Source organism: Phyllobates terribilis, unplaced genomic scaffold (assembly GCF_046119375.1).
Source record: "Phyllobates terribilis strain yellow unplaced genomic scaffold, ASM4611937v1 Scaffold_11__3_contigs__length_659146591, whole genome shotgun sequence".
Lineage (NCBI taxonomy): Eukaryota > Metazoa > Chordata > Amphibia > Anura > Dendrobatidae > Phyllobates > Phyllobates terribilis.
This window is the reverse complement of record NW_027362771.1, coordinates 132,373,786-132,445,874: the sequence shown is the minus strand read 5'-3', so window position 1 is coordinate 132,445,874 and position 72,089 is coordinate 132,373,786.

Below are 72,089 nucleotides of genomic sequence, written 5' to 3'. Positions count from 1 at the left end.
TTCCTACTTTTTGGGATTGTTAACGATTGTGCTTTGAGAATCTCATTTTTAAAAATTTCCCATCCTTCCTGGACATTTTTGTCCTTAAGGACATCCAGCCATTGGATCCCTCCTATTCTCTTTCTGAGTCGCTTAAAATCTGCCTTTCTGAAATCTAACTTTGAAGTTTGAGTCTTCACATGTCTTCCTCCTCTAGTTATCCAAAATTCTATAATAACATGATCGCTGCCTCCTAGGGTCTCAGCCACTTTTACCTCCTAAACCATTTCCTCCCTGTTTATAAGGATTAGATCCAAAGTAGCAGATCCCCTTGTTTTCTCCCCTACCTTTTGGAAGATAAATTTGTCAGCAAGAGAGGATAAGAATTTGCTTGACCTGTTAGTTTTACTTGAGAGAGATTCCCAACAAATGTCTGTGTAGTTGAAATCTCCCATGACCACTACGTCATATTTTTTGGAGAACTTGGTCATTTGATACATAAAGAGTTCATCCATATCTTCAGTTTACCCAGGTGGCCTGTAGTAAATGCCTACAATGGTGTCCTTTCCATTGTGCTCTCCTTGTATTCTTACCCAGTTTCCACAGAACTCCCAGTCTCTGAAGCTTCAATCTCTGTGCAGATATACGCTTTTCTAACATACAATGCGACACCTCCTCCTCGTTTATCAAGTCTGTTTCTTGCAAATAAGTTGTATCCTTTTAGCCTTGTATTCCAATCATGTGTATCGTCCCACCAAGTTTCAGTGATTCCAATGGCATCATATTCCTTTTCCTGCATTAGTAGTTCCAATTCTCCTTGTTTGTTGTTCATGCTTTGTGCATTTGTATAAAAACATTTTAGTTTGTGATTGGTTTCTCTTCCTCCCATATTTTTATTATTTAAATTTTTTTTGTCTTTGTTCTTTCTTTCCACTTCCAGTAGCAGAGATCTCAATAGTATTTGTCAGCTGTATGGCTTTTTCTGGCCTTTTGCTTCCCTTCCCGCATTGTTCTAGTTTAAAGCTCTCCTGATGAGTGTAGCAAGGAGACTTCCAAATACACGTTTTCCAGTCTTTGTAAGGTGCAACCCATCTCTAGCAAGTAGTCCATCATATAGGTAATTCATTCCGTGATCCAGAAATCCAAATCCTTGTTGACGGCACCATCGATGTAGCCAGTTGTTCACCTGTAGAATCTTATTCCACCTAATTGTTCCATGGCCATCCTCTGGGAGGATGGATGAAAAGACCACCTGCGCTCCCAATTCTTTCACTTTCTTGCCTAAGTTTTTAAAGTCACTGCAGATGGTTTCCTGGTCCTTTCTTGCGGTATCATTTGTCCCCACATGTATTAGCAGGAATGGGTAGTGATCTGTAAGTCTGAAGAGTCTTGATATCCTGTCAGACAGATCTTTAATTTTTGCTCCTGGAAGACAGCACATTTCTCTTGAGGTTATGTCTGGTCTGCAGATAGCAGCCTCTGTTCCTCTCAACAGAGAATCCCCCATGACCACCACTCTCTGTTTTTTCTTCACAACATTTTTATTTCTCCATCCAGGAGGATTCTGAGTGCTTACAAGGTTATTCATTGTGGGCAAAGTCTTATCTTGCTGTATTTCTTCGTGGTTCTCCTGCGTGAGAGCCTGGTACTGGCTCCTGAGCAGTATAGGTGCTGACTGCCTCTCGATCCTCCTGCTTCTCTGGGTCACATGCTTCCATTCCTCTGTTTCGTCAGGTGCAGTTCGAATTTCTTCCCTTTCTGTATCATGAAGATGCATCCATCCTGTTGCTCCCAAGATTCCAGAGTGTGCCACATCCTCGCTCTCCACATGCCATCCTGCCAGCTGCACCAACGCCCAGGGTCCGTGTACCCACCTGAACCTGGTGCTTAATGGGTCCATTTAACAAGGTGAGCATAACATACACATTATTAGGGCTCAGCAAACTGGGCTGGACTATCCCTTTAATTTACAAACCCCTTGGAAGATTCTACTAGTTTGGTATTTGCGCCTGTTGATGGATTACTTCTAATTCTTTGCTCAGTGTTCTATGAAATATATGCTACTGTTTAAAAGAAGTGATTACTGACATGGCAGTGGGCTTCATACAGTCTGATCAGAATGTTAAACCAAGAACCTCATGTTCAGTTTTGTAAATTTTTACCTGGTGGCATTAGATCAACGTGTGTTCCATGTCTTTTTTCTACAGTTCTAGTATAAACAAACTATGTTGTCATATCGATACAATCTATACACCATGTCCATAAAACATAACAAAAACATTCAGAAATTTGTAAGAATTCCCAGTTTATATGATCTAATAGTCACTGAAGCTAGTTTCTTTATGGAAAACACTAGCTCTATATTAAACATCAATTTGTATTGCTTACACTGTACTATAGTTTTATTGAGTACATGTAATCAGATTCTTCAAATTTGTATGGAGATTTAGGCAGTGCAGCTGGAGTATTCCATAACGGTTATTTAATATTGGTCAAAAGTAAAAGAAGAGGTTACAGATGACTTCCCTACTTGTTACCAGTCTCTTATGCTCCTGTTTCTATTTCCCAAATCCGATAAGCAGATAGCAGTCTGAGCTGCTGGGCTGAATTGTATTTGTCAGGTTTTTACATGGGCAAGAAATACATTCAATAAATATTCCATGTTCAATATTTGGTGTAATAGAAGATGAAGTCATTTGCGTATATTAGACAAACATCACCAATAACTGTTATATAATTTATTACTCATCTATTTTCAGCAGATTTATGACAGCTACAAGTCTATGTCAAATTTACTAGCAATCTAGAAGTAAAAGGTCATTAATTAAGAAAGATAAGTCAAGAAGGTCATATGCCGATGTGAATCAGCAGTGTAGGCAGGATCGATCGAGATAGAAGCATTTATGAAGCAGTTTGTGAATAGGTGTGCAGTGCTTGAATTACTGTGACAACGACAAATTTGCTGAGACCAATCCCTATGTCAGCGCTCCGTGACCTTGGCCAAATCGCTTTATCTTTCTTTTGTCTGGGGTTCCAAAATGAGATTTGTAGCTGGACTGAAGATGTAACTGTGTCTGAAATATGCAATAAGACTATCTAATATACACTTTCTAAAGAATTAGCAACTAGGTTCAGAGTAATAGGATTCCAGTGCTGGCTGCATTTTTTTTAGCTCATCACTATAGTATTTTCGATTTATTTACTGATTTTATGTTGTATAAAAATATTATTTTCTGTAATGACTAGATGAATACATTTTATACTGTGTTTCCATGTAAGTACAGGCTCAGACTGGCCCGCAGGGGAATAGGTGAATTCCCCAGTGGACCATTGTGTTGGAGTTGGCCTCCCAACCCTTAGATGAGCAGCACTTGACACAGTGCACTTGATGAACTACAGACAGACAAAAGCAGCATCTCATAATTTATTGAGCAAACTCCATTATTAAAGTCCATGTATAATATAACGCTGCAGGCGTGTCTCTGTCTGAAGCCTCGATAGACTGCGCATACACAACGCGCAGTCTGGCTCCAGACAGAATTGTGTCACCCTGGCCTGGATGCCACAAATATAATAAAGCTGTGTCTGAGAGCAAGGGGGAGGTTCTCTGGTCAGGGGAACATTAGCATGCCATACCTCCTGTCTCAGGCCAGTAGGGGGAGCAGGCTGCCCATATAAAAGCTGGAACTGGAGGCAGGGTTAGGGAGAACTGGACGACCTGTCTCTGGACTGAGACGTGTCCCAGAGCAGAGAGGGACAGTTGTATTGCACCCTAAGAGGAAGTGTGGCAGGAGGAGAGCCACAAGCCGGAGACAAGAGGCGAAGTGAGTCTGTCTTGGCAGACAAAGAACTCCATTTTACCAGACTTTGGCGTCTGAGGCTGTGAGGATTCCACGTCCTGCATCAAATAACCAGTCCGCAGGGGACTGTATGTTCCTTGGCCTAAGAAGCCCGGAGGCTCTGCCACAACAGAAGGGACCAGCAAAGCCGTACCAGGCCGGGAGTAGAAAGGGACCCACGTTGCAGGCCATACAGGCAAGAATACACGGTGAGCTCGGGACCGTGGGCTGTTACCCTATCAGGAGGAGATAGCCAGAAGGAGCACAGAGAGCACGGTAGGCCTACACCCTCACCCTGACCAGGGCCAATTTCCCAATTTCTCTCAGACATCCAGGTCCCCTCCTAGCCGGGACTGTTTGTGGGTCAGTTCACCTGTTCTAGTAAAGACCCTGGACTGCAATCTGTTGTCGGTGTGCTCCTTGCTCCTCCAGCACTAACGGTACTGGGACGCCCTACACCATCACCCCCATCTTCCATTATACTGCCCTGGGGCCGCAATCTTCCCGTGGGGAGTCACACTATCCCAGCTGCATACATAATCAGCCCCAGCGGTCTACCTGGCAGCGGCGGTCCGCACTGACCGCAATCCACAGGTGGCGTAGTCGGACGTCACTTAAAACTTATAAAGGGACTACCACTGGTCTGACCACCCTGAGCCACGGACCGGGTCGCCACTACTACCCCCATCGTTCCCCTATTGCCCGGATCTGAGTGCCCCACGGCCCAGGGGGCAAGTCAGAATCACGCATCCAGCCGTTACAGGTAAGAGGAGTGTGTATGGCGCGGGAGATCGCAGTATGTGTAGACACTGAACGCATACCGCGATCTCCGGCGCCATACTTACATACTTATCTGACCGGGAGGAGCGTTGCTGCGGCGCCTCTCTTTGCCGGAGACCGGGGCAGGAGTGAGGCGTCGGATCGGCGCATGCGCATAGCGCTATCCGGCGCCATTTTACTGAAGACACATTTACAGTGTGTCTTCAGCAAAATGGCGCTGGACAGCGCGATGCTCTGGCGCCGCACTCCTCCCCCGGCCTCCGGCAGAACAGGACGCAGCAGCGCTGGAGCACAGAGTAGAAAGGTGAATATAACTGTTTATTTTTTTGTATGTGTGTTCAGTGTGAAAGGGATGAGGGGGCCACACATACCAGGATTGCGGGGTGAGGGGACCATGCATACCAGGATTGTGGGGTGAGGGGATCGTGCATACCAGGATGAGGGGTACCACACATACCAGGATCGGGGGGTGAGGGGACCATGCATACCAGGATTGGGGGGTGAGGGGTACCACACATACCAGGATTGGTGGGTGAGGGGACCATGTATACCTGGATTGGGGGTGAGGGGTGCAATGCATACCAGGATAGGATGGTGGGGACAGGATGGGGGCAGCACAAATACCATGAGGGGGGCAGCACATACCAGCATGGGAGACCATATACCAATAAAAATGCTCGCCACCCGGGCGTAGAACGGGTTCAATAGCTAGTTATTATATAGAAGCATAAGCTGAGATGACATTAAGGAGCAGCAGTTTACATTGTGTCCACTATCCCCATGCGCCACCTTCTCAATGTTGGCATATGGGCCCCTTCATCTTGCAGCTAATGCTGTTGCTCAACAGAGCTATCCAGTGCCGTCCTGCTCTACTCACTTCTACATCTGAAGTGAGTATTGCAAATGATGTTACGAACCCAGAAAACTGTGGATCGCAGGTACTATGCATGCATCCTGGTCATCAGTATCAGACAATCTCTGCTGATAGTTCATGCTCGGCAGGGGTCTGGGATCGTAACATCATGCAATGTGGAAGTGATCGTGCAGGATAACCTCTTTAGAGGAAATCTGTCACCAGACTTTTGCTAACTTCTCTGAGAGCACCTTGTTGTAGAGGAAGAGACCCTGATTCACTTACAGGGCTGCATGCTGTAGTTTGATAAAATCATTGTTTTATCTGCTGCAGATACAGCAGTTCTCTGAATTCTGAGATTTGTACATCTGTGTACACTATGCATAGTCTTACAAAATAAGCTCAGGATTGGTAGGATTCAACTATATTCTATACTATAGTAAATGTAACTGTAAGGAAATATAAAATAGTAATGAAATTAATAATATTGTGAAATATGAGAATGATATATAAGTTTGTTGGCGATTCATTATATTTAACTTATTTGTAAGTTATATATTTTATTCATTGAAATCCCTGTTGTTTGTATGCATTAGAGTCCAGTGGGCGGTCCTACTCAGTGATTGGCAGCTATCACTACTACCTTCAGGCAGGAAAGAGTGTAAACACTGAATAGGACCGCCCATTTGACTCAGTTTCTATTAAGCGAGCCATCTGTGTGCAGTTGCCTTGTTATGGTAGGTATGCTCCCACAGTTTGATACGCTAAAAATCTTGAGTATATTAAACATTGCAACAATATAATCTAAATAATAAATATGTTAAATGTAAATCTCTTAGCAACTGTAGGATACTGCTGCATTTTTGTATTATTTGCTTTTGTAATGCAATCATTGAAGATTGCACCTGTCCAATATTTCACATTATGTGGAAATGCTGACTTGCCAAATTTTTTCCTAGTATCACTGTAAATAATGTGCTAGTGGAAAGAACAGAGTTCAATATTGAAGGCTGAGTGTCTGATTTCTAATAACAAGAGATGTGATACTGACTGGGTGTACTCTGTTAAGGCCTGTGAAGAATATTGGAGATATAATTCCATGTAAATCCTTGTATCCTATTTGGCAGAGGATTATAAAGCCCTTCAGTGTGCAGTTGTAACATGATCCCAAGAAGCAGCAGGGGGGGGTCAAGACACTAGGAGTGACAAACATCTCACTTGACCAGCTTCAAAACAAGGCGATACACCACCAGCAGCTAGCTGAGGAGCTGCTACAGGAAGACACCATGAGGATCCAAGCCATGCGGACTCCCTTTGCTTCAGACAGCTATAATTCAATATTACCATATGGAAATACTATATTCCCAGCCATACGCCGAATAGATTTCCGAAATGCCAAGAACATGGGTCCAGGCCCACTCTACCTCATAGGATTAGTGAGATACACGGTAGAGACATTCGGAAACCCCTTGGGCCCCTGTGTTTAGTCTCAGAGCATAGCAGGGGCCCCGCTGAATCCGATAACACCAGAACCGGCTCCCTAGGATGTCCATTAAGGAATTATGACCCATTTTAGTTTCTGGAGTTTGTAGCTGATAGAGGCAGGGATGAAGATTTAGGTCTCGCCAAGGAGGCATTTGGGGGGTTACCCAGAGAGGTTAAAAACTCCTGCAGCTCTTGGCCTAGTGCTTTTTCTCTTGGAGGTCATGACGACACATCGTGTGGGAGAAGTCACCCAACAGGGGGAACCACAAGCCTTCCATGTGACAGCCCTCCTCCGCAAGCCAGACCTTCCATCTTACTGGTAACTGACTCTTAATATCTGCTTATACAGTTAGGTCCATATATATATTGGAGAGACAACATTTTTCTCATTTTGGTTCTAGACATTACCACAATGAATTTTAAACAAAACAATTCAGATGCAGTTGAAGTTCAGACTTTCAGCTTTCATTTGATGGTATCCACATTGAAATTGAATGAAGGGTTTAGGAGTTTCAGCTCATTAACATGTCCCACCCTGTTTTTAAAGGAACCAAAAGTAATTGGACAATTGACTCCAAGGCTATTTCATGGACAGGTGTGGGCAATCCCTTCGTTATGTCATTCTCAATTAAGCAGATAAAAGGCCTGGAGTTGATTTGAGGTGTGGTCCTTGCATTTGGAAGGTTTTGCTGTGAAGTAAACATGCGGTCAAAGGAGCTCTCCATGCAGGTGAAACAAGCCATCCCTAAGCTGCAAAAACAGAAAAAACCCATCCGAGAAATTGCTATAATATTAGGAGTGGCAAAATCTACAGTTTGGTACATCCTGAGAAAGAAAGAAAGCACTGGTGAACTCATCAATGCAAAAAGACCTGGGTGCCCACGGAAGACAACAGTGGTGGATGATCGCAGAATAATCTCCATGGTGAAGAGAAACCCCTTCACAACAGCCAACCAAGTGAACAACACTCTCCAGGAGGTAGGCGTATCAATATCCAAATCTATCATAAAGAGAAGACTGCATGAAAGTAAATAGAGAGGGTTCACTGCACGGTGCAAGCCACTCATAAGCATCAAGAATAAAAAGGCTAGACTGGACTTAGCTAAAAAACATCTAAAAAAGCCAGCACAGTTCTGGAAGAACATTCTTTGGACAGATGAAACCAAGATCAACCTCTACCAGAATGATGGAAAGAGAAAAGTATGGCGAAGGCGTGGTACAGCTCATGATCCAAAGCATGCCACATCATCTGTAAAACACGGCGGAGGCAGTGTGATGGCTTGGGCATGCATGGCTGCCAGTGGTACTGAGTCACTAGTGTTTATTGATGATGTGAAACAGGACAGAAGCTGCCGAATGAATTCTGATATATTCAGAGCCATACTGTGTGCTCTGATCCAGCCAAATGCAGCCAAACTGATTGGTCGTCATTTCATACTAAAGATGGACAATGACCCAAAACATAAAGCCAAACCAACCCAGGAGTTTATTAAAGCAAAGAAGTGGAATATTCTTGAATGGCCAAGTCAGTTACCTGATCTCAACCCAATTGAGCATGCATTTCACTTGTTAAAGACTAAAGTTCAGACAGAAAGGCACACAAATAAACAGCTACTGAAAACCACCACAGTGAAGGCCTGGAAGAGCATCAAAAAGGAGGAAACACAGAGTCTGGTGATGTCCATGAGTTCAAGACTTCAGGCAGTCATTGCCAACAAAGGGTTTTCAACCAAGTACTAAAAATTAACATTTTATTTACAATTATTTAATCTGTCCAATTACTTTTGGTCCCTTTAAAAACAGGGTGGCACATGTTAAGGAGCTGAAACTCCTAAACCCTTCATCCAATTTTAATGTGGATACCCTCAAATGAAAGCTGAAAGTCTGAACTTCAACTGCATCTGAATTGTTTTGTTTAAAATTCACTTTGGTAATGTCTAGAACCAAAATTAGAAAAATGTTGTCTCTGTCCAAATATATATGGACCTAACAGTATCTTTTGTACCACTACTATTGTTTTGGCATCTCTGACCATTATGCATGTATAACACTTATGTATAAAGTGTATTGTCTAGTGTGCCTTTAAGGTGATTAAATATATAATTTAACCTTGGGCTGCTCTTTTATCTTGATCCACGAATCCATACGTGCTTTGTTCAGCTTAATTCCCTTGGTACGGGGGCTGGTTTCTGGCCGATATAATTCCCGTTAACAGACCAGGGGCTTATATCTAATAAGAACTGGTGGCAGCTCTACCAGGCTGACAAGGTTCTGTTTCACTGGGGTCAGTGAGGGGCCTCTCAGCCTTTCAGGGTTGTAAGCGAGTGTAGTGCCACATCAGTGACTGGGTGGGCCACCTCTTCTCACTCCGGGTACCTTCCTGTACCCGTGCGGACAGGGCGTGTCTGTGTAGTACTGTACCAATCTGACCTTACGTGTCCCCGAGGGGGTGCGGAACGTCACGTTGGTGCAAAGTGCAGAGCCGTATCACGTGATCCGTCTCACGTAATGGTGATGTCAGGCGGGTGGCGAGGTGTGTATCCTTCACAAGGCCCATTTACACTGGCCGTTGATCTGTCAAAGTCTAACGCTAATGATTAGTGATGAGCGAGCACTAAAATGCTTGGGTACTCGTTGCTCGGGTCGAGCAAATTGGAATACTCGGGTGCTCGACCCGAGCAACGAGCCCAATGTAAGTCTATTGGAAACTCGAGCATTTTTCAGGTGGCTCCCCCAGGTGGTCTGCAGAGGGCCTAAAAATTGCCCAAATCGATGGGAACAGTGCTCAAATGACATGGGAACAGCATGGGGAAGACCCCTGGAAGCATTTATGACTCCCAGGTCACTGCTGTCAACAACGTTGTCACAGCTATTACTCCACTTTTACGGATTCACAATAAAACATACCAAAACTAAACCAAAATTGATTTTTCTGGGAAATATGTTAAGGAACATCCTTTCCATGACATGTACAATGTATATAAAGCAAAATAAATAACCAAAAACAAAAATACTCCTCCACACCTTGGGCTATGTTCACACGTAGCGTTTTTGATGCATTTTTGCACTTTTGCATTGCTTTCAACAAAGACAAATGCATTCACTGGGAAATGTCATTTTAACATTTTACAACCTTATCTGGCCATGTGGTGTATGTCACATCATCAGACACATGCATACAGTGCTGAAAAGGCATGGGAAGAGCATGGGGAAGACCTCTGGAAGCAATTCTGACTTCGAGGTCACTGCCTAAAAGTGTGCCCATCATAAGTGATCCTTGGTGCATGTGAAGATGCCTTCCGCCATGCACCTGTCATTGCAGACTTGCAACAATCACCGTCCATGTCCTTTTGCCAGTGCAGCGTTCAGTTGTACCTACCCCATTCCTTGGAATGCAAGCGTAAGTATGCAGCCAGCCAGCCACCCACCCACAGGCTGCAATACTATACTGCCAAATTTTTGACAGCTGCTTGCACTTGAAATGTGGCCTTTTAGGCTCGTGGAGGCGGAAGCTTTTCATGACCTCATGCCGGCAGCGGCTGGGTGTCCGTACTCGGTCCCCAGCCGCCACTGTTTCTCCCGGTGTCGCCTCCACCTTCCACAAGCACGGGTCCCACAACATTACCCGTGCCCTCCCCAGTGCACTTACTGGGAAGGACCACCTAACCACAAACACGTGGACAGGTGAATGTGGCCAGGGACGGTACGGAGCCATTCCACAGCTTTTTTTGCTGAGAGTTGTATTTAGCTCGGTGAAAGGACTGGCATAGAGGGAAACCGTATCTACCCTTCGTGTCATTTCTCCCAGGAAGTCCTCTAATGCAGTTTGTTGCAGAAGCAATGGCAGCCCGCCCAACATCAAATCGCACTTGTCGGTGGTGCTTTGACACACACACATCTTTCTTTGCGCATTTAATTTCTTGAATACAGAGTTGGACAATAGCCTGATCTGTAAGGCGGTTTAAGAAATAACATGCATAAGCATGGCAGATCCACATTAAAAAAGCAGCCACAGAGTGTCCCGGAACCTTCCGCCACACTTTTCTTAGGCAGGACTGCTTCTCGGCAGGGTTGGACTGGCCCACCAGAGAACCGGAGATTCCTCCGGAGGGCCCTGGCTTCTCCTTTAGGAGAGTTCATAGTGCCGAGGTGAGGCCATGATGATGATAGAGGCCACCATCTGCTTAGTTTTCTGTTACTTGGAGTGCAAGTGCAAGTGACTCGCCCCCTGGGCCGTGGGGCACTCGGATCCGGGCAATAGGGAACGATGGGAGTAGTAGTGGCAACCCGGTTCCGTGGCTCAGGGTGGTCAGGCCAGTGGTAGTCCGTTATGTGCTATTGATTATATCCGACTACGCCACCCGTGGATTGCGGTTGTTAGGAACCGCCGCTGCAGGGCAGACCACTGGGGCTGATGATGTATGCAGCTGGGATGATGTGACTCCCCACGGGAAGAGTGCGGCCCCAGGGCAGTGTAGTGGATGGTGGGAGTGATGGTGGTGAGAGTCCCAGTACCGGTAGTGCCGGAGGAGCGAAAAAGCACACAGACAACGTACTGCAGTCCAGGGTCTTTACTCACGGTTAATATCCAAGTCACTTCTGCAGGGAATGACTGCCCGAGCCGTGCTGCGTCCACCAGGTGAGGGGCTCGGTCAACTCCCAGGCAGTTCAGGAGCATGGCACAGGACCCCCTTTAATCCTTTCTCTGGCCTGCCTCACCAGTGACCCACTTTTGTCCAGCTGCCGCGGACTTGTGCGGGTAAACGTGGGCCCCGTCCTCCGCTGTCCTATATGGTGCCTTCCTAGCAGGTTTGATGAGGTGTCGCACCAATAAATGATCACGACGACCGGTCTTTGGCTGAGGGTAGTTTCTCCTCCACCAACTTGGGATCCGGTACCCTTAATCTGCCTGACCCTTCACCCTGGATTCTCGTGGGTTCTTAGGGTCCCTTCCACCTTCTTGTTCCTGAGCCCTTCTGTTTCTCTCTCTCTTCTCCTTCTTTCCTGTTCTGTCTTCTCCTCCTTCCCGTGGCCTCTTCTCCAGGCCCACTTCTCCTTCTCCTCTCAGGCTCCGGCCTCTTCTCTAGGCCTGCCTCTGGAGCAGCACTCAGCCTGAGCTGCTGCTCCCTGTCAGCTCTCCTCTCCTCACAGACTGAACACTGTTCTAAGATGGTGCCCACCTTTTATACCTCCCTCTGACCATGAGCCCAGGTGACCAGCAACCAATGGGCTCCTTCCTACGCTCAGGAACCAACCCCTTTCTGCCCCTACAGCACTGGGTGTTCCACCCCCCCCTCCCCACTCCAGGCAGGGACATAGTCGGTCGTGCCTGCACTTATGTCTAGTGGGAGCACCGTTGAGCTGTCCCTCGGAAATGGGGTGTGTGTGCTGTATGCAGCTAACTGAGCCCTGGTCCATACTCCATCCTTACTCGGGAGTGGAATATCACACCTCTGGACTGAGGTGCAATACCCCTGTAGCGGCCGAACCCTCGGGGCGCTACATTCCCCCCTGGTAAAGCACAGCACGTCCTCGGGCTGGAAAAGAGCAAAAACAGTCGATTACAGGACATGCAAAACTTTTTAAAACTTTTTACATTTAGAAACGGACGACATTGTTCAACTCCCTTTATGGGACACACTTTTCTTTTCTTGTCACACTATTATAAAACACATACTAATACTTCTGGAACTCTTTTGTCACTTATCATATAAAACGGTCTCAAAATTATGTAAAACATTTTCTAGCAGCATATTAAACTCTTCATATAAAACATTTTTTAAATAAGACACATTCTTGTATCCTTGGATTATGGCCGCGGTGCAACTTGCGACCAGGTGTTCTTTCTTCTTCTAAGTGCAACAGTCCAGCAAATTTGCCTTGAGGTAGACGTTGCAGTCTTTTTTATAAAACCAGTAGGGGCCGCTTTAAGAAGCGCAACTATATACAAAGGGGTGGCCGCTCTCAGTCCTCGGCCAGTTTTGGGAAGGGAAATGGCTGCTCACAGTCCTCAGCCTGGTAGGGGATGTAGGGGATAACTTTCACACAGTCCTATATCAGTCCCAACGGGGACCACACTCAATTTGAAACAGTCCCATACAGTTCTCTGTACCCTGACGGGTAACTATGTACAATTCCACTTTACCGTTCACTGGTAACGGGGTCCTCCTGATGCTCCTTCTTCCTCATGATCTTCAGGCCCGTCCGGGCCCTCCTGGTACTCAGAGTCCGAGTAGTGCTGCTCCTCCTCCTCTACTACTCTGTGGACGTGGAGGGCGTACCATCCCTTCATGCCTTGGTGTCGGGTGTAAGACACCACATCCCCTGGAAACAGATCTCGCCCTCGATGACCCTCCGGCAGGTGGCTCTCCACATCTCTCCTCGTCACGAACACATCGCTGATGGTCTCAGGGTCTCGGATGAAACCGCAGCCATGTTCCATGTGAAATTTCACGACAGTCCCGGTGACTCGGGGACCGCGGGCAGCTCGGGGATCTCGTCGGGCCTTCATATTCTGCTCCGCACTTTGGGCCTGCAGCTTCTCCTGTTTCATGCGCCGCTCCCGCTGCTCCCTCTCGAACACCTCCAGCTGTTGGCGGCAGTACTCCCGTCGACGGGTGGCGTACGGGGGCGCTAGGCCTTGCGACCGGGCCTGCGATTGTGGTCTGCTGATCACGCCCGGGGTCAGAGGGCACGGCGTGGGGCGGGGCTCGCTGGTGGTGTCGATGGCCTGGGAACCGGTTGGTAGCGGTGGAGGCACGGTGTCGATGGCGGGTTCAGGTACGTTGGGCTCCGCAACAGGGTGCAGGGGCAGGTCGGCGGCCCCAGGGTTCGGGGTAGGGGCGTCTCCGTTACCTGCCTCTGCTGTCGCGGCCTCCTCCGCGGCGTCGTCCTCGGCCTCCACTCTGCTTTCACTGCCCTCGGTGGCTGGTGTGCCGCTGGATGTCGACGGCGCCTCCTGCTGCAGGATCACGGCCCACCGGGCCATTTCTTCTTTCCACCCGGCAATCACGTCCCGCTGCGCCCGGACCATCCTCCGGTCCAGCTCCTCCAGCGCAGCCCGCACATACTCAGGGTCTTCCTTGGGGAGGTGTGCTAGCAGCTCCGTGAAGCTGCATGGGGATTCGGCCTGCAGCAGGCCACGCGCCAGGGCGCTGGAGCTGGTTCCTGTCTCTATCTTTGGGTGTGGCCTGGCCAGACTGATCCATACCGCACCCTGCCACACAGTTTTCTTCTCTTCCCACCCCCATTGGGGGTGGTCCCGGGGCAACTTGGTGACAATCACTTTCAGGGGCAGCGCCCTCACCTTGATGGACATCTCCACAGCCGTGCTCAGGGCTGTTGGGGGCGGGCTCTTTCTTTGGCGCCATTCTAGGACCTGGCCCACGATGGGAGGTGGCTTCCTGTTGTCTTTTGGCGTGCACATTATGGCGCTCGTTCTTCTGGGGCAGGCGCCATCTTTCGTACAATAAAACAGTCTTTTTTCAGGCGCGCAATACCCGCTTGTGGCGGGTGGGTAACGATCCTGCCGACTACGCCAAAGCTGACTCGCCCCCTGGGCCATAGGGCACTCGGATCCGGGCAATAAGGAACGATGGGAGTAGTAGTGGCAACCCGGTTCCGTGGCTCAGGGTGGTCAGGCCAGTGGTAGTCCGTTATGTGTTGATGATTATGTCCGACTACGCCACCCGTGGATTGCGGTTATTAGGAACCGCCGCTGCATGCAGACCGCTGGGGCTGATGAGGTGTGCAGCTAGGATAGTGTGACTCCCCACGGGAAGAGTGCGGCCCCAGGGCAGTATAATGGATGTTGGGAGTGATGGTAGTGAGAGTCCCAGTACCGGTAGTGCCGGAGGAGCGAAAAAGCACACAGACAACGTACTGCAGTCCAGGGTCTTTACTCACGGTTAATATCCAAGTCACTTCTGCAGGGAATGACTGCCCGAGCCGTGCTGCGTCCACCAGGTGAGGGGCTCCGTCAACTCCCAGGCAGTTCAGGAGCATGGCACATGACCCCCTTTAATCCTTTCTCTGGCCTGCCTCACCAGTGACCCACTTTTGTCCAGCTGCCGCGGACTTGTGCGGGTAAACGTGGGCCCCGTTCTCTGCTGTCCTATATGGTGCCTTCCTAGCAGGTTTGATGAGGTGTCGCACCAATAAATGATCACGACGACCGGTCTTTGGCTGAGGGTAGTTTCTCCTCCACCAACTTGGGATCCGGTACCCTTAATCTGCCTGACCCTTCACCCTGGATTCTCGTGGGTTCTTAGGGTCCCTTCCACCTTCTTGTTCCTGAGCCCTTCTGTTTCTCTCTCTCTTCTCCTTCTTTCCTGTTCTGTCTTCTCCTCCTTCCCTTGGCCTCTTCTCCAGGCCCACTTCTCCTTCTCCTCTCAGGCTCCGGCCTCTTCTCTAGGCCTGCCTCTGGAGCAGCACTCAGCCTGAGCTGCTGCTCCCTGTCAGCTCTCCTCTCCTCACAGACTGAACACTGTTCTAAGATGGTGCCCACCTTTTATACCTCCCTCTGACCATGAGCCCAGGTGACCAGCAACCAATGGGCTCCTTCCTACGCTCAGGAACCAACCCCTTTCTGCCCCTACAGCACTGGGTGTTCCACCCCCCTCCCCACTCCAGGCAGGGACATAGTCGGTCGTGCCTGCACTTATGTCTAGTGGGAGCACCGTTGAGCTGTCCCTCGGAAATGGGGTGTGTGTGCTGTATGCAGCTAACTAAGCCCTGGTCCATACTCCATCCTTACCCGGGAGTGGAATATCACACCTCTGGACTGAGGTGCAATACCCCTGTAGCGGCCGAACCCTCGGGGCGCTACACAAGTATGCAGCCAGCCACCCACCCACAGGCCGCAACACTACACTGCCAGATTTCTGGGCAGCTGCTTGCACTTGAAATATGGTGTTTTAAGCTCGTGGAGGCGGAAGCTTTTCACAACCTCATGCCAGTGGCGGCGGGGTGTCCATTCTCAGTCCCCAGCCGCCACTGTTTCTCCCAGTATCGTCTCCGCCTTCCACAAGCATGGGTCCCACAACATTACCCGTGCCCTCCCCAATGCACTTACTGGGAAGAACCGCCTAACCTCAAACACGTGGACAGGTGAATGTGGCCATGGATGGTACGGAGCCAGTCCACAACTTTTTTTGCTGAGAGTGGTATTTAGTTTGGTGAAAGTATTGATATAGAGGGAAACCGTATCTACTCCGGCTGTCATTTCTCCATCACCAGGTTCCGCCCATTGTCACACACGACCATGCTTGACTGTATGTTCAGCGGTGAGAGCCACAGATCAGGCTGCTGTGTTACAGCTTTCAACAACTCTGCAGCACTGGGCGGTTTGTCAATTAAGCATTAAGCATGTTATCTTCAGCACAGCCTGTTGCCGCTTGGCTAAGGCAGTGCTGCAGTGCTGTCAGCTTGTGACTGATGTGGTCATTTCGGAGATGGAGGAGGAGGTGCATGAGCTGAACAATGTGATTACATTGAGGTTAAATTGGTGACGCTGTTTTTTATGCTAAAGAAAGATGCTATTGTTTTGTTTTTTTTACATTATTTTTTAAGACAAATGCATTCACCGGGAAATGTCATTTTAATATTTTACAACCTTATCTGGCAATGTGGTGTGTGACACATCATCAGACACATCCTGTTTTATTTATGATGGAGGGACTCTGAAACTCATAAAGCCTATTTTTATAGGGACATCAGATGGTCCTTACTATTCTTAAAAGGCCAGCAGTCGGCCCTCGCTATTGTTAGGGAGCCATCAGCTGGCTATGCTTTGTTGTTCCCATTATTAACAAATGGGTCTCCTATACTGTTATTGTGTATCCAGTGACTGCAAGAGCTGCCAAAAAATTGGACGCAACCTAATACCCATTTGAAGAGACATAGAGGAGGGTCTCAGTAAAAAAATGTTCCCATTATGAAGGAGCGGGTCTCCTATAGTGGTAATGCCCATGCTGTGACTGCAAAGGCTGCCAAAATTTGGGAAAAACCCCACTAAGAATTTAAAGACACATAGAGCAGGGCCACAATAACGACAAATTCCCATTAGAAAGGAGAGAGTCTGCTATACAGTTATAGGGTATGCAGTGAGTCCAACGGCTGACCAATTTTAGGAAAAACCCCACTAAGAATTTAAAGACACACAGAGCAGGAGTTATGATCTGCAACATAAACTAAGGAAAGAATGGGAAAAGCTGTCCCTACAGTAAGACTAATCTGAATCCCTACGATGTAGCGGGCAACCTGTTCCTTGTGAACAGACCCGCCTTCGTCCTCGGCTAGTCTGAACGGAGACCTATAGAATAAAGGGTGGGGTCCCTAAAAGAACTAAGGACTGGGACAAAAATGGGACACCTCCTAACAGAAGTTGTTGCAGAGCAAAAAGACAAACTGACAAAAAGTACTAGAGGTCCAAGAGGACCAAGCGAACTAGACAGAGATAGGCGCCGAAGCACCTGGCTAGAGAGACAGGCAAAAAACACTGAAGTCCAGCAAAGCCAGAAGGGCGGAGCTGGAATATATAGGCAGCTGGTCACGTGACCGCAAAACACAAGATAGCAAAAACTAACAGGAGGGTTCTAACAGTACCCCCTCTTCTATGAGGATCCTCCGGATCCTCCAGGCCCAGGCCTATCAGGAAACCTCCTGTGGAAAGCTTTAACAAGCCTAGGAGCAGAGACATCATCCGTCCTAACCCAGGAGTTGTCTTCGGGACCGAAACCCTTCCAGGAGACAAGATACTGTAATTTCCCTCTATGTCATCTTGTATTCAAAATACGAGAAATTTCATATTCACCGTCTTCCACCACAGGAGGAACTGTGACAGTGGCGTCCCTATTAGAAACGTCAGCTTTTTTCAACAAGGAAACATGAAACACAGGATTAATCTTCCAGGAAGTAGGGACATCCAACCTGACAGCAGATGGGTTAACAACCTGAAGCACTTTAAATGGACCCACAAACTTAGGGCCCAGTTTTTTAGAGGGAATCCTCAACCGCAAGTTCTTCGAGGACAACCAAACCATGTCACCCACAGTAAACAAAACCTCTTTTCGTTTTCTGTCAAAATACTTTTTGGACTTCTTGTTAGCCTCTTGCAGGTTACAACGTACATTAGTCCAAACTCTCTCCAAATTACCGGAAAAATTCTCGTCCTCCGGCACCACCGACCCCAATTTGGAGAACGAACCAAAAGACGGATGTCTCCCAGTGCAACAAAAAAAAGGAGAACACCCAGCAGAGGAGGATGTATGATTGTTAAGAGCAAATTCTGTGAGAGGCAGAAACTCAGACTACACTTCTTGACTGTCCGCTACAAAACAACGCAAAAATTGTTCAACATCCTGGTTCTTTCTTTCAGTCTGTCCATTAGACTCAGGATGATAAGCAGACGAAAATGACAAATGAACTCCCAACCTGTCACAAAAAGCACGCCAAAAGCGAGCCACAAACTGAGGTCCTCTATCAGAAACAATATCCGTGGGAACGCCATGGAGCTTGACAATCTCCTTAACAAACGCCTTAGCGAGTGTCTTGGCGCAGGGCAACTTAATGAATGGAACCAAATGACACATCTTACTAAAACGGTCTACAACCACCCGGATGACAGCAAAACCCTCAGACACAGGAAGATCAGTAATAAAATCCATAGTGAGATGCGTCCAAGGCACACTAGGAACCTCCAGAGGGCAAAGCAACCCCGCAGCAGGAGTATGTGAAGCCTTTGACCTAGCACACACAGTACACTGACGCACCCACTTGATGACTTCCTTCTGCCATCCAGGCCACCAAAAACTGCGACTGATAAGTCTATTAGTCTCCGAAACTCCTGGATGACCTGCCAACCGAGACTCATGACACTCCACAAACAAATCTCTCCTAAAGGCTCTAGGCACGAACAACCTCCCATGGGGAGTGTTAGATGGAGCATCATCTTGAGCATTCAGAATCCCATTCTCCAAATCGGAGTCCAATGCCGCAGTAACGGGTCTGGGAGGTGGAACCTCTGAGCATCTATACAAAGGGGCAGTCCTTGTAAGGAAGCGGGTGGCTCCCAGGGAAGGTGGGCAGGTAGTCACGGCAAGTGACAGGGACAGTCTCTGGGTAGAAGGGCAGGAGGTCACGGCAAGTGACGGGGACAGTCTCTTGACAGGCGGATGGTCACGGCAAGTGACAGCAGGATAAGAGTCTCTAGATAGGCTAGCAGGCAGGTAGCAGGTGAGCGCCCCCAGGTGAGCGGGCAAGAGTCTCTGGACAGGCAGATGGTCACGGCAAGTGACGGCAGAGCCTCCAGGTAGGCTAGCAGGCAGGTAGCAGGTGAGCACTCCCAGGTGAGCGGGCAAGAGTCTCTGGACAGGCAGGTGGTCACGGCAAGTGACGGCAGAGCCTCCAGGTAGGCTAGCAGGCAGGTAGCAGGTGAGCGCTCCCAGGTGAGCGGGCAAGAGTCTCTGGACAGGCAGGTGGTCACGGCAAGTGACGGCAGAGCCTCCAGGTAGGCTAGCAGGCAGGTAGCAGGTGAGCGCTCCAAGGTGAGCGGGCAAGAGTCTCTGGACAGGCAGGTGGTCACGGCAAGTGACGGCAGAGCCTCCAGGTAGGCTAGCAGGCAGGTAGCAGGTGAGCGCTCCCAGGTGAGTGGGCAGGAGTCTCTGGACAGGCAGGTGGTCACGGCAAGTGACGGCGGAGCCTCCAGGTAGGCTAGCAGGCAGGTAGCAGGTGAGCGCTCCCAGGTGAGCGGGTGGGCAGATCCATAGACAGACTGACAGGTGTTGGAAGGCAGACTGTCGGACCGCAGGAATGCAAGCAGATAGACAGGAATCAGGTAGGTATCAAGCAGAGATCTGGCAGGTAACTGGCAGGTATCTGGTAACGGGACCTGAGGGCTGAAGCAGAGTTGAAAGGTTTTGCAACAACATTGCTCGGGCACCTCCATTTTGGAGGAGGTGCCTTATATATGGTGAGGTCCTCCGGCCATTGGCCGGGGACTCCTTAGGATGGCGCGCACGGCCCCTTTAAGAGAGGGGGCGCTGCTTCCCGGCCTCTGTGCAGGGCGGGAGGAAGCCGCCGGGCACGGAGCGGAGAGGTGAGGGGAACGGCGTCCATGCCTAGCAGGAGGCAGGGATGCCGACGCTACAGTACCCCCCCTTTAGGCCCCCCCTTTTTTAGGCCAGAGAGAAATTTATCAAGGATTAGAGGGACATGGATGTTCTCCCGGGGCTCCCATGTTCTCTCCTCAGGACCAAACCCCTTCCAATCCACTAGAAAAAAGGACTTTCCTCTTACCCTTTTGGTGGCCAGAATGTTCTCTACCTCAAACTCGTTTTCAGCGGAAACCGGAGCAGGAGGCGTACCTGTAGACTTGGAAAAAGAGTTAAGTACCACGGGTTTGAGTAGAGATACATGGAAGGAGTTAGGAATCCGCAAATTGGCCGGGAGTTTCAATTTATAGGCCACCGGGTTGATTTGTTTGATAACCTCCAGTGGGCCGATGAACCGAGGCCCTAACTTGTAGGAAGGAATCTTGAGCCGGACATATTTGGACGAGAGCCAGACCTTATCTCCAGGACGGAATTGTGGTGGATCCAGACGTCTTTTGTCAGCCTGTTTTTTCATCCGCTCGGATGACTGAAGAAGTGCGGATCTGGTACTTTCCCAAATGTAGGAAAATTCATTAACGAGAGATTCCGCAGTCGGATTGTCCACCGAGGTGGAGACGGGAAACGGGATCCGAGGATGCTGACCGAAGACTACAAAAAACGAGGATTTGGAGGAAGATTCGCTCTCGTGATTATTGTAGGAAAATTCGGCCCACGGTAAAAGATCCACCCAGTCGGAATGCTGAGCATTAACAAAGTGCCGGAGGAAACTGGTTAAAATTTGGTTGATCCGTTCTACTTGGCCATTGGACCGTGGGTGATAAGCAGAAGAAAAGTCCAAGGTGACCCCCAGCAGTTTACACATGGCTCGCCAAAAACGAGAGGTGAACTGAACCCCTTGGTCGGATACGATGTGGAGAGGAAGACCATGAAGACGGAAGACATGATGGATAAAGTCTTTAGCTAACTCTGATGCAGACGGGAGACCCGGCATGGGAATAAAGTGAGCCATTTTGGAAAAGCGGTCAGCGACCACCCATATGACCGTACAACCGGCAGAGACATAAAGTTATAAAGTCCATAGCTATATGCTGCCACGGGGCAGCAGGTACAGGAAGAGGAAGGAGACGGCCGGCTGGCAGATGTCTCGGAACCTTGTTGCGGGCGCAGGACACACAGGCTGAAACAAAGTCTATTACGTCCTTGTGCAGGGTAGGCCACCAGTAATGCCGGGTAATAAGCTGGAGGGTCTTTTCCTGACCAGCGTGGCCAGCTAGCTTGGACGAGTGTCCCCAGTGTAGAACCTTCTCACGATCAGGTACAGTTACGAACGTCTTACCGGGTGGAAGACGATTTAGATTCACGGGGGCCACCTGCATTACTTTGGCGGGGTCGATGATGTGTTTAGGCTCCTCCTCAAGATCATAGACCAAAAAGGATCGGGACAAGGCATCAGCTTTGATGTTTTTGTCAGCCGGGCGAAAATGAAGAATGAAATTAAAGCGGGCGAAGAACAAGGACCACCGGGCTTGGCGCGGGTTAAGTCTCTGGGCACTCTGGAGGTAAGCCAAGTTCTTGTGGTCCGTGTAAATTATTACAGGGTGAAGAGTCCCTTCGAGCAGGTAACGCCACTCCTCCAGTGCCAGCTTAATGGCCAACAATTCTCGGTCTCCTATAGAATAATTGCGCTCAGAAGAGGAGAAGAGTTTGGAGAAGAAGCCGCAGGTTACCATTCTTCCGGAAGACGACTTTTGGGTAAGTACCGCTCCGGCTCCGGAGGAGGAAGCGTCGACTTCTAGGAAGAATTGTTTGTTGCCGTCCGGACAATGCAGCACAGGGGCGGAGGAAAAAGCTTGTTTTAAGGAAAGGAAGGCTTCCTCTGCTTCAGGCGGCCATTCTCTGGGATTAGCGCCCTTACGGGTGAGCGCCGAGATAGGGCAGTCCGGGAAGAGAAGTGCGGAATGAAGAGGCGGTAGTAGTTGGCGAAGCCCAGGAACCGCTGAATAGCCTTCAACCCCTCTGGTCGGGGCCACTTCTGGATGGCAGACAGTTTCTCAGGATCCATTCGTAGGCCGGTCTGAGAGATTATGTAGCCCAGAAACGGAAGCGAGGTCTGCTCAAAGAGGCACTTCTCATATTTAGCGTAGAGGTGGTTCTGCCTGAGCCTGAGCAGGACCTGACAAACGTCCCTCCGGTGAGTGAGAAGATCCGGAGAGAAGACCAAGATATCGTCCAGGTACACCACCACGCAGGAGTAGAGAAGGTCATGGAAGATGTCATTGACCAACTCTTGAAAGACAGCGGGAGCGTTACAGAGACCGAAGGGCATTACAAGGTATTCATAGTGGCCGTCCCGGGTGTTGAATGCCATCTTCCATTCATCCCCCTGACGGATACGGACCAGATTATACGCCCCACGGAGGTCCAGCTTGGTGAAGATTCTAGCCCCCCTCAGACGGTCAAATAATTCAGGAATGAGCGGAAGGGGGTATTTATTTTTCACTGTGATCTGGTTAAGGCCTCTATAGTCTATATAGGGTGGAGTGAGCCGTCCTTCTTTTTGACGAAAAGAAGCCTGCTCCAGCCGGGGAGGTAGATTTCCGGATAAATCCCCGGGCCAGATTCTCCTCAATATATTCGGACATGGACCAGGTCTCAGTAGCGGACAAAGGGTAAATACGCCCACGGGGAGAAGTAGCGCCGGGCATCAGGTCGATTGGGCAGTCGTATGGTCTATGAGGGGGTAATGTCTCTGCTTCTCTTTTATTAAAGACGTCCGCAAAAGACCAATAAGGAACCGGTAGGCCGGGTAGATTGGCTGGGGTAGGAGAAGGACGAGCAGGATGAACGGGAACTAAACAAGTGTTATGGCAGTCCTGTCCCCAGCGAAGAACTTCTCCGGTCTGCCAATCAAGCACGGGTGCATGTTTCTGGAGCCAAGGTAGGCCTAGCAAGAGGGCGTGAGAGAGTCCAGGCAGAACATGGAAGAAGATGCTCTCAGAGTGCAGCATTCCCACCTGCAGAGTTATGGATTCGGTGATGAGTTGAATGGGATGTGGTAAGAGGCCCCCATCCACGGCAGCGACAGATAAGGGTATAGCCAGAGGTTTGGTGGGAATGCGGTATTTCTCTACCAGGGACTGAGAAATGAGATTTCTGGCAGCTCCAGAGTCAAGTTGAGCCAGTTCAAAATAACGGTTCTCCCCGCAAATGATAGAGACCGACAGCAGCAGAGATGGAGAGGGTTTATTTCTGTCTTGGGTGACCTCTCTGAGCGATCCTAGACACAGGCGTTTCCCGACCTCTCCGGGCAGGAACGGATCTGGTGCTCCTTACTGCCACAGTAGAAGCAGCTCCCCTCGGCACGGCGTAATTCTTGACGGGTCTTGACCATCTTGGTCTGGTCGACCTGCATAGGCTCGGGTGAGTGCGCCGGGGGAGTAACGGAGGAAGTGACGGGTCTCTGGAAGGTAGGGGCAAGGCGTGGAAACCTCCTCTCACGGGTGGCCTCTTTGGTGCGCTCCTGGAACCGGATGTCAATCCGGGTGGCAAGTGTAATTAAGTCGTTGAGAGTGGTAGGAATGTCCCGACCGGCGAGTTCATCTTTAATACGGCCGGACAGACCCTCCCAGAAGACGGACACCAGGGCGTCGTTATCCCGGGCAAGCTCCGAAGCAAGGGTACGGAACCGTATGGCATATTGGCCCACGGTGAGACTTCCTTGGAGTCTCCAATAGCGTTGGCCTATGAAGTGAATGCAAGGGCTGCCAAAAATTGGAGACACTACAATGCTCCTTGAAAGAGACGTGGAGGAGAGCCTCATAAAAAAATGTTCCCATTAAAAAGGAGCGGGCCTCCTATACTTGTAATGCCCATGCACTAAGTGTATGGGCAGACAAACATTTACCCCTAGGGGGTAAACATGAACATACTGTATAAAAAATGTTTTTTATGGGCATCATAAACACCCTTTAAAAAAATTATGTGGGTGTTGCATCACTTACCACGGTCACCCTGGTGATATGGTGGTGGAGAATGAGGAGAAGGACAGGTAATAATTCCACCAGTGGCACTAAAAACCTGCTCTGATAAAACGCTGGCGGCAGGGCAGGCCAGGTTCTCCAAGGCAAAGAGAGCCAGTTCATTCCACGTATCCAGCTTGGATACCCAATAATTATAAGGCACAGAGGAATCACGGAGGACGTTGGTATGGTCGGCAAGGTACTCCCTCAGCATCTTCCCAAACTTTGCACTCCTTGTGAGAGTACCTTGCGCCTCAGGGCCTGTGCGATGGGAGGGTCTGAGAAAACTCTCCCAGAACTTTGACAGTGTTCCCCTGCTTCTGCTGGATTGAAGTTGTGTCTCTCTCGCCTGTACTCCTTGGTTGTTCAACGAAGTGTACCCTCTGCCGCCAGCGTTTTCAGATGGGAATTTTTTTAATAGTTCCGCAACAAGGGCCTTCTGGTACAGCCCAATTTTTGTAGACCTGTCCACCTCAGGAATAAGAGATATAAAGTTCTCCTTGTAGCGTGGGTCTAGAAGTGTCACCAACCAGTAATGACTGTCACCCAAAATTTTGAGAACACGAGGGTCATGAGAAAAGCAGCGTAACATAAACTCAGCCATGCGTGCCAGACTACTAACAGGCAAGACTTCCGTGTCCTCACCAAGAGGATGACTGACCATGCTCTCCTCCTCCTCATCTCTGTCCTCTGGCCATCCACGCTGAATAGACGGTATGACAGCTGTGCAGGTAGTACCGTCTATAGAGCATGAAACTAGCTCCTGTCCTTCCTTCTCCTCTTCCTCATTGTCACCCAATCAACGTTGGGATGAGATGAGGCTTGGCTGTGTGTAATCACCCTGTATGGTTCCTTGCTCCATCTCATCGTGCTCCGCCTGCAATGCATGCTCTTTGATTGTGAGCAGAGAGCGTTTCAGAAGACAGAGAAGCGGGATGGTGACGCTAATTATGGCGCCATCGCCGCTCACCATCTTGGTGGAGTCCTCAAAGTTTTGGAGGATGGTACATATGTCTGACATCCATGTTCACTCCTGAGGTCTTATGTGTGGAGTCTGAACCGAATACCGACGGCCTTGTTGATGCTGGTACTCAACAACTGCCCTCTTCTGCTCACAAAGCCTTCCCAACATCTGCAGTGTAGAGTTCCAACGCGTGGGGACATCACACACCAGTCTGTGAGCCAGAAGCTGCAAACGCTGCTGAAACACTGCAAGGGCAGCGGAAGCTGTAGCTGACTTTCTAAAATGGGCACACAGGCGGCGTACTTTAACAAGCAGATCTGGCAGCTCCGGGTAGGATTTGAGAAACCACTGAACCACGAGGTTAAGCACATGGGCCAGGCATGGTATGTGTGTGAGCTCACCTTCCTCAGAGCGGCCACCAGGTTCCGGCCATTGTCACACACGACCTTGCCTGGCTGTAGGTTCAGCGGTGTGAGCCACAGATCTTCCTGCTCTTTCAGAGCTGTCCACAACTCTTCAGCATTGTGCGGTTTGTCACCTAAGCATATTAGATTCAGTACAGCCTATTGCCGCTTGGCCGAGTCAATGCTGCAGTGCTTCCAGCTTGTGACTGATGTGGTCATTTCGGAGATGGAGGCTGAAGAGGAGAAGGAGACTGAGGAGGATGAGGTGCAGGAGCTGTAGACCATGGGGGCAACCTTGATTGACCCAGGGCCTGCAATCCTTGGCGTCGGGAGGACGTGTTCCGTCCCAAGGTCTGACTGGGTCCCGACTTCCACTATGTTAACCCAGTGTGCCATCAGCGAGATGTACCGTGTCCACGTGTCCGTGGTTAGGTGGACTTTACCAGTAACTGCGTTGTTGAGAGCACGGCTAATGTTTTGGTACACGTGCTTGTGTAATGCGGGGACGGCACACTGGGAGAAATAGTGGTGGCTGGGGACCGAGTACCGAGGGATACCTGCCGCCATCAGGTTGCGGAATGCTTCCGTCTCCATGAGCCTAAAAGGCAACATTTCGAGCACAAGCAGTCGTGAAATGTGAGAATTTAGTAGTGTGGCCTGTGGGGCATTGGCTGCATATTTGCGTTCCAAGGACTGGGGTATGGACAACTGAACGCTGCGCTGGGACAAGGACATGGACGTGCTTCCTGATGCTGCAACTTGAGAGTGTGCAGTGACAGGTGCAGGGCAGGAGGCATCTTCGCATGCACCATGGACAGGGGATTGCCTTGCATGCACAACAGCGGAAGAAGCAATGGTGCCACCCGCAAAGTCGGGTGCTTTGCTGCCATGGGCATGATCATGCTGGTGGTGGTCAGGCTGGTCGTTTTGCCACCCCTGCCTATGCTGGCCTAGCAGGTGGTGCAAATGGCCTTTTTGTGGTTATCGGCAGAGTCTTTAAAAAACAACCAGACTTGAGAATACCTAACAGTTGTACTGGCAACTTCCTTCGTGTTGGTGCAACGGGGAATGGTTGCCTGCCTTCTGTCTGCGGCCACCACACTGCTTCTTCCTGCCTGTTGGGGAGCTCTGCCTCCCTCCCCCTGTTTGCTGCTGTCCTCGCTCTGCATGTCCTCCTGCCAGGTTGGGTAAGTTACTATATCATCCACCACCTCATCTTCCACTTCCACACCCTGGTCCTCCTCCTGACTTTCTGGCAATTGTGTCTCATCATCGTCCACCTCTTGTGACACTTTCCCACCGTCGCCTTCGTGTGACCGTGGGCATCGCTATACGCAATCTCCTCTTGCCCTGCTTCAAGTGGACCAGGCGAGAGGCCCGAATCTATAAATGGAAAAGTGAACAGCTCTTTAGAGTGTCCAAGTGTGGGATCAGTTGTCTCTGGGTACTCGGCATGGTGAGAGGAAGGAGGATCAGGATGAGGAATATGCGGTCCAGACTCAAGGCTACTGAGACTTGACCGTGTGGAAGACAGGGTGTTGGTGGTGGTGGTGGCAAAGTGACTGGAAGCATTATCCGCTATCCAACCAACAACCTTTTGACACTGTTCTGGGTTTAATAGTGGTGTGCTGCGGTCCCCTAGAAATTGGGACAGGAAGGTCAGGCGAGAAGATGTGGGTGTTTGTTGTGGCACAATTTCGGCTTGCCCACAGCCTTGTCCTCGGCCTCTGCATGCACCATTACCATCACATCCAGTTCCCCGTCCCTTGCCACGTGCCTTGCCCATTTTAAATGCAAGACAGTATCTTCCACGCTCACTACAAATGACTGAGTTTGGAGCGAACTTACATGTGATCAGTGTGATGGAGAAAACAGTTTTAAATACCTGGCCTGTAGGTAAGTAGTTTGAACAGCAAACTGCGGTGAATTGCTTCACTGACACACTAAAGGAAATTTTTAATGGAGGCCAGAAATGGCAGTATTTTCTGACAACGTATATGTGATCCGTGTGACAGAGAAAACACAGTTTTAAATAGCTGGATTTCTAGAGCTGTAATATGGAAAGGACCTGGCTGTATTCTGCAGTGCCAACAAGCAAATGGTGCGGAAAAATGGTGTTCTCTGTATTGCTTTTTAAGCAAATAATGAGGATTAAGATCCAAAGAAAAGTATTCCTGGCCCCTGAGACCCGGGCCTTTGTATAGAAATATCTAACAGCAGCAGAAGGCAGAATTGGAATGGAGCCTCTTGTGCTATATGCCCTGCAGTCTGCTATATACACTGCCTGCCTATATACCCTGACAGCCTGGTATCTCTGCAGATGGATTAGTCCTCAGAAGGACTGTTTGTTAAGATGGATATGTGTAATGTACGGTTTTTCTCCCTACACTACCTAATACACAAGCAAATCTCTCCCTGACGCAGCTGCACCTCTCCCTACACTGTCTGATCCGGAGTGACTGTGACGAGAATGGCGGCGCCAGGTCTGATATAGACCTGATAATGATGTGCGGTCAGCCAATCACAGTAATGCCCACAACCAACATGGCTACGGCATTACAGTGCATGGCAGGCAATCCCTACATGTTCATTGGCTCTCTAAAGAGCGCCAAACATGCAGGGAGGGGACCCGAGTTCCCGCCTGAGCAACCCGGAAATACTCGGCGAGCGCCGAGCATCTCGAGCAGTGAGATGCTCAGGCAAGCACCGAGCAGTAGAGAGCATGCTCGCTCATCACTACTAATGAGCCATCTATCATGATAATTGTGTAATGTGAACAATTTGTCTAAAAACGCTCATTTGTCATTTATAAAATCATTTAGGTGAGTGAAAAAATTCTAGTTAAACCTTTAAAACTGTGCAATGTAAATGGAGATTGGTGGTTCATTCAATGATTTCACTGGAAAAAGAGGTGGAAATTCAAATCCTAAGGCTGCGTGCCCACGTTGCGGATTACAAGCGTTTTTGATGCGGATTTTCCACAGCGTAAACGCTTGTAAAACGCTTGTTTATCCGCACCCCATGGTCCCCAATGAGAATCCGCAAGTTCTATGCCCATGCTGCGGATTTTTCCGCAGCGTTTATGCTGCGTTCAAAAATCCGCAGCATGTTCATTAATTTTGCGTTTCCGCATGCGGAATTGCCTTATTCAATGCATGAAAAAACGCAAGGCAATTCCGCATGTCGAAAACGCGTGAAAAACGCACAATAAACGCGTGCGGAATTCCACATGCGTTTTTCCGGGAGAGGACATGCGGAAATGAAGCAGAAATTTTCTGCTTCATTTACGCAACGTGGGCACATAGCCTTAATTGACATCTGTCTGTGTGAATATAGTGCATAATGAGCTGTTACAATGTAATGATCACAATTCAACTATTTCTTTCACGATTCTCATCCGATATAAACAATTGTCTGACATCGTTTGCGCTTCGTGAGATACGATCGCATCGTTAAGCTAAATGTTTTTTTTCAGAGTGGCTAACCTAGATAGATCGATATGAGAAAAAGACAGGTCCTTCAGCTGCACAATGTTTTGTATGCCAAAGGACAAACAGCCATTTTAAAGGAAAGCATTAGTACTATCTACTGTTGACAAAATTGCATATAAGGACTGTATTGCATATAGGGACTGTACTAATGATTGCCATAAGTCACTATTAGGCTAGGTTCACATCTGCATTACAGCTTCTACTAATAGGCTCTCTCTCAGTGTCATTTTACCTAATATTTTTTTCCTAGTAAACTGACATCATGACGAAAACATACTAAACCCTATTATAAGTCAGTGGGACCTGTCTGGCACTGATGGTGCCCATCATGTGATGGATCAGCTTCTGGATTGCATTACTTGTTCTTTACCAATATGGAACAGAATGACTCAAACCGCTAATGTAAACCAAATCTGTATGGTAGGTTGCCAGACAAATTAGTAAACTAGTGAAAGGTTTCCTAGAACGTCATGTGGACGAGTAAAGATCAGTCTATATCCAACATACCTATAGCCTAAAATGGACTAGATAATTGAATTGAATTAGAGAAATTAGAGAGCAAAGACAGAATAAACAGAAATATAGATAATTGTATGTAAAGAGATATATAGATAACTTTTTTTATTCCTAAAATTATCTAAAATGTTTTTTTCATTCCAGTGAGGTTGTTCCGAGTATCAAATAGGGAAATGGAGGTAATTGTTTTCTAAACCAGTTATTTTTTAATGCCACAATATGTAATTACTGCATGCTGGTATTTTATTTGACAAGCTGAAGTGACCGCGGGCAAGGCCGCGCATTGGTATCTATAATCTGGCCCAGCAAGATCCCCACACACAGACTCTATCTTGATAACCGTATCTTTACTCTTATACATTTTTAACAGCAAAGAAAAACAATAAATGACAACAGTAAATATGCACAGTAATAACGTGTACTGATAAGCTGACCCTCACTGTCCCTACTCACACGTTACCAGTCCTTTACTCCAGAAGGATGTGTCCCCCGTCGCAGGCCTGTCTGTCTTTGCAGGAGGGCGTCCCAGCCGGAGAAAAAAAACAGGAACAACAAATTACGCTGAAAGGAGGGAATACTTCGGCCTCTCGCCAGAGGTCCCGCTTACAGTCTCTCTGATCCGGATAGTAGCTTTGGTGGATCCCTTATGTAGTCCACACTCCAGTAGCAGGGAGTGTAATAGCAGTATCCCTCAGCAGTGAAGAAGCTGGGGAAGGCCCCAAGGATATGGTGTCAGGTAAAAAAAATCCCGTTGAGAGTCTCTCCTGCGCCACGCACGAGGGCCTGCACACCGTTCTGGCTCTTTTCACAGCCCACAGCAAACTCCTCGCGCGCTTTTTTCTGCTTCCCACTTTGGTCACGTGACTCTCTAGGGCCGGACACAGGAGGCTCAGTCTTTTGCTCTGTCATCACACCCTGCGCAGGTGCAACCTCTGGACACAAGGTGGCAACATCATCCTGTGTAATCACTTCTGTAACAGACTCTATATCAATAATCACAGAACAGCCAGAGCCTGCCAGCTCACTACACGCCCCCCCACTCAAAGGTTGGCAGTCCCTGTCAACGACCGGCTCCAGGGCAGCGATGGCTGTGGATGTGACAGGGGGCGGCTGGGAAGAGGGCCACACATATTGGTCTCTGTAGGACTGTCCTGGAGGTACCCCTGCAGTGGTCCTCGTTGTCCGCCTAACGGGTTGGATCCCCTCTCTCCTATCAGTCACCCCACTCTCTTTCCCAGTCGACATGTCAGTAGAGGAGGTAATCGGTTCAAGTACGTCAGTCGGACGGACAGGGGTAGGCATGCATTCAGTCTCTACATCCCCAGGGTCAGTGTCTCCGACAGTATTAGTGATATCCATCTCTCTAGGTATCACAGTAGGGGAGTCAGGCTGGGAACGGCAGGGGCGCAACATATTACGGTGCAAAGTTCGAATGCTGCCGCTGTCTTCGCCCTGCACTCGATAGACGGGGCCACCGGGGTACGGCTGTCCAATTACTCGATAGACTTCGGTCTCCCACTTGGGCCGGAGTTTCCCTTGCGGCTTCTTTATTCGGACTAGGACCAGTTGACCTACATTCAGTGGGTCTTCTTGTACCGGAAGTGGGTCAGCGTGTACTTGATCCTGAATTTGTCGGCCTACTAGCCGGTAGACAGTCTCCATTCTCTGGCGGTGTGTTTGTAGCCAGGAAGGATAGGTACCACAGGTATCTTCTTCGGAGCTAGACAGTTGCAACTCATGGATGTCTTTGCCTGGACGGCCAAAGAGAAGGGTGTATGGGGTGTATCCGGTGACGGAATGGACCTGATTATTATAGGCCCACAGCAGTTCCGGGAGGAATCGAGGCCAGTCGGGCTTTTTGTCTTCAGCCAAAGTCCGGATCAGTTGTAAGAGGGTCCGGTTAAAGCGTTCACACGCGCCATTCCCTTGTGGATGGTAAGGGGTGGTCCTGGACTTCTTGATTCCATACATCCGTTGGAGTTCTTCAATGACTCGCCCTTCGAAACAAGCCCCCTGATCAGAGTGTAGCCGCTCCGGACACCCGTAGACCCGAACGAATTGCTGACAGATAGCCTGTGCAGCTGATTCAGCAGTCTGATCCTTCGTAGCAACAGCGACAGCGAATTTCGTGAAGTGGTCCACCATCACCAGACAGTACTGGTAGCCACTATTCGCCGTTCCGATCAATAGATAGTCCACCATCAACAGCTCGAGGGGCCTCGATGTCTTAATAGTCTGGACGGGGGCACGCTGCTCCGCGGACTTGTGGAATTCACAGGAACGGCATGCTTGACAGACGTTTTCAACCAACTTACGGAGCCCCGGACAAAAAATGAACTGCTGGGTCCACCGGAGGGTCTTGTCTATGCCGAAGTGGCCGTTCCTTCTGTGAGCTTCGCCCACCATCTCATGGGCCAACTGCACCGGGACGACAATCTGCAAACACTCCTCCAGCATATGGGATAAAAGGGCCCTGCGACACAGGACTCCATCTTTCACGATCAGCCGATCCCACTGGGCAAGCAGAGCCAAGGCTCCGGTCGATAGTCGGGCTCTCACTTCGGAGGGCGGTTTCTCTTGTTTATTCACATACTGTTTCAGTAAGACGTGCTCGGGATCTCGATCTTGAAGCTTGGCCCATTCTTGCTGGGACAGGGGAGATCCCACTACGGCTTCAATCCCTCCTACCGCATACTGGCGGCTATCTTCTATTTGCTTTGTGAGCCGGGCAAAGTCAGGCATCTCATCTTCCTCCAACTCTTCATCCCGGTCCCCCACTGGCGGGGATGATGTCACTCTAGACAGGCTGTCAGCATTCTGATTCTCATTCCCCGCTCTGTATTTAATTTTGTACTGGAATCTAGAGAGCCTGGCCATCCAGCGCTGTTCCATTGACCCTAGTGTGGCATTCTCTAGGTGGGCAAGAGGATTGTTGTCCGTCATGACCAGCACTTCCTCTCCTGTCAGATAGCCAGCAAATTTCTCCGTCATAGCCCAAGTCAGAGCCAGGAGTTCCAAGCGGAAGGAGCTGTAATTGACGGGATTCTTTTCGGTGTCACGGAGAGACCTACTGGCATAGGCTATCACGCGTTCTTTATTATCTTGAACTTGAGAGAGGACCGCCCCTAGACCTTGAAGGCTGGCGTCGGTGTGCAACTGAAACGGTAATGTGTAGTCTGCATATGCCAGAACAGGGGGTGATGTTAGAGCAGCCTTAAGTGCCTGAAAGGATTTTTCTCGGTCAGGCCCCCAACTGATGCGTCGTCCTCTGGGGCTGTTCGCGGTCCCTCTGAGAACCTCATGCAGTGGTTCAGCAAGCCGAGCAAAGTCCTTGACAAACCGACGGTAGTAGCCTGCTAGCCCCAGAAAAGCCCGGACTTCTTTGACGGTAGTTGGCTGCGGCCACTCTTGAACGGCTGCTATCTTCTCCGGAGAGGGCTGGACGCCTTCGGCCGAGATCCGGTGGCCCAAGTAGTCGATTTCCTGCTGGAACAGACGGCACTTGCTGGGCTTCAACTTCAAGCCGTGTCTCCTCAAGCGCTGGAACACTTGGCCAAGCTTGTGAAGATGATCCTCAAAGGTGGCGGAGTATACCACGATGTCGTCAAGGTATATCAGCGTAAACTCAAAATTGAAGTCCCCCAGACAGCGTTCCATTAGTCTCTGAAAGGTCCCCGGTGCGTTATTCAAGCCGAACGGCATCCGGTCGAACTCATACAGGCCCATGGGAAGGATGAAGGCGGTCTTTTCCCTGTCCTTCTCACTCATTGGAACCTGCCAATATCCACTGGCCAGGTCTAGGGACGAAAAATATTTGGCCTTCTTCAGGGCGGTCAGTGACTCTTCGATCCGAGGAAGTGGATATGAGTCCCGGATAGTGCAAGCGTTCAGCCTACGGTAGTCCACGCAAAACCTTAGGGAACCATCTTTCTTCTTGACTATCACCACGGGTGCAGCCCACGGGCTCTGGCTTTCACGTACCACTCCGGCGCGTAGCATGGATTTTAACAGGCTTTTCATCTCCTGGTATTGCTGAGGTGGTATCTGCCGGTACCTCTCGCGGATAGGGGGGGTATCGCCCGTGGGTATCTCGTGCTGGATACTGGTGGTACACCCAAAGTCTGTGTCATGCTTTGCAAAGGAGTCTTGGTGTTCCCGCAGGAGTTCCTCCACTTGAGACACTTCTTGTTTGGTGTACTGAGACGTGTCTAGCTGCACTTTTTCCCGTAGTTTTCGCCCAATGTCTTCATCGTCTACTTGAGCGTTTATGGCTGAGACGGTTACCGTCCAGTCGCCTTCTGTAGACGGGGTGAATTCTAGGGGCCCAATGGGATTCACTTCCGTGGGTAGAGCATATACCCGGGCAAGTTGAGTGCCGGCTTCAAGGGCTAGGCCTACATCTGCGGTGTTGTTTAGCCTGACAGGGACTCTCCCGTTCCTCACGACGGCTAGAGTGCGAGCAACTAGTGGGTTTAGCTTACCCCCACTTGGGGTCCTCGGCTCGATCAACACTTCAACCCCCTCAAGTTGTCGGTGGGTGTTAAGGGGTAAGGAAATGACTGTCTCTTTTTCAGCGGGCAAAGTAATCCGGGTACGGCGTGGCACCGTAATGGCGGCTAGGGGTAGTTGTTCCTCTGCCATCTGTTGAAGTCCAACGGTCCGGATTACGCGCTGGAACGCCAGACGAGTAGGCTTATGTTTGGTGACTTTCTGCCAGTATTTGGGTCCTTTTCTTGTCAACAGCATAAGATCCAGGTCTTTCAAAATGTTCATTCCAACTATCACTGGGGTCTCGGAGCCGAAACCTTCCTTGACGATGACAATCCCTCGTTTCCCTAAGTCCTGTCCGCAGGCCTTTGTGTCCATCCAAGCAACTCCGGTCACTGGAATGGGTAGATTATTAGCCGCAATAATCTTAATGGCGGTGTCTGGGTCACGAGCAGTTCTTGGTTTGAGGTAATTTTCGTAAAACTGTTCAGAGATCGTGGTCACTTGTGACCCAGTGTCCATCAGTCCCTGTACGGCAATTCCCTCCAGGACAACGTCAAGTGTCGGGCTATTCGAGGCAAGAGCACCCCGCCATCGGCTCTGTTTTTCCACACCCCTCTCCTTGGCCTCCCCTGCTGCACGAGCCTCAGCTGCAGGGGTGTCTAGTTTAACGGCGACCATTGTGGTGAGGCCCGGCGTGGTAGCTCTGCTTGTGGATATGGCTGGGGTTCAATTTGCTGGTCTGATCGAAATTCCCTTCGCTGGGGTGACTGAGGGTTTGTTCGTTGGTGCGACGGAGGTTGTTGCGGAGGGAAGTGTTGAGGACAACGATTTGCCCTATGGCGAGGATCACCGCATGACCAACACTGTCCCACGGGACGACTAGGCTGTCTTCGCTGGTCTCCCTGTCGGTCTAATGTTAACTGTAATATCTGTTTCTGTAAGTCTGCTACCATCTGTTTCAGGTCTTCCGTGTCACTGTTCGGATTTTTAATGTCAGATATGGATCTGCACGCAGCACCTTGAATCCCCACATCCATGACGGGTCCCCTTGAACGTTCTATGGCTTCCTGTTTGACTTCAGCAAAAGTAAGAGCCGGCATCATCCGGATCAAGTCCTGTAACGTGCGGTTAAGATACTGGTCTCTCAGTCCTATTACAAATTGGTCTCTTAGTACCAGGTCACGAGAAGCCATACCAGCTAGTTGCTCCCCTTTTCCACAGGTTTGTTCAAGGAGTACCTGAAGGGCGTTCGCATATTGGGGAATATCCTCCCATTCAAGCTGCGTCCGTCTAAAGAACATGTGTCGCAGTGTTCCCTGGTATGTGGTTGGCCCATAGGTGTTCTCCAGCACCCCCACCAAATCATCTACTGTACGCTGGCCCCTGACCGTCTCCAGTCTGACTGTCGTCCATGCCTCCCCCTCTAGCGTCAGTACCGCCATTTCTGCCAAGGTCTTAGGGTCAATATTATACATTTCCCCCAGTATCCGGACTTGTTCCGCCCACTCTGGTACAGGGTAGTTTCGTCCGCCAAATTTCCTGACCTGATTCACAATAGACACCGGCGGGGCTTTCTGACTGTACACATGGCGTGGGTGGGAATCTTGTTGGTCACAGATCCTGCCGACTACGCCAGATGAAGTGACCGCGGGCAAGGCCGCGCATTGGTATCTATAATCTGGCCCAGCAAGATCCCCACACACAGACTCTATCTTGATAACCGTATCTTTACTCGTATACATTTTTATCAGCAAAGAAAAACAATAAATGACGACAGTAAATATGCACAGTAATAACGTGTACTGATAAGCTGACCCTCACTGTCCCTACTCACACGTTACCAGTCCTTTATTCCAGAAGGATGTGTCCCCCGTCGCAGGCCTGTCTGTCTTTGCAGGAGGGCGTCCCAGCCGGAGAAAAAAACAGGAACAACAAATTACGCTGAAAGGAGGGAATACTTCGGCCTCTCGCCAGAGGACCCGCTTACAGTCTCTCTGATCCGGATAGCAGCTTTGGTGGATCCCTTATGTAGTCCACACTCCAGTAGCAGGGAGTGTAATAGCTGTATCCCTCAGCAGTGAAGAAGCTGGGGAAGGCCCCGAGGGTATGGTGTCAGGTAAAAGAAATCCCGTTGAGAGTCTCTCCTGCGCCACGCACGAGGGCCTGCACACCGTCCTGGCTCTTTTCACAGCCCACAGCAAACTCCTCGCGCGCTTTTTTCTGCTTCCCACTTTGGTCATGTGACTCTCTAGGGCCGGACACAGGAGGCTCAGTCTTTTGCTCTGTCATCACACCCTGCGCAGGTGCAACCTCTGGCCACAAGGTGGCAACATCATCCTGTGTAATCACTTCTGTAACAGACTCTATATCAATAATCACAGAACAGCCAGAGCCTGCCAGCTCACTACACAAGCTAATGTAATAAATAGTTTCATGTCTGAAACATTGAAATCGTAGTGAGTTATTACTGCCAGTTTTGACAATGCAAAACACTGAATCTAAATGTAAAAGACAAACAACCTCAGTATGAATTTGCACATCATTAGCAATTAATATGGTTCCCAATTCTCTGCACTAATATTGCTGACAATATAAGTATTGTTCCTAAAGAAATAACAATTCGGGAAAATCTATCTTAAAACTTTTTCTCACAGTGTTTCTCTGTTATTCCTTCTGAACATTTATATGCAAATTGACAATTCCCCTTATTGATAACTCCAGTAATCGATTCCTTTATATGGCTAGGAGGAATAATAGAGGGATCATACAATAAAAAGTTATGAGAAAATATACTCCAAAATAGTTTTTTCATGGGAAATACACATATTTATTAAATAGATACAACAGGAGTGCTGATAGGTCCACTTTAATTTTCTACAGACCAAAACTAAACTATCTCATGCTTGGGAAATATTTATTTGATATATTTCCAGAGTTCAATCAGTAGTCAAACCTTGTTTCAAAAATTTATTTAAGAATATTAGTTTTTATGCAATGTACTTTTCAATATACTTCTCAATCGCTCTCTACAATCTTTCATTTGTACAAAAGCATACAACAGCATTCATAGACTTCTATATGGTCTATATCAGTGAGTGACAGCTGCCAAACATAAAAACCTGATATGAATCTGGTATCGCTGTAATCGCACCGACTCGGAAAATAAAGTCGTCTAATCACTTATACCGCATGAGGAACGGCGTAAAAAATAAACTATAGGGTTAGGTTTGTGTTAGGGTTGTGTTAGGGTTGTATTATGGTTGAGGTTGTATTAGGGTTGGGGTTAGGGTTGTTTTTTTTTCAAAAGTAAAGAAAAAAAATGATGACGATATGGCGACTAGTGTTGAGCGCAAGTGCTTGCTACTTGAGTTTGCATCAGGTGCTCGAGTATGCACCAAGTATCACGGGTGCTCGAGTGACATGCTTGAGTCTCTGCCCAATATGTTTTGCGGCTGTTATACAGCCAAAAAAAACACACGAGGATTGCCTGCCATGCATGAGAGGTCAGCGCATGGTTTTTTTGGGTGTCTAACAACCGTGAAACATGCCGGGTGGGGACTCAAGCATGTCACTCGAGCACCTGCAATACATGGTGCATACCCAAGTACCAGATGCGCTCAAGATTAATGACAACTTATTCAATATGATGAACTAATGTTATTAAGTTCTGCGTTGTACCTCTGGGTTCAAAATGTTCACTATACCCCATGATAAAATCCTTGAGGGGGTCTAGTTTCCAAAATGGGGTCACTTGTGGGTGTTTCCACTGTTTAGGTGCATCAGGGGCTTTCCAAATGCAACATGACGTCTGCACTCGATTCCAGCCAATTTTGTGTTCAAAAAGTCACACATTGCTCCTTCCCTTCTGAACCGTGCCGTGCGCCCAAACAGTGTACTTTCTCCACTTATATGGTATCAGCGTACTCAAGAGAAATTGAACAACAGTTTTTTGCCGTCCATTTTTTCCCCTTACCATTGTGAGAATAAAAAATTCGGGGCTAAAAGATCATTTTTGTGGAAAATGTTTGATTTTTTTATTTTCACGGCTCTCTGTGAAGCACCTTGGGGTTCAGGGTGCACACCACACATTTATAGAAGTTTCTTGAAGGGTCTAGCTTCCAAAATGGGGTCAGTTGTGGGTGGTTTCCACTGCTTAGGCACATAAGGGGCTCTCCAAACGCGACATAGCGTCCGATAATTGTTCAAGCAAATTTTACATTTAAAAAGTAAAATTGCACTCCTTCCCTTCCAAGCCCTGCCGTGCACCAAAACAGTGGTTTTCTCCCACATTTGGGGTATCGGCTTACTCAGGAAAAATAGCACAACAAATGGTATGGTGCAATTTCTCCTGTTACCATTATGAAAATGCAAAATTGGGGGCTGAAAAACATTTTTGTAGTAAAAATTTTATTTTTACGGCTCAATGTTATAAACTTCTGTGAAGCACCTGGGGGTTCAAGGTGCTCATCACACTTCTAGATAAGTTCCCTGAGGGGTCTAGTTTCCAAAATGGTGTCACTTGTGGGGGGTTCCACTGTTTAGGCACATCAGGGGCTCTCCAAACGTGACATGGCGTCCGCTAATTATTAAAGCAAATTTTACATTCAAAAAGTCCAATGGCGCTCCTTCCTTTCCGAACCCTGCCGTGCGCCAAAACAGTGGTTTTACCCCTCATATGGGGTATCGGCTTACTCAGGAGAAACTTCACAACAAACTTTTTGTTGCAATTTCTCCTGTTACCCTTATGAAAATGCAAAATTGGGGGCTGAAAAAAAATTTTGTGCTAAAAATGGGAATATTTTGTTTTTACGGCTCAATGTTATAAACTTCTGTGAAGCACCTCGGGGTTCAAGGTGCTCACCACACTTCTAGAAAAGTTCCCTGAGGGGTCTAGTTTCCAAAATGGTGTCACTTGTGGGGGGTTTCCACTATTTAGGCACATCAGAGGCTCCCCAAATGCGACATGGCATCCGCTAATTATTCAAGCAAATTTTACATTCAAAATGTCAAATGGCGCTCCTTCCCTTTCGAGCCCCGCCATGCGCCCAAACAGTGGTTTTCCCGCTGGAGTATCGGTGTGCTCAGGAGAAATTGCACTACAAATTTTGGAGTCCATTTTTTCTTGTTACCTTTGCAAAAATATAAAAATTTGAGTCTAAAGTAACATTTTTGTGAAAAAAAATTAAATGTTCATTGCTTTCTTCCACATTCCAAAAATTCCTGTGAAGCACCTGAAGGTGGTTTTGAGCACCTTGAGGGGTGAAGTTTTTAGAATGGTGTCACTTTTGGGTATTTTCTGTCATAATGGCCCCTCAAAACTGTGATGTGGTCACTAAAAAATGGTTTTGTAAATTTTGTTGGGAAAATGAGAAATTGCTGGTTAACTTTTGACCCTTATAACTTCCTAACAAAAAAATGTCGGTTCCAAAATTGTGCTATTGTAAGGTAGACATGTGGGAAATGTTACTTTTTTACCATTTTGTGTGACATATCTTTCTTAATTAAGGTCATGAAAATTCAAATTTTGAAAATTGGAAAATTGACAAAATTTTTGCCAAATTTCAGATTTTTTCACAAAGTAACGCAAGTCATATCAAATAAATTTTATCACTGTCATGAAGTACAATATGTCACAAAAAAACAGTTTCAGAATCAGGGGGATTCGTTGAAGCGATCCACAGTTAGTATCTCAGAAAGTGACAGTGGTCAGAATTGTAAAAATTGGCCTGGTCATTAATGTGCAAACCACCTTTGGTGGTAAAGGGGTTAATATTAATATTGAACAGAATTAATTTTAGCTTACCACTATAGTACAGAGCTTCATGCTGACATTTATGCATTTGTAAAGAAAGGGAATCCTGCACTCCAGACAATGAATGAAAAGATGTAAAGACTTTATTTGTGATGCAATCCAAAAAGTGAAGTTTTGGTATTGAAGTTCAGACCTTCCTCAAATGGATTGCCTAATTATATGGAGAAAGTAATGTAAAGTGCTGCATTAGCAACCGGTGAATGCCCCAAATGATGGGCACATTTGTGTTTACACTTCTACTAGATGTGATCCTACAGTATGTATTCTCTTTATTTGTTAAGGAGCTAAGAGCACATAACCATTTTTATGGCAATGAAAGAGTTAAAGGGCTGTCCAACCTCAAGATTTTTTACATATAGCTTATAATAATATAAAATATCATAAGGCTATGTGCACAAGTAGCGTTTTTGATGCGTTTTCGCTGCGACTTTCCTGCCGCAGGAAAAGCTACGAAAACTCTTGTTAAGAGGTCTGCCATGCATAGAAATGCTAATTTGGTGTGCGCATGATGCAGAAATTTACGCTCCGGATTCGCATTGTGTTAAAAACTCAGCAGGACCATTTCAATCGTGACCCCGCAGCAAATTTGCACCCATTGAGGTCTATGTGGATTTGATGCATTTCAAATAAAGTCAATGGCCGCGAATTTGTGGCGGAAAAGCGGTGCGGGTCGTACCTGGGTTGGAGAGGAGGACTACAACTGATAACAGCGGGAGCGGCATGGATGGGAGGAGCAGTAGTCTTCCCAGCCAAGCCGGCTACCACGCGCTGTAAAAAAAAGAAAAAACAAAGTAAAAATTAAAAAAACCTCTATACTCACATGTCCGGCGGCCCCCAGTGTCCTCCTTGTCCCCAGCGGTGATCCTCTCCTCCCGGCGGCTCGCTCTCCGCAGTGTACTGACCTGCCAGGATCTGCAGTGACGTCAGCGATCAGCTGATCGCTCACGTGACCTCACCCTGGGAACTTTCAAAAGAAAGTTTCCAGGGTGATAGCGGTGACAGCTCACCAGGGCTGATCAGCTGATCTTCAGCTGATGAAATTTGGTTTAATAATTAGCGGACGCCATGTCACGTTTGGAGAGCCCCTGATGTGCCTAAACAGTGGAACCCCCCACAAGTGACACTATTTTGGAAACTAGACCCCTCAGGGAACTTATCTAGAAGTGTGATGAGCACCTTGAACCCCCAGGTGCTTCACAGAAGTTTATAACATTGAGCCGTAAAAATAAAATTTTTAAATTTTTACTACAAAAATGTTTTTCAGCCCCCAATTTTGCATTTTCATAATGGTAACAGGAGAAATTGCACCATACCATTTGTTGTGCTATCTTTCCTGAGTAAGCCGATACCCCAGTGGTTGGTTGTGATAGTTAAGTGTCAACATGCCAAGTTATCTTTCTAGCTCAGAAAACAGAGACTGCCGGGAAACCATGGAAGCATTAGCAGTCGGCTAAAGACTGCTTAGGTGAGTATTTTTCTACACAGGGCCGTATTTGGCATTTATTCTGCCCTAGGCACTTTAAGTGGTCACACCCCCAACTAATCAGTCAGACTAAGGGTATGTGAACACAGCATATTTTTCAGACAGTGCCACTCTGTAACCCACCTGACAAAGCGCTAAATAAAAGCTAAAAAAATAAACTCATGAACTGTGCTCCTCCAGTGTAAGGGCACAAGCTCAGAAATGCAAATTGATTTTATACAGTACTTAACTCTTACAAAAGGACCTCTGTCAATTAAGACAAGGGACTAACTGTAATATGCAAATAGGAGCGTGTAACAGTGCACCAAGGCATAGGCCATGCCAAGGGTGCACAGAAACTTCCTCATTTGCCTATAAAAAATAAAATATTCAGTTAAAACTGTACATGCCTGTGCTACATCCCCTACATAAATGTGTATGCAGATTAAATGGCATTTTGGATGTGAAAGACTCCCTTTACATATCATTGTTCTTAGCAACACATTGTTCAGTGTACAGATGTGCTGCTGAGAACAATGCTTTTCTATGTGCAAAGTACGATCATGTTAACGATCATGCTGTGCACATGAAAGTGAGATCACATCATGTCTAATCGGCTTTGTATAACAGATCAGCAGACGTTTACATGTTGCAAAAATGGGCCAACGTAGGTGCATTTTAGATCTAAGTACCTTATGGGTCCCGACTCCATGAAAACTTTTCACAGCCACAGCTCATCTCTGCAGACTTCCCTTTACTCCAGTCTTCTGCAGCACATCCCAACACGGTGCCATTAAAAATAACAGTGTCATTATAATGTTTCTGAATAAAAATAACCACCCATGCTTTGCCCCTAAGTAAATAATTGCCCCTCTCTGCGCTACCTATGCCAAAAATGACCCCACATTATGGTCTCCACACTATTTTCGCCTATAAAATATTCCCACTAGACTGTCTAAGTGAAATATGACAGCAACACCAATCCTTCATAAGCGAAAACCACCACACTGTCCTCTTCATTATGAACTATACCCACCACACCTTCCTCACTTATGAACTATGATCTGCACACTGTACTCGCTCCATACAGGCTCCACTTCATTGTCCCCCTCACGTTGTCCCCACTACATACTGAGTGCCCCCATTCAACTCATTCTCTATACCAAGTCCCTCATGCTACCCCATTCTCCATACCGAGCATCCCATGCCACCCCTTCTCCATTCTGAGTCCCCCATGTCACTGCTTCTCAATACCAAACTACCTCATTCAACCCCATTCTCCATACCGAGGCCCCTCATGTTACCCCATTCCCCATACCAAGAGCTCCCTCCATTCGCCATACCAAGCCCCCCACCCCATTCTCCATACCAAGCCCCCCACCCCATTCTCCTTACCAAGCCCCCCATGCCACTCCATCTCCATATCAAGCTCCCCATTCTCCATACTGAGCCCATCCATTCTCCATAGAGAGCCCCCCCACCCCATTCTCCATATTGAGGACCCCTACCGATCAACATAAAGCCCCATGTAAATAACATCATCCTCCCATGTTTCAGTCCCTTCCAACACACAATTCCGTGTGCAAAACATCACTAACCTCCCTTCAGCTTCCTCCAACATACATGTAAATAGACATCACTTTCTACCTTCATCCCCCATTGGCATGCAGTTCCATCAAAAAAGACATATCAGCACACTCCAACATGAATATCCATGCAACTAACATCCCTAATCTCCCTCCTGTCACCTTGAAGATACAACAGTCCCATGCAAATGGACATTATCAATTTTCAGCCCCCTCCAACATACAGTTCCCTGTAAATAACATCAGTCCCCCCTTCACCTCCCTCAACTGTACAGTCCCCTCTAAACAACATCACTCTACTCCCTTCAGCCACTACAAATATTAAATAGCATCACTTCCCTTCTTTTAGCCCTCTTCAGCATACAATCTCATGAAAAATACATTATTCTCCTCTTGAATTGGCCAAAATGATTAGAAGCACCCTGGACTAGCGGCCATTTCAGTAGTCTGAGACCGCCGGACTAGAGCCCTGTGAACCTCCTCCTCTTTTTGCTGCCTTCTCTGACTCCTATTTTGATTAGTTTGCCTAGCACAATCTCATGGCTGTATAACACCACAACTATGACATTACTAGAGATGAGCGGTGTTCGACTAGAACTGTTCGCCAATCTCAAATTCGAGCTGTTTTGGGCGGTGTTCGAGTTGTTCGACGAACCCGAACGATTTGCAAAAAATTCGGCTGTTCGAGCTTATGTTCGATAACTGTTCGTGCACCAAAAGCGTGTCCTGCATGTCTGGCGTTATTTAGAGCACCAATCATGCAGGGATTGTCTGCCACTCACTGTAATGACACAGCCATGGTGGTTGTGGCATTACAGTGATTGCCCAAATCGATGGGAACAGTGCCAACAGTGAAACATGAAAAGCCGGCAATTCAGCAGCGGCATACACCTGTACCCGACAATTTAGAACCGAAAGAATAGAGCTTCACACATAGATTAGATAGATATAAACATGTCAGCCACATATATACGAAGTACAGTGAAAGTGCTGCTTACTGTACTTGTCATTTAGCGTAAAGGATTTATCAAAAAAAATAATAGTGTTTTCATGCACTGTCTCTTTAAAAAAGCCGGCCGGCAATTCAGCAGCGGTACCCGACAATTTATAACAGACAGAATAGAGCTTCACACATAGATTAGATAGATAGAAACATGTCAGTCACATATATATGAAGTACAGTGATAGTGTTGGTTACTGTACTTGTCATTTAGTATTAAAATAAAGGATTTATTATTAAAAAAATTGGCGTGGGGTTCCCCTTAATTTTAGGCTCTAGCGGAGGTTAAGCAGACGGCTGGGGCAGATGTTTAAAGCCTGGGAAGGGGGTAATACCCACGGAGCTTCCCAGGCTACTAATATCAGCCCCCAGCTGAATACATAGCCTTTACTAGCTATTAAAATGGGGGACCCCCCCAAAAAAATGACGTGGGTTCCCCCCTAATTTAATAGCTAGCAAAGGCTAGGCAGACAGCTGGGGGCTGATATTAATAGCCCAGGAAGGGAGCCATGAATATTGGCCCCCTCCCAGGCTAGAAACACCAGCCGTCAGCCGCCCCAGAAATGGCGCATTCATAGGATGCGCCAATTCTGGCACTTAGCCTCGCTCTTCCACGCTGCCCTGGTGCGGTGGCAGGGGGTAATAGGGTTGGGGTTGATGTCAGCTTATAATGCCAGCTGACATCAAGCCCAGGTTAGTAATGGAGAGGCGTCTATAAGACACCCCCATTACTAACCCCATAGTCAAAGTTAAAAAAAACACAAACACCCAGAATAAAGTCTTTTAATTGAAATAAAGACACAATCCTTTATTGTTCTAAATTAAACCATACTTACCGTCACGCCCATTCCAGCTGAAGTCAACGATCTCCTGCAATAAAAGAAAAATAATAAAGCAACCTCATCCTTACCTTTCCATGGTTCCCACGACAGCTTCAGCTCTGCTACATCGAGATGACAGGCTGGACCGCAGCAGAACGCTGCCATCCAGCCTGTCATCCCGCAGACACTGAGAAGCGCAGGCTTGCTTGCGCTGCTCAGCGTCTCTCTGTGACGACATCCAGATGAGCCGAGTTCATGTCCAATGAACTCGGCTCACCTCATGCACGTCACTGACAGCGTGGGAAAATTCTCACGCTGAAGCGGTGAGTGCAGGAGAATTCTCCCACGCTGTCAGTGACGTGCATAAGGTGAGCTCATGTCCAATGAACTCAGCTCACCTCCTGCACGTCACTGACAGCGTGGGAGAATTCTCCTGCACTCAGCGCTTCAGCATGAGAATTCTCCCACGCTGAAGCGCTGAGTGCAGGAGAATTTTCCCACGCTGTCAGTGACGTGCATAAGGTGAGCTCATGTCCAATGAACTCAGCTCACCTCCTGCACGTCACTGACAGCGTGGGAGAATTCTCCTGCACTCAGCGCTTCAGTGTGAGAATTCTCCCACGCTGAAGCGCTGAGTGCAGGAGAATTTTCCCACGCTGTCAGTGACGTGCATGAGGTGAGCCGAGTTCATTGGACATTAACTCGGCTCATCTGGATGCCCTCACAGAGAGACACTGTGGAGCGCAAGCAAGCCTGCGCTTCTCAGTGTCTGCGGGATGACAGGCTGGATGGCAGCGTTCTGCTGCGGTCCAGCCTATCATCTCGATGTAGCAGAGCTGAAGCTGTCATGGGAACCATGGAAAGGTAAGGATGATGTTGCTTTATTATTTTTCTTTTATTTCAGGAGATCGTTGGCTTCAGCTGGAATGGGCGTGATGGTAAGTATGGTTTAATTTAGAACAATAAAGAATTGTGTGTTTATTTCAATTAAAGGACTTTTTTCTGGGTGTTGTGTTTTTTTTAAATACTTTACTAGAAATTCATGGTGGTCATGTCTAATATTGGCGTGACCCCATGAATTTCGGGCTTAGGGCCAGCTGATAATGCCAAGCTGGCCCTAACCCCTTTATTACCCAGTGAGCCACCGCATCAGGGCCCTGGATGAGTTGGGTACAGCGCCAGAAGATGGCGATTCTATGAACGCGCCATTTTCCGGGGTGGCTGCGGACTGCAATTTGCAGCGGGGGTGGCCCAGAAAGCTTGGGCCTCCCTGCGCTGCGGATTCCAGCCCCCAGCTGCCTAGTTGTACCTGGCTGGACACAAAAACAGGGCGAAGCCCCACGTCAATTTTCTTTAAATTATTTCATGAAATAATTAAGAAAAAAAGGGCTTCCCTATATTGTTGTGTCCGGCCAGGTACAAATAGGCAGCTGGTGGTTGGGGGCAGCCCGTTCCTGCCTGCTGCACCTGACTGGACACAAATATAGTGCGAAGCCCCACGTCAATTTTTTTTTAATTATTTCATGAATTTCCTGAAATAATTTAAAAAAATTGAAGTGGGGCTTCGCACTATATTTGTGTCCAGCCAGGTACAGCAGGCAGGAACGGGCTGCCCCCAACCACCAGCTGCCTATTTGTACCTGGCCGGACACAACAATATAGGGAAGGCCTTTTTTTTCTTAATTATTTCATGAATTTCATGAAATAATTAAAAAAAATTGAAGTGGGGCTTCGCACTATATTTGTGTCCAGCCAGGTACAGCAGGCAGGAACGGGCTGCCCCCAACCACCAGCTGCCTATTTGTACCTGGCCGGACACAACAATATAGGGAAGGCCTTTTTTTCTTAATTATTTCATGAATTTCATGAAATAATTAAAAAAAAAATACGTGGGGCTTCGCCCTATTTTTGTGTCCAGCCAGGTACAACTAGCCAGCTGGGGGCTGGAATCTGCAGCGCAGGGAGCCCCAAGCTTTCTGGCCCCCCCCCCCCCCCCGCTGCAAATTGCAGTCCGCAGCCACCCCGGAAAATGGCGCGTTCATAGAAGCGCCATCTTCTGGCGCTGTACCCAACTCATCCAGGGCCCTGGTGCGGTGGCTCACTGGGTAATAAAGGGGTTAGGGCCAGCTTGGTATTATCAGCTGGCCCCAAGCCCAAAATTCATGGGGTCACGCCAGTATTAGACATGACCGCCATGAATTTCTAGTAAAGTATTTAAAAAAAACACAACACCCAGAATAAAGTCCTTTAATTGAAATAAAGACACAATTCTTTATTGTTCTAAATTAAACCATACTTACCATCACACCCATTCCAGCTGAAGCCAACGATCTCCTGCAATAAAAGAAAAATAATAAACCAACCTCATCCTTACCTTTCCATGGTTCCCACGACAGCTTCAGCTCTGCTACATCGAGATGACTGGCTGGACCGCAGCAGAACGCTGCCATCCAGTCTGTCATCCCGCAGACACTGAGAAGCGCAGGCATGCTTGCGCTCCTCACTGTCTCGCTGTGACGGCATCCAGATGAGCCGAGTTCATGTCCAATGAACTCGGCTCACCTCATGCACGTCACTGACAGCGTGGGAAAATTCTCACGCTGAAGTGCTGAGTGCAGGAGAATTCTCCCACGCTGTCAGTGATGTGCATGAGGTGAGCTCATGTCCAATGAACTCAGCTCACCTCCTGCACGTCACTGACAGCGTGGGAAAATTCTCCTGCACTCAGCGCTTCAGCGTGAGAATTTTCCCACGCTGTCAGTGACGTGCATGAGGTGAGCCGAGTTCATTGGACATGAACTCGGCTCATCTGGATGTCGTCACAGAGAGACGCTGAGCAGCGCAAGCAAGCCTGCGCTTCTCAGTGTCTGCGCGATGACAGGCTGGATGGCAGCGTTCTGCTGCGGTCCAGCCTGTCATCTCGATGTAGCAGAGCTGAAGCTGTCGTGGGAACCATGGAAAGGTAAGGATGAGGTTGCTTTATTATTTTTCTTTTATTGCAGGAGATCGTTGGCTTCAGCTGGAATGGGCGTGACGGTAAGTATGGTTTAATTTAGAACAATAAAGGATTGTGTCTTTATTTCAATTAAAGGACTTTATTCTGGGTGTTTGTGTTTTTTTTAACTTTGACTATGGGGTTAGTAATGGGGGTGTCTTATAGACGCCTCTCCATTACTAACCTGGGCTTGATGTCAGCTGGCATTATAAGCTGACATCAACCCCAGCCCTATTACCCCACTGCCACCGCTACAGGGCAGTGGGAAGAGCGAGGCTAAGTGCCAGAATTGGCGCGGCTGACGGCTGGTGTTTCTAGCCTGGGAGGGGGCCAATATTCATGGCACCCTTCCTGAGCTATTAATATCAGCCCCCAGCTGTCTGCCTAGCCTTTGCTAGCTATTAAAATAGGGGGGACCCCACGTCATTTTTTTGGGGGGGTCCCCCATTTTAATAGCTAGTAAAGGCTATGTATTCAGCTGGGGGCTGATATTAGTAGCCTGGGAAGCTCCGTGGGTATTACCCCCTTCCCAGGCTTCAAACATCTGCCCCAGCCGTCTGCTTAACCTCTGCTAGAGCCTAAAATTATGGGGGATCCCACGCCAATTTTTATTTTAATAAATCCTTTATTTTAACACTAAATGACAAGTACAGTAACCAACACTGTCACTGTACTTATTATAAATGTGACTGACATGTTTCTATCTATCTAATCTATGTGTGATGCTCTATCTTTCTGTTCTAAATTGTCGGGTACTGCTGCTGAATTGCCGGCCGGCTTTTTTAAAGAGACAGTGCATGAAAACACTATTATTTTTTTAAATAAATCCTTTACACTAAATGACAAGTACAGTAACCAACACTGTCACTGTACTTATTATATATGTGACTGACATGTTTCTATCTATCTAATCTATGTGTGAAGCTCTATTCTTTCTGTTCTAAATTGTCGGGTACAGATGCTGAATTGCCGGCCGGCTTTTTTAAAGAGACGGTGCATGAAAACACTAATATTTTTTTTAATAAATCCTTTACACTAAATGACAAGTGCAGTAACCAACACTGTCACTGTGCTTCTTATATGTGTGACTGACATGTTTCTATCTCTCTAATCTATGTGTGATGCTCTATTCCTTCTTGTCTAAATTGTCGGGTACCGGTGTATGCCGCTGCTGAATTTGCCGGCCGGCTTTTTTAAAGAGAGTGTCTTCTGAGCAGTTTGTCAGCTTTTGGACACCTTTGCAGGTGTTTTCTATGTGTTTCTATGTGTTTTTGTTTGCCTGCCATTGGTTTTAACGGTGTTCGACGGTGTTCTAAGGTGTTCGACGAACAGTTCGACGAACAGTTCCTCGAACATCCCGGTGTTCGACGAACCGAACCGAACCCGAACACTACGGGGGTGGCTCAACACTAGACATTACCTACTAATCAAAAGAGGAACAAGGAATGCGGGCAGGTATGAGGAGGCTTGCAGGGCTCTGGTGCACATAATGGCCTTTAACAATAAATATACACAATGTTACTCAAAAATGGCCACGACCAGCAGGCATATTGCACTATTCTAAAGTTACGACAATTACTGAGCGCACGTTGCGTTACATCAAAATAGCTACAATTAATAAATATGTGATGTTCTTAATCAAGGATGGCAATGATTAGTAAATATATGTTGTTTTACTCCTATGACTGCAATTAACAAGCATATATTGTATTGCTCCAAAATGCCCATGAATGACAAATTGTATGCTGTAATACTGCAAAAGAGCCATGATTGACAGTACATAATGTACAGCTCGGGAAAGGTCACAATTGTGAGAATGGCGATCAATGTCAAAGTTAGAAACAGGTTATTTGTCAAAAAAGGCCACTTACAATGTGGTGATAGTATTAATGGTGTGTAAGGGTGTGACAGAGACTGTTGTGCACCTGTCCCTGAAGACAACAATTGTAAAGTGTGTACTGTGAGATGTGGTTTTATTGCAGTTTATGGTGTAATGTAAAATGTGAAATGCATAGAATGTTATAAGTAATGATGCTGCTGTGTGGGTACTGTATTGGTAATGCCTAAGGTAACTCTTAAACTCAGCTCAAGTTTAGAGAAAGTATAGGCTATAAGTTAGCATTTAGGTAGTGGTAGATAGGAACTTTAGGACCCAGGGTAGTTATAGGATAGGAAGTTTAGTGCATACTGCTACAAGTTAGTGACTGAAAAATAGTAGGTGTAAGGTGAAGTTTTCTCAGCAACAGACTACTGGGGCAGACAGGTTAGAGTACAGTTAATGTTTGGACCAGCCTAGCATGGGAGGTAACAAGCTCAAGTAAAAAGGGAAAGCATTTCCTGGTTTAGTCAGACAGTTTTAGTGTGAAGTTCAAGTTTAAGAGGCAGTGGGCTGGAGGCACATGGACCACATAGAATGAGGTCGTATCAAATTTCCTGTAACGTCAGGGACCTATGGCCCGAATTAGACACTGGGAAGTTTGCCTTAATCCCTTCCACACAGAGGAAGCTGGATGGGAAGACGCGTGAGGGAAACATAGCAGATCTTGGGAGTGCTGTGGTGCCAAATTAGGAATCCTTGGGACTGACAGTAGGATCAAGTGTAGAGATAATCCGAGCTGACCGTGAGCAGAGGCTTGAAGGGTGCTGGTCCCAAAATTGCATGATAAAGACTGCTGTATTTGAACTGTCCAATAAAGTTTAATTGTTATAATGAACCGGGTGTCCCCTGAAGTGTGTGCTGCTGATCCTGGACCAAAGGACGTGGATGTAGCAGAGGCCTACGGCCTGAAAGTGAGAACACTGCATTGTTCACAGTACAACATTGAACGACTGGGAGATTGTTTATTTGTGGGGTGCCAGTGTGTGGAGAAGCAGCAGCTTGCCCACAGCCACTGCCTGTAGCACCTTACAGGTGCATACCGAGTAAGTAGCCAATCCAGAAGCAGCCGAATGGCAGCACATTCTTCATAACAAGGTCCCTATTCTCCATATTGAGGCCTCCCAGGCCGCCCCCCACTATCTTCTGCTCTGTGAGCGCTTACCTGCTCCAGGCTCCAGCTTGTCCTCCTCCGCGAAGCTCTTCAAGATGTCGGCAACTTGATGACGTAACCTCATCGTGCTGCTGTGATGTCAGCAGCGTGCTTACATCACCGCATGTCAGGTCAGAGATCTGATTGGAGCTCCACTGACCCCGGAAGTGCTGGAGCACATGGAGGTACATTTGTATTTGCGAGTTAAAGACGCAAATGCAAATGAATGTGACATGATCCCTACCTCCTCCAGAAAGACGCTGGATTTATTAAAGAATCTGGAGGAGGGAGGGAGAGTTAAAAAAAAAAAATTTAAATCTTGATCAAGGTGCCACCCCCCGCAACCCGTCACCCTAGGCACCAGACATCCAGTGCCTAGTGGTACATATGGGCCTTGTTTCTACTTATCATTCTATAGTTTTGTGAGCTGTTTGTTAAAAAAAATAGTGTTGGACAGCCGCTAAATTGGGCATGTTCCTGAGCAATATATTCAGTGGTTTACTCACACGCCTAGTCTTCAACACTGCCTAGTTCACAATCATTGGTCCAAAACCAGGCTGTGAGATCCTGTAATAAGGACAATCATGGATGAGTATATTCACTGATAGGTATACAGACAGGTGAGACAGGCATAAGGTCACTAAACCTCACATTGACAGCCTTAGACAGGCATATGGCCACTTACACTCATAAGGACAGGCACGGACAGTTGTACGGTCACTAATTCACACTCACAAAAAGTACAGATATATCAAACTGTAGTTGAAAAGCCCTTACTAGACATTGAATGCACTTTGACATTGAGAAACCATGCTCCCCTCTGGGTTTTCTGCTTGTGGACCAGTCGCCTCCCCTGCTTCTTGGTCTGTGCTGGGAAAGAAATGAACCAGGAAGCAGAGCGACCTCTGTGTGTGTGTGTGTCTGAGAGAGCAGAGAGGCTCCTGCCTGTCCCTAATAAAAAGAGGCTATAAAAAGAAACTGTAAATCTCTGGAAAAATAAGAGCGCTGAGTTTATCAAGATCTGTTGTCACGACTGTGTCAAGAGTAGAGAGATCCATCCCTTTTTGAAGAATGTGTTCCCTGAAGGCTGCTGACCTGAGGTAACATACAACACAGAGTACCAGCCATTTTACCTCAGTGAAAGTGAAGCAAGGTTTGCCTGCCAGCAGAAGAAAGAGATCCAATATACAAATGAAAGGTCTCGAGTGATGTGATATTGCTCGGTCACACCACGAACAAGCTGCTGCCGCCACCAGCGTCTGATCTGCGCAACAGTGAGTGACTCACCGGTGGTGAACTGTGCTAGGGTTTAGTGTAGTTTTCTTTAGTTAGAATGCTGTAGCAGCGTGGCCTGATTATCGGAAAGCCAGAAAGGGGACTTAGCTTAGAGTAGTATGTGAAACTTGATGTGTACTGTTGTATTGAGCTTTCATTGCCATAGCTGGAGCATAGCTTTGTAACTCGCTTCAGCTATTCCTTCCTGTATTCATGTTATCAATATTGTCATTGTGAATACTGTACTGCTATTCTCACTTCTCTGCATATAACCCCTTTGTACATAATAAAGCCGGAGTTTGGTTTCAGCATTCTCGTCTGCTTTGCCGTACTTGAATTCTGCCTTGTGGTGGTCTTTGGACACCGATACAAAACATAGACACAGGATATACTTAACACTTAAAAAAAGAAAGTACTTCCTGGTGTGATAACTTCAAACCCCATTGGTATTAAATTCAAATATATGACTCTCATCTTAAGCTGTTTGCTATGGGAAAAATGCCAAATGTTGCTTATAAATCTGATCAATTTGAATGCTCCCCATCCCTGTTAACTGGAAAATAGTAGAAGCAAAGGTTGGGACCTATAGAGGAGGATATGATAGGTACAATGTGAAACAATAAGAAGCTGTGAACAGAGGAAGAATTTATTGCTCATATAGCAAGCAACGCGTTTTGATCGTGACAAGCTGTCTTTATCAGGTTTACATAAAATCCATATAAAGAATGTCCATCTAATAAAGATATATAAATACTTAAAACTTAATATAGATTGCATACGCTGCAGTATGATCCCAATCTGTACAGGTGGTTGTTTGCTTTTCAACATTAAATAAGATCTTAAGACCAGAAGATGCAGTATGTGTTCAATTTTGGAATAAAGTTCAGATGCATCGGGTGTGACAGAAATATAATCTTTCTCCTACCTCAACTCCATATCTTTGATTAACACTGTCGAGTCTTTGAGGTACGAGGGGGCTTGTGACACCAATGGTTGTAAATGCAAATTAATGAGATGAGGCAGTTTGCTGGTCAGTGAATTTATCAGTGAATTCATGTGATACATACACTGCTCAAAAAAATAAAGGGAACACTCAAATAACACATCCTAGATCTGAATGAATGAAATATTCTCATTGAATACTTTGTTCTGTACAAAGTTGAATGTGCTGACAAAAAAATCACACAAAAATCATCAATGAAAATCAAATTTATTAACCAATGGAGGCCTGGATTTGGAGTCACCCCCAAAATTAAAGTGGAAAAACACACTACAGGCTGATCCAACTTTGATGTAATGTCCTTAAAACAAGTCAAAATGAGGCTCAGTATTGTGTGTGGCCTCCACGTGCCTGTATGACCTCCCTACAATGCCTGGGCATGCTCCTGATGAGGTTGCGGATGGTCTCCTGTGGGATCTCCTCCCAGACCTGAACTAAAGCATCCACCAACTCCTGGACAGTCTGTGGTGCAACATGACGTTGGTGGATGGAGCAAGACATGATGTCCCAGATGTGCTCAATCGGATTCAAGTCTGGGGAACGGGCAGGCCAGTCCATAGCTTCAATGCCTTCATCTTGCAGGAACTGCTGACACACTCCAGCCACATGAGGTCTGGCATTGTCCTGCATTAGGAGGAACCCAGGGCCAACCGCACCAGCATATGGTCTCATAAGGGGTCTGAGGATCTCATCTCGGTACCTAATGGCAGTCAGGCTACCTCTGGCGAGCATATGGAGGGCTGTGCGGCATTCCAAAGAAATGCCACCCCACACCATTACTGACCCACTGCCAAACCGGTCATGCTGAAGGATGTTGCAGGCAGCAGATCGCTCTCCACGGCATCTTCAGACTCTGTCACATCTGTCACATGTGCTCAGTGTGAACCTGTTTTCATCTTCCTAAGTGTTGCTTCCTAAGTGGACAGTTTGATTTCACAGAAGTTTGATTTACTTGTAGTTATATTCTGTTGTTTAAGTGTTCCCTTTATTTTTTTGAGCAGTGTATATTTCAATGGCTGTTTGTGGTCACAATAGGGACAATTTCTAATAGTGCAAATCCTATGGGCATTGAATTCCTATTCCCCTAACACTGTTACATGCAATGTACCATATGCAATCTGTCTGAAGAAGGTCCTTTTGACCGAAACGTCACTGTTTTTTGGATTGCTTTGCTAATAAATCTGACATTATTTTACTGCAACCCGTTGAGTGCCGGATTCTATCTTCATTTAGTATATGGAGTGGTATCCTACCCGGGCACCGTATTTTTACACAGAGTGACGTACATCCTATCTATATAGGGACAATTATCCAATCATGTTTTAAGTATTTATATTTCTATATAAGAGGACATTGCTTTATATGGATTTCATGTGAATCTGATGAAGCCCACTATCCGCAGTAGAAACGCGGTGACCAATAAATTGTACCACTATTCATGGCTTCTTTTGATTCCACATCAGGCCCATTATATCCACAGAAATTACTCAGTGCATCCTCTCTATAAGTCCTAACCTTTGCTTTCTACTGTTTTTCAGCTTTACAGGATTGAGAACATTCATGTTGCACACATCTTTAACACAATTCAGCACATATACAGTTGTGCTCAAAAGTTTACATACCCCGGTAGAATTTTTCCTTTCTTGGCCTTGTTTCAGAGAATATGAATGATGACAAAAAAAATTTTTCGCCACTCATGGTTATTGGTTGGGAGAAGCCATTTATTATCGAACTACTGTGTTTTCTCTGTTTAAATTTTAATGACAACCAAAGACATCCAAATGACCCTGATCAAAAGTTCACATACCCTGGTGATTTTGGCCTGATATCATGCACAGAATTTGACACAAATGGGTTTGAATGGCTACTAAACGTAACAATCTCATCAGTGACCTGTTTGCTTGTAATCAGTGTGTGTGCATAAAAGCTGAGTGAGTTTCTGGGATCCATACAGACTCTTGCATCTTTCATCCAGCCACTGACGTTTCTGAATTGTGAGTCTTGGGGAAAGCAAAAGAATTGTCAGTGGATCTATGGGAAAAGGTAGTTGAACTGTATAACACAGGGAAGGGATACAAAAAGATATCCAAGGAATTGATAATGCCAGTCAGCAGCATTCAAACTGTGATTAACAAATGAAAAATCAGGGGCTGTGTAAAAACCAAACCACAGTCAGGTGACCTACAAAACTTTCGGCTACATCTGCCAGGAAAATTGTTTGGGATGCAAAGAAAGACCCACAAATAACATCAGATGAAATTCAGGAGTCTCTGAAAACTAGCGGTGTGGCAGTTTCAAGATGCACAATAAGGAGGCACTTGAAGAAAAATGGGCTGCATGGTCGAGTCACCAGAAGAAAACCATTACTGCGCAAAAGCCACAAAGTATCTCGCCTACAATACGCCAAACAGAACAGAGACAAGCCTCAAAACTTCTTGAACAAGGTAATTTGGAATGATGAGACCAAAATTTAACTTTTTGGCCACAACCATAAACGTTACATTTGGAGAGAGGTCAACAAGGCCTATGATGAAAGGAACACCATTCCTACTGTAAGGCACAGAGGTGGATCGCTGATGTTTTAGGGATGTGTGAGCTACAAAGGCACAGGAAACTTGGTAAAAGTTGAAGGAAAGATGAATGCAGCACGTTATCAGCTGCTAACAGTGTTGGTTTATTTGGTGATTTCAATTATTTCATGCTTTAACCCTGAGTAATTTGTGAGATCCAGTAGTGAAACTGACCTGTGATGTGACAGTAACATTACTTTGTAGCTATCTTTGCTATGATGCATTTGAATCTTGAGATCTGTGCATAGTTTACTATTTCACTGTTTCAAATCCGTAACTGACACTTGTGTTTGTAGCCTCAGTCATATAGATTCTATTCAACTAGAATGGTTTTGTCTATGGATTTATTCTTTCAGACAATTTGTTTTGTCTTGGTGGTTTGAGTTCCTTAGCTGGATAAAATGCTCCTGAAATGGTTTAGCTGACAGGTATATTTGTGAGGTTGTCATCTGACCTCACTGTGTGACTGTAGGGATGTTTGTATGAATAAGCCACAAGGCCGTTGTACAAGAACTTGATAAGTGTAACAAGATCAAATATCTATATAAAAAGATAGGTCTTCTACTTTTTGCTACTATTGTAATCCTTAGACCCAGTTAGCCGTTCCATACTAGACTCTGCTATATAAAGTAATAGTGCTTCCAGAGAAACTACTAGTACCAATAAGATGACAATACATCTCATGCATTGATCCTAGTGCAATTTGTAGCATCATGTTTTGTGCCCACCATGATGATATGCAAAGAAAGAATCCCTTCATCCATACATAACAACATCAATAGATTGTCATGTTTCTATATAACTCACATGTCTAGAAATTGCATATCAGATTGAATATATTATAATATCAGTCTACAAAGTTGAGGCAAAGGTCTTGTACTACAGTAACGACATAAATGAAAATTCATTTTTGAGGCATAGGAGGTGGTTATCCCCATTAAAGTCTAGAGTAGTATTTCAGGCTGCTAAATAAACACAATTTTTCTCTAAAGTGGCAAAAAGTATAATACTTTGGCTGTGTTTATATTCTGTTTTTGCCACACGTGGCTCCATCAGGTCTCCAGTCTGAAGCAATGAAAAACAGGAATCATGTGGATCTGCTGACGGGGCTACTGAGTGTAATGAAGCAGACTAAGTAACTTTTTGGTCTGTCTGACTTCCTTTTCTGTAGTGCTTATCATTTTGAAGCAGGCACAAAAGCAAAGTCCACCATGCGTTTGTACCCACCTTGAAAAAACAGACACTGACGAAAAGGAGGTCAGACAGATCACAAAGTTTTTCCATCTGATTCATTAAAGCCGCTAGTCCACCTGAATCCTGTTTTTTAGGGGTTCAGATGGAAGCCCCGATGGAGCTTCTGATGTGTGACAACAACATGATGTGAACATACAAAATAGTCCAGTTTAACATATTAATAGTTAATTAATGGTGCCCATCCATGTGTAGCAACTCTAAATAATACATACATAGGAGGAGGACAAGAGTCAATGGTACTATTAAAAATAACAATTTGCCCCCTGAGTAAGCAACAGACATGAAACGCGCGTTGGGGATACGGGTCGAGGTACTACCAGGACCAAGGCAATGGGAATTACCTGTTATACGTTTGACGGATAGTAAATAGTAAATGTCTTCCAGATTTTTATGAGATTTATGTATACTTCCCAATACCTTTGGAATAGGCACTTAACCACTAATGTCTAGGGTTTGCATCTGTGACTAGCTTTCCTTTGCCATTTGAGTGATAAGCAGTCTACACTTAATGTCTGATGGATAGTGTCAGCTTATATATGGAGAATTCCTCTTAAACTTACTTGACTTATGCCTGTCACTGCTTGGTGGAATGCCCACTACGCTATAATGCTTATCTGACAAATAATCCTTCTTATTGCTAGCATTAAATATTTGCAGCCTGGTATTACTTTTGGCCCTTCCATATACCATATAGGGATTTTTTCACTGATAGTGCATATTGCCCTATAAATATATTGACTATATTTTTTGTCTTTTTGTTTTTAACTTGTATTAATAAAATTGTTATTTTTAATAGTAGCATTGACTCTTGTCCTCCTCCTATGTATGACGTGAACCTAGACTTAAAGTTAATATACAGCTCTTGGCAATTAAAAGAGTACAAGTACACAGCCTAAGGCCACGTTCACATATTCAGTGTTTGTTAATTTTTAACTCAGTATCTGTAAGCCAAAACCAGGAGGTGGGGAGAAATGCAGAAGTGATGACGTGTTTCTATTATATTTTTCCTCTGGTTGTTCCACTCCTGGTTTTGGCTTACAAATACTTAAGTAAAATACTGACCAAATACTGAAAATGTGCACGTTGCCTAATAGTTTTACTTTTTGGAGGTTTAAACTCTTCGCAGTTGGAGTGTTCCAAGTTAACAATACAATGGTGGCAGTGGCAGGACACTTTGATGGCACCTATCAGTAATGCTTTGTTTGTTGTTAGGTTGAATGTTTGTTCCAATGCACAGTCACACAAAGTATATATATATTGTAGGAAAGCCAGGTAGGACAGGGTTAAAACCTAGCACCGGATGTCCTGCACTTGGCTTCCTATGTCTAGAGCCAGCCCATGTGTTCAGTTTTAGTCAGTCAGCTGGGGAGCTGAGCAGAGCAGGTTGTGTTGAAGCTGCAGAGAGACAATTCCAGAATGTCTCTGAGAGGAGACAGTTCGGTCACACAATAGCCGTTTTGTCTGACCGAACTGGGACTAGCTGAATTGAGTTGAGGGTGCCAACAATTTTGTCTGGCCCATTTTCGGGGATTTGTGTGAAATTATGTCCAATTTTCCTTTTTTATTTTTTTTTTTCTGTTGTTGCAATTCACGCAAAGGAAATAAACGTGTGTAATTGCAATAATTTTCTGGTAGAAATACTTAATTTTCTGGAACAATTTCAAGGGTACCAACACTTTCAACCATGACTGTATATCCTTACGCTGCATTTAAACTGTGATGTCATCATAAACAAGGGTTGTTCAAAAACTCTTGTTTCATAGTTATCATGCATTGTAAACAGGCTTGCCAATCACCCTATGAACAAGCTAAATGCTCGTTCATTGGGTGAGCTCATCTTTTGTGCATCGCAAAAGATTATCGTTCTTGGTGGTGCATCGTCCTGTGTAAATAGAACTCACACTGCCGCTAGCTGCTAAAGTCTATGCGCACTGAGCAATCTAGTGAATGTGCATCGCTCAACAGGCATTTAAACTACTGCTAACCAGTTAAACTTTACCGATTGGCAGTCATATCGTGCACGGAAAGATAATCATGAAATGTATGTTTTTAACTACGCTCCTTCACTATTATCCTGCAGTATAAATGCAGCTTCAGTCTCAGTCTCTAGACTTGGCAGCTTGCTCCGTGCCTAGCACTCACTTTCTTACCACTTTGTACCTGTAACTGGTAGTTTGCGCACTACTTGCCAACTCCACAGCCTCTGTGACCAGACTTATATAGTGGGACGTAAAGCAATTGTCCTGGATGCAAGACTCTCTCAATTTCTAACACAACATTTGACCTGAGCACACTAAACACTTCCTTGGCTTTCAATAAGCATATATTCTAAGGAGTGTCCTCCTTGTATAGAAGCTATATATGTGAAACTAGTGTGTGCCTTAAAATCTGTGACAAATATGCTATTTAATAGGGAAATTCCTAGAATGCTGTGGGAAAAATAATATAATCTTACACCGCTATGGATATTTTTCACCCAGTGACAGTTTATAAAACATGAATACAGACAGCTGCTTTAATATGAACCATTTCCATTTTAGAATGAATTGTGCAGAATATTTTCCTACTTTTGTAAGATTTTCACGACCGATATAATTTTTCAATCTATTTGCATCGTCTTGTTAAGACATGATGTGGAACATTTGTCTTTTAACTTGACAAAAGGAATCGCTTGGCTTTAGAGGTAGAACTAGACTGTTCCTTCTTGGTTCTGTCTCCATTACATTTTGGAACAGCTGTGATACATCTGTTATACTTTACATTTTAGAGAAGTCTTTGCAGACAAGTGATACATTTACAAATGTTGCATTGGCTATGGAACCTGTTTTAGTTTTTGAAAGAGCTCTTGGGTCCAATCACTCAAGATTCACAAGGTTATTTATCTGTATAATGTATATCTCCAAGGTGTTTCTAACAGCTGTCTATTTAGAAATATACAGAGAGGATGTATCTCTTCTTGTAACGTTTCCATTGCTTATTAGTAGTGGCTTGTCCGATGTCAAGAACAGACCTACAGCACGTTCGCTTTCATATTTTCTAATTATTAGACTGTGTTCTTAATATAAAATCTTATTGTTATTTTACATTTTATTTCATTAGGCCTTCAGAACATAGTTTGTGTATTTAATACTAAGGTATAAAATAAAGTTTGCAAGACTTGACAGCTAGTGTTGAGAATTCCGATACTGAAATATCGGGTATCGACCGATATTCGCCGTATCGGAGTTCTGATACTGAGTTCCAATACTTTTAGAATATCGAATACCGGAATAGGAAGTGCCCATAATGCCTGCGCTCTGCAGTGTCTCTGAAGGATGACAAGCTGGATGGCAGCGTTCAGCTTAATGTACTTGTCATTTAGTGTTAAAGGATTTATTAAAAAAAATAATAGTGTTTTTATGAACCGTCTCTTTAAAAAAGGCGGCTGGCAATTCAGCAGCGGCATACACCGGTACCCGACAATTTACAACAGAAAGAATAGAGCATCACACATAGATTAGATAGATAGAAACATGTCAGTCACATATATAAGAAGTACAGTGACAGTGTTGCTTACTGTACTTGTCATTTAGTGTAAAGGATTTATTAAAAAAAATAATAATGTTTTGATGCACCGTCTCTTTAAAAAAGCCGGCCGGCAATTCAGCAGTGGTACCCGACAATTTAGAATCGAAAGAATAGAGCATCACACATAGATTAGACAGATAGAAACATGTCAGTCACATATATAAGAAGTACAGTGATAGTGTTGATTACTGTACTTGTCATTTAGTGTTAAAATAAAGGATTTATTAAAAAAAAATTGGCGTGGGGGTCCCCGTAGTTTTAGGCTCTAGCGGAGGTTAAGCAGACGGCTGGGGCAGATGTTTGAAGCCTGGGAAGGGGGTAATACCCACGGAGCTTCCCAGGCTACTAATATCAGCCCCCAGCTGAATACCTAGCCTTTACTAGCTATTAAAATGGGGAACCCCCCAAAAAAATTACGTGGGGTCCCCCCTATTTTAATAGCTAGCAAAGGCTAGGCAGACAGCTGGGGGCTGATATTAATAGCCCAGGAAGGGTGCCATGAATATTGGCCCCCTCCCAGGCTAGAAACACCAGCCGTCAGCCGCCCCAGAAATGGCACATCCATAGGATGCGCCAATTCTGGCACTTAGCCTCGCTCTTCCCACTGCCCTGTAGCGGTGGCAGTGGGGTAATAGGGTTGGGGTTGATGTCAGCTTATAATGCCAGCTGACGTCAAGCCCAGGTTAGTAATGGAGAGGCATCTATAAGACACCCCCATTACTAATCCCATAGTGAAAGTTAAAAAACACAAACATCCAGAATAAAGTCCTTTAATTGAAATAAAGACACAATTCTTTAATGTTCTAAATTAAACTCTACTTACCATCATGCCCATTACAGCTGAAGCCAATTTCTTCTGCAATAAAAGTGAAATAATAAAGCAACATCATCCTTACCTTTCCATGGTTCCCACGACAGCTTCAGCTCTGCTACATTCACATGACAGGCTGGATCGCAGCAGAACGCTGCCATCCAGCTTGCCATGCCGCAGAGATTGAGAAGTGCAGGCATGCTTGCACTCCTCAATGTCTGGCTGTGACGGCATCCAGATGAGCCGAGGTCATGTCCAATAAACTCAGCTCACCTCATGCACTAAATGACAAGTACAGTAAGCAACACGGTGCATGAAAACACTGTTATTTTTTTAAATAAATCCTTTACACTAAATGACAAGTACAGTAAGCAACACTGTCACTGTACTTCATATATATGTGACTGACATGCTTCTATCTATCTAATCTATGTGTGATTCTCTATTCTTTCTGTTATAAATTGTTGGGTACCGGTGTATGCCGCAGCTGAATTGCCGGCTTTTCATGTAATACATTCTACATTATTCTTAGTTGTTTTCCTTCATGTAGAATTAACCTACAAGGAAAGAAAGGGTTTATTTTTATTCCGATATTTGTGTCCCATTTACTTGCATTGGTTTCCGGTATCGGAATCGGCGATATCCGATACTTTTTGGGTATCGGTCCGATCCAATCCGATCCGATATTTCCCGATATCGGAAGGTATCGCTCAACACTATTGACAGCGTCACTGGATCAGATCATGTATTTAAATTTTAAGAAGGTACTGCATCATATAGGCCAGGGGTCTCAAACATGTGGCCTAGGGGCCGCATGCAGCCCCTGAGACTGCTCAATGTGGCCCACAGGCACCAGAGCCCCTGTAATGATTGCGGCCTGGTCCTGAGGGCCGCCGAAGTCAGTGATTCTTTTCAGTTGAATGTTCTACAAGTTATAGACCAGCATGGGCCATTACTACAAGAAGGGAACCAGGATGAGCACATTACTACAACATGAGGACCGGGATGGGCACATTACTACAAGATGGGGACCAGGATGGGCACATTATTTCAAGATGGGGACCAGGATGGGGACATTACTACAAGTTGGGGACCAAAATGGGCACATTACTACAAGATGGGGACCAGGATGAACACATTAGTACAAGATGGGGACCAGGATGGGCACATTACTACAGGATGGGTACTAGGATGGGCACATTACTTCAAGATGGGAAGCGGGATGGGGACATTACTACAAGATGGGGACCAGGATGGGCACATTACTACAAGATGGGGACCAGGATGAACACATAGTACAAGATGGGGACCGGGATGGGGACATTACTACAAGTTGGGGACCAAAATGGGCACATTACTACAAGATGGGGACCTGGATGAACACATTAGTACAAGATGGGGACCAGGGTGGGCACATTACTACAAGATGGGGACTGGGATGGGCACATTACTTCAAGATGGGGACCGGGATGGGGACATTACTACAAGATGGGGACCATGATGGGCACATTACTACAAGATGGGGACCAGGATGGGGACATTACTACAAGATGGGGACCAGGTTGGATACATTACTACAAGATGGGGACCAGGATTGAGGACATTACCTCTAGATGGGGACCAGGATTGGCACATTACTACAAGATGGGGACCAGGATGAGCACATTACTACAAGATGGGGACCGGGAGGGGCACATTACTACAAGATGGGGATCGGGATGGTCAAATTACTACAAGATGGGGACTGGAATGGGCACATTACTACAAGATGGGGACCCGGATGGGCACATTACTACAAGATGGGGACCGGGATGGCCACATTACTACAAGATTGGGACCAAGATGGAGGACATTACTACAAGATGCAGACAAGGATGGTTACATTACTACAAGATGGGGACCAGGATGGGCACATTACTGCAAGATGGGGACCAGGATCCAGGATGGGCACATTACTACAAGATGCAGACAAGGGACATTACCACGAGATGGGGAAACTACTACAAGTTGGGGACATTACTATAAGAAGTTGGTCAAAATTACTATATGGTGCAAATTGTAAGAAAAAAATCACTGTATGTGGCCAATTAGGGGACCCAAAAAGGAACTAAAAATTGTAAAAACTGTAAAACTGTAAACTTGTAAAAACTATAAAACTGTACCATAGCCCTTATAATGAATGCCATGTAAAAGAATAAAATAAAAAAGTCAAAAATTATCCAAAACGTGTATAGAAAAAAAAATATGGTATCATTAAAAGTTTCATACCATCCTGCAAAGAATGCGGCCCTTCACATTCACATTTTTCGACAGTATGTGCAGCTCATATACTTAGCCGAGTTTGAGACCCCTGATATAGATTGAATTCATTTTCAGTGTGCATTGTCCTTTTAGTGCTGAGAGTGGTCTATTAATGTTAAAGGGAACCTGTCACCAGGTACTCTCAATATAAAGAGCGGCCTCCACCTTTAAGGCTACTTTTACAGCATTCTAGTATGCTGTATGTATGTCCCAAATCCCCCAATAGCACAAAAAAGAGCTATTGTTATTGTCACAGACGGGGCGGACCGGTCAGATGAGTGTCTCTGGTCTTGATCCGGCGCTTCCTCTCTTCCTATAATCGCCGACCTTCTAACCTGATTCATATGGACGACGACACAGTGTGTTCACACTCCTGCGCACTTTCTCTACCCTGCCGAAGGGCAGAGAAAAGTACAGTAATGAGCATGCACCAGGAAAGTCCAAAGAGCGCTAATGACCTAGAAGTAAAGCCGGCGCATGTGCATTACAGTACTTTCCTCTGTCCTCAGCATGGCAGGAAAGTACGCCTACGCAGGAGCGTGATTAGGAGATACTGTGTGGATGATGAAGGATACGTCCTCCACAAAAATCAGAGAAGGAGGATGGCAATAGTAGGAAGAGAGGTGGCACCAGATCAAGACCAGCAACGCCCATCAGACTGGGCCGCCCTGTTTGTGGGTATAATAAATGCTCTTTTTGTGATATGCAGAGGAATTGTGGACATAGACACAGCCTACAAGAATGCTGTAAAAGCGGCCTTAAAGATGGCTGCTGTACTTTATATTTGGAAAACCTGGTGAGAGGTTCCCTTTAACATTTAAGAAGCTGTCTTGTAAATCAGCAGGAACTTGACAATGTATCTATTACGACTTTCTAGGAGTCTTCTAAGTCCATTACAGTTCTGATTATCTAGATACAATGTAGGTATTGGAAACATTGACATTTCTGTAAAGAAAAGTCTAATCTGTTTATTTTTCTGTTCACTCATGCCCCATCAGAGTATGTAGATTTTTTTTAGCATTCATATAAAAGGAGTTCCCACAGTGCTAGTATTCTAATTTAATGAAATAAATTGTATTATTTTAGTATCTACATTTTATTTGCAAACATTAAATAGTCTATCTTTGGATTGTTCTTATATAAAAGAAATGGGGCACATAGCAGGAGGCCATCAAAGACTATTCCTGTGCTTCGGGTGAAGCCAGTGCAAAAATGAACAAATAAAGCTGAAACATAAAAAGAATCAAACTCAAGCTGGGTAGGAAAGAACAGTAAAAAGAAAATTGGAAAAATGAATAACAATTCTATTCTAGAAGTATCCCTAAATTATAATTCAGTAATCAGTTTATGATTATTATCATTCTTAGAAATAGTACTACAGGTTATTGAAAATAATTTATAACTGGTTGAACTTAGACCAATTGAATAATTTATTACAGTGGAAGACATATTAAAATATAGCAATAAAATAGACTTAAAGGGGTTTTCCAACAAACAAAAGTTAATTTTAATCAATAGATCTTGGAATAATAATAACTTCCACAATTGGATGTGTTTAAATTTTTTTTTTCCTGTACTGAGATAATCTTATAAATGTGTCCCTGTGTAATGACTGTGTTTGACCATACAGGGACATGGTCTGATCATACCACATCTCCTGGGCAGGGGAGGAAACAATACAGTATACAGACATTACAGCACAGGATTGCAGCTGCTGCTTTCTGTGAGGTAAAACATTTCACTGCCTGTTTTTAAACAATGTTTTACCTCAAAGGAGTTACTGCTTGATGAAGGCATTGAAGCTTTGGACTGGCCTGCCCATTCCCCAGACCTGAATCCAACTGAGACATCATGTCTCGCTCCATCCATCAACGTCACGTTGCACCACAGACTGTCCAGGAGTTGACGGATGCTTTAGTCCAGGTCTGGGAGGAGATCCCACAGGAGACCATCCGCAACCTCATCAGGAGCATGCCCAGGCGTTGTAGGGAGGTCATACAGGCACGTGGAGGCCACGCATAATACTGAGCCTCATTTCCTTGTCTTGAGGCATTTTCACTGAGGTTGGATCAGCCTGTAATTTCATTTTACACTTTCATTTTCAGAAATATTCCAGTCCAGACATCCATGGGATATTCATTTTGATTTACATTAATCATTTTTTTGTTTTATTGTTCTCAACGCTTTCCGTTATGTAAGGAATAAAGATCTCTGCAACTGAAATATTTCATTCAGTGATATCTAGGAAGTGGTATTTAAGTGTTCCCTATATTTTTTGAGCAGTGTAAGATTATTATATGATGTGGCACTCAGTGTTATTAAACATATTTGAAATCAAAAAGGTGACAATTAGAATTGAATAAAAGAAAACAAAATTGAATGTGTCATCAGAAAATTACCTATAGTTTAAATCAGGGTTTTATTTTATTTTTTTATATTTTTTTTATTATTCATATCACTATCTTTATAAACAAAATTTAAATCTTGCAATTTTCACACTGGCTACTAGGCCTAATACTGGATTCATACTTCCTGTTCTATATAGATCACTGTTCAGTAATTATTTCATTACTATATCAAACAGAATAGCAATAACAGGTAACTAGTGTTGAGCATTCCGATACTGAAATATCGGGTATCGGCCGATATTCGCGGTATCGGAATTCCGATACTTAATTCCGATACTTTTACAATATCGAATACCGGAATCGGAAGTTCCCATAATGCCTGCGCTCTGCAGTGTCTCTGAAGGATGACAAGCTGGATGGCAGCGCTCAGCTGAGATCCAGCCTGTCATCAGAATGCCATCCCAGCGTGGGAGAATTCTCCTGATCGTTTAAAAGCCGGCGGGCGGTAAAAAGCCGCCGGCTTTTAAACAATCACACAGCCCCATACTGCTTCCCCGCAGCCTCCCACCCCGATCCTCCGCTCCCCTCGCCACCTCCCATCCCGATCGTAAGTTAGGACCGGGCGGGGAGCGCAGCACCAAGGAGCGGGGAGCGAAGGACCCGGGCGGGGAAGCCGGCAGTGAAAAGACTTCACCGCCGGCTTTCCCGTTCTGTGCTGCGCTTTCCCGCCGGTTATTTCAAATGAACAGCTGAGGTATCAGGTGATGCTGATCAGCTGTTCATTTGAAGTAGCCGCGGTGCCCTCAGAGGGTTCACGTGAGTTCATGCTTGACTGCATTGCATGAACTCACATGAACTTTCCCACGGCCGCACAGGTCAGCCTCACCTCCCAGACGATCAGCCCGTCATGATTGGTGTGTGTGGGTGTCTGTGCGATGTCTGCGAGTGTGTGCGGGGTGTCTGTTCGATGTCTGCGGGTGTGTGAGGGTGTGCGCGGTGTCTGTGCGATGTCTGCGAGTGTGTGCGGTGTCTGTGCGATGTCTGTGCGATGTCTGCGGGTGTGTGCGTGCAGGCAGACATAGGCCGATGTGACACTACTACTCCCATCGGCCTATGTCTGTCCCCCGTCCACTCGCGCCAGCAGGATCAGCTCGATGGGAGCAGTAGTTCCCATCAGCCTGATCCTGCTATTTAAATTGCCCTACTGTGTCCCCAATAAATTTTAAATACATGTCATTGGTGGCCAGTGGTTGCCTACAATAAATTAGTTCATACATTACCTGTCCCCGCCGATCGCCACCTAAAATAAAGTAAAAAATAAAAAACTACACCTATACTCACCTAGACACCTAATTCCCCGAAGCCATCGATCTCCTGTAATAAAATATAAAATAATAAACCACAACCTTATCCTTACCCCTCCGAAGTAGTCCACGAGTGTCCCACGAAGATCTCCAGTTTAGAGCAGCCACATAGAATGTGACCGCTCTGAACCGCTGCCGCCGATAGAATGATGGGGCCGTAAAGCAGCCCCATCATTGCATAAGCGGGTTCGCCGGAGTTCAGGCAGCGCTGCTCCGGTTAGCTCCTTTACGGCCTTGCTATATCGTGAGAAATTCCCACGGTACAGCAGTGCCGTAAAGGAGGTCTCCGGAGCAACGCTGACTGAATGCACTCCGGTGACCTCAGTCAGGGGCTCCCGCTGCCGGGAGCGGACGTGTTCCCGGCAGCGTGAGCTTACAGCAGCCATGCACAGCTGTCACCACCTCCAGATGTGACAGCTGTGCATGGGAGATCAGCGCAGGAACGTGGACAGGTAACTATTTTTTTTTAGCAAACTAAGAATTAAATAAAATTGTGTGTTTTATTTCAAATAATTTTTTTTTTTCTGGGTGTAGTGTGTTTTTTCCTTTTAACACTTTGTAGGTTAGTAATGGGGGTGTCTTATAGACCCCCATCATTACTAACCTGGGCTTCATGGCAGCTGGCCCTGACATGAACCCCACCACTATTACCCCCTGCCACCGCACCAGGGCAGCGTGGAAGAGCGAGGCTAAGTGCCAGAGTTGGCGCATCCTATGGATGCGCCATTTCTGGGGCGGCTGATGGCTGGTGTTTCTAGCCTGGGAGGGGGCCAATATTCATGGCACCCTTCCTGGGCTATTAATATCAGCCCCCAGCTGTCTGCCTAGCCTTTGCTAGCTATTAAATTGGGGGTACCCCACGTCATTTTTTGGGGGGGGTCCCCCATTTTAATAGCTAGAAAAGGCTAGGTATTCAGCTGGGGGCTCATATTAGTAGTCTGGGAAGCTGCGTGGGTATTACCCACTTCCCAGGCTTCAAACATCTGCCCCAGCCGTCTGCTTAACCTCCGCTAGAGACTAAAATTATGGGGGATCCCACGCCAATTTTTTTTTAAATAAATCCTTTATTTTAACACTAAATGACATTTGAGGAGTTAATAAAGATGCAGTCCCTAAATTATTATTTATTTTTTAATTAATTTTTCCCAAAAATTTTGACATGGGCTTTGCCATATTTTTGTATGCCAGCCAGGTACAGCATTCAGCTTCTATGAACGCGCCATTTTCCGGGGTGGCTGCGGACTGCAATTTTCACCGGGGGGGGCAGAAAGCTTGGGCCTCCCTGCGCTGCAGATTCCATCCCCCAGCTGCCTAGTTGTACCTGGCAGGACACACAAATAGGGAGAAGCCCCACGTATTTTTTTTTAAAATAATTTCATGAAATAATTAAAAAAAAATTGATGTGGGGCTTCGCCCTATATTTGTGTCCAGCCAGGTACAGCAGGCAGGAACGGGCTGCGCCCAACCACCAGCTGCCTATTTGTACCTGGCCGGACACAACAATATAGGGAAGCCCTTTTTTAAAAAAATTATTTCATGAAATAATTTTAAAAAAATTGACGTGGGGCTTCGCACTATATTTGTGTCCAGCCAGGTACACCATCCAGGAACGGGCTGCCCCCAACCACCAGCTGCCTATTTGTACCTGGTTGGACACAACAATATAGGGAAGCTCTTTTTTTCTTAATTATTTCATGAATTTCATGAAATAATTAAAAAAAAAAATACGTGGGGCTTCGCCCTATTTTTGTGTCCAGCCAGGTACAACTAGGCAGCTGGGGGCTGGAATCTGCAGCGCAAGGAGGCCCAAGCTTTCTGGGCCCCACCCGCTGCAAATTGCAGTCCGCAGCCACCCCGGAAAATGGCGCGTTCATAGAAGCGCCATCTTCTGGCGCTGTACCCAACTCATCCAGGGCCCTGGTGCGGTGGCTCACTGGGTAATAAAGGGGTTAAGGCCAGCTTGGCATTGTCAGCTGGCCCTAAGCCCGAAATTCATGGGGTCACGCCAATATTAGACATGACCACCATGAATTTCTAGTAAAGTATTTAAAAAAAACACAACACCCAGAAAAAAGTCCTTTAATTGAAATAAACACACAATTCTTTTTTGTTCTAAATTAAACTATACTTACCATCACGCCCATTCCAGCTGAAGCCAACGATCTCCCGCAATAAAAGAAAAATAATAAAGCAACCTCATCCTTACCTTTCCATGGTTCCCACGACAGCCTCAGCTCTGCTACATCGAGATGACAGGCTGGACCGCAGAAGAACGCTGCCATCCAGCCTGTCATCCCGCAGACACTGAGAAGCGCAGGCTTGCTTGCGCTCCTCAGTGTCTCTCTGTGACGGCATAAAGATGAGCCGAGGTCATGTCCAATGAACTCGGCTCACCTCATGCACGTCACTGACAGCGTGGGAAAATTCTCCTGCACTCAGCGCTTCAGCGTGAGAATTTTCCCACGCTGTCAGTGACGTGAATGAGGTGAGGTCATGTCCAATGAACTCAGCTCACCTCATGGGCTTGATGTCAGCTGGCATTATAAGCTGACATCAACCCCAGCCCTATTACCCCACTGCCACCGCTACAGGGCAATGGGAAGAGCGAGGCTAAGTGCCAGAATTGGCGCATCCTATGGATGCGCCATTTCTGGGGCGGCTGACGGCTGGTGTTTCTAGCCTGGGAGGGGGCCAATATTCATGGCACCCTTCCTGGGCTATTAATATCAGCCCCCAGCTGTCTGCCTAGCCTTTGCTAGCTATTAAATTAGGGGGGACCCCACGTCATTTTTTTTGGGGTGTCCCCCATTTTAATAGCTAGTAAAGGCTATGTATTCAGCTGGGGGCTGATATTAGTAGCCTGGGAAGCTCCGTGGGTATTACCCCTTCCCAGGCTTCAAACATCTGCCCCAGCCGTCTGCTTAACCTCCGCTAGAGACTAAAATTAAGGGGAACCCCACGCCAATTTTTTTTTAAATAAATCCTTTATTTTAACACTAAATGACAAGTACAGTAATCAACACTGTCACTGTACTTCATATATATGTGACTGACATGTTTCTCTCTATCTAATCTATGTATGATTCTCTATTCCTTCTATTCTAAATTGTCGGGTACAGATGCTGAATTGCCGGCCGGCTTTTTTAAAGAGACGGTGCATGAAAACACTATTATATTTTTAAATAAATCCTTTACACTAAATGACAAGTACAGTATTCAACACTGTCACTGTACTTCATATATATGTGACTGACATGTTTCTATCTATCTATTCTATGTGTGAAGCTCTATTCTTTCTGTTGTAAATTGTCGGGTACCGGTGTATGCCGCTGATGAATTGCCGGCTTTTCGCGTAATACATTCTACATTATTCTTAGTTGTTTTACTTCATGTAGAATTAACCTACAAGGAAAGAAAGGGTTTATTTTCATTCCGATATTTGTGTCCCATTGACTTGCATTGGTTTACGGTATCGGAATCGGCGATATCCGATACTTTTTGGGTATCGGTCCGATCCAATCCGATCCGATATTTCCTGATATCGGAAGGTATCGCTCAACACTACAGGTAACACATCTATTACATAATAGCTAGCATAGGATGCACTATTCACAATATTATAGAAAGTCAATGCAACAGAGCAAGTCTATTGCTGCTATCTCCTTGAGGCTGCTAATGATAGCAGGAAGTGTAAGTCTAACATTAGACCTAGTGCCCTGTGTGAAAATTGCAAGATATCTGATTTTTATTATAGATGGGAAATGAAAAATAAATATTGCAAATAAAAAAACTCTGTAGATTATAAAAACTAGCAAAAAACAATTTTCCTCTAGGCTTCCCGGTAATAAAACAAAAAACACTGCTAAAAAGCCTCCTAAAATGGAGAATGATTGAGCCCTTATAAATGCCCTTGGGTAGACCCAAATTGGAGTCCAAGGGTCTGATTCATCATTTGTGGTTTTTCTTGTCACATTTCTTTTTTGTTTTACTTGATTTAAAGTTCTTTGCACCAAATTCTTCAAAATGATGCACGTGGTTTATGAATTTTGCGTAATATCAAAAATGAACTTTGTTGAGACTTTTTTAGAGCAAAAAGTCGCATATTCAGCTAAAATTTGCATAAAACTCTATGCACGTGTAGACATTCGGCACGTGCAGCTATCTAAAGAACGAAATGGTATTCTTTTTCTTTATAAATTGTGCAGTTACTCAGAGATACATTTCTATAAAACACAATTACAATGACATTTTAATACACTTTTTAAAAATAAACATAAAAACTCAATAAATAACATAAACAAATTTGGTATCACTGTATTTGCAACATCCCTTATAATTGAGTGAACAGTATATTTCAGGTCAGCGACAAATTGTGTAAAAAAAAAAAATTGCGTGATTGTTTTATTCTATATTGCATCCATAAAAAAGTTAATATAATTGTAAATCCTACATACATATTTAAAAAAGTACAAAAACAGAGACCTGCATAATGTAGAGAAAATGGGATAGGTATCCGGTGATCAATGCCGAATCCTAACCACCAAAAAGGCCTACTCAAAACTATATAATTGAAAAAAGGAGAAAGATAGTAGCGTGGCATACATCAAATTTTATTAAGAAGTGATATTTAAAATGACAATATCATATAAATACATAATACACAAATGGGACAAATGTGAAATGGGAACAAAGTAAGTCGGGTGATGTGACATCCTGCCTCGTCAGAATAGGCCTCAGTATATATCATGGTAGTAACGGGAGGTGATATCCATCTATAGAATAGCCAAACAGCTTAAACCAAGGTATACCAAGTTATAGGAGTAAATATATTCAAGTGAAGAAAGAAGCGCCAACCTTCAAGAGACTTACCACATTGATATAGTGCCCATGAACCGAGGCAGGGTGTCACACAGTGCTGTGAAAGTGAAAGGAATGCACCCCAATGCACATTTCGCCTCTAT